At 25.9% G+C, this 63,505-nt stretch overlaps 2 protein-coding genes and 1 long non-coding RNA gene across 5 annotated transcripts; all 3 read right to left on the bottom strand.

Moving 5' to 3' along the window:
• Window positions 1-360: 360 nt before the first annotated feature.
• LOC132920654 (uncharacterized) lies at window positions 361-12,059 on the bottom strand. The gene is made up of 3 exons (XR_009660754.1): window positions 11,310-12,059; window positions 10,908-11,011; window positions 361-683 (listed from the first exon to the last, which is right to left on the bottom strand). It is a non-coding gene; the product is annotated as an uncharacterized LOC132920654 (long non-coding RNA).
• Window positions 12,060-13,177: 1,118 nt separating this feature from the next.
• On the bottom strand, window positions 13,178-34,937 carry LOC132920652 (tetratricopeptide repeat protein 39C-like). 2 transcript variants are annotated; one of them, XM_060983205.1, is made up of 10 exons: window positions 34,234-34,937; window positions 26,678-26,858; window positions 24,036-24,396; window positions 23,747-23,885; window positions 23,058-23,264; window positions 21,378-21,555; window positions 21,039-21,240; window positions 17,186-17,488; window positions 14,772-14,980; window positions 13,178-13,632 (listed from the first exon to the last, which is right to left on the bottom strand). In XM_060983205.1, exons 2-10 carry the CDS (start codon window positions 26,831-26,833, stop codon window positions 13,504-13,506), a joined length of 1,884 nt encoding a protein of 627 aa, XP_060839188.1. In that variant the 5' UTR covers window positions 26,834-26,858; window positions 34,234-34,937; the 3' UTR covers window positions 13,178-13,503. The 2 variants fall into 2 exon arrangements, with proteins under 2 accessions (XP_060839188.1, XP_060839187.1); XM_060983204.1 differs by having other exon boundaries at window positions 17,186-17,497.
• A 129-nt stretch (window positions 34,938-35,066) lies between these two features.
• LOC132920653 (lipid droplet-associated hydrolase) lies at window positions 35,067-47,134 on the bottom strand. 2 transcript variants are annotated; one of them, XM_060983207.1, is made up of 5 exons: window positions 46,903-47,134; window positions 41,137-41,431; window positions 38,328-38,659; window positions 36,944-37,132; window positions 35,067-35,558 (listed from the first exon to the last, which is right to left on the bottom strand). In XM_060983207.1, the coding sequence occupies exons 1-5, from the start codon at window positions 47,050-47,052 to the stop codon at window positions 35,334-35,336; spliced, it is 1,191 nt and encodes a 396-aa protein (XP_060839190.1). In that variant the 5' UTR covers window positions 47,053-47,134; the 3' UTR covers window positions 35,067-35,333. The 2 variants fall into 2 exon arrangements, with proteins under 2 accessions (XP_060839190.1, XP_060839191.1); XM_060983208.1 differs by lacking the exon at window positions 46,903-47,134 and adding an exon at window positions 46,567-46,852.
• Between the last annotated feature and the right edge of the window lie 16,371 nt (window positions 47,135-63,505).

Genomic DNA, 63,505 nt, shown 5'->3' on the forward strand with positions numbered 1-63,505 from the left:
TTTTTAATTATGAACAGAATAAATTTTTATTTTTGCTATTTTTCATGTTTTTAGGGAATATTATAGCGCATATTTCATTTATTTTTAGTGGTATAAAATCCGAGCCCTGGTGATTATTTTGATTTAAATAAAATTCTAAGTTAATTAAAAGGAGTTGTATGTATTACGAAAACTAATCACTATAACGTGTGACTTTTATACCTATTTTTTTTTATTAAATACGTATATTTTTTTATAGGAGGTAGGCACTTACACAATATTTATTAATTTAGTAATTTAGTATAATAAATAAATACATTTTATAATGTTCATAATAATATTAAATATTTTTATATTTTATTAATATAAGGGAGACATTTTCCAGGATATAAATGAATGTTTAACCCAAAGCAATGTTAACTGCAATAAACAATAATTACTACTCTATTAGAAAAAATATTATTTATTGTCATTGACACTAAAGTCTGAAGATCGGAGTTACATTCAAATTTGTATGTTTATCCATTTGATTTAATAATAATAATAAATAGAATTTCGAAATATCCTTTAAAGCTTGACCGACAGGCGACAACTGTCCACCATTTGTTTCTGTACTGCAGTCAAACTAATTACCGCTGTCCACTGTATAGATTCACGAATATTGTGTAACTTGTCAGTTGTCGTATACATATCAAGCGTACAACCTGAAAAATAATAACAGAACTTCCGTCAGTTATAAAAGGTAAAAACACGAAATTTCGAAAACAGTAGTTTTGCGTGATTTAATAAGTAACAATAATAACACGTGAACGGCCAGCCATCACCTGCAATTCGTGCGTCGAGTTGTACTTCAATCCTCGGGGATTTCTAATATTATTTTTGCTATACCGTTTCCGCCATCGTTGGTCTATTACACATTTACACGCATATTTTATCGTAACGCAATGATTTTGACACCTTAATAATCAACTAAAGTTAAATATTCCTACAACGCCAATGACGACGTCTGGCGGTTAAAAATAAATAAGCACAAGCATTAAACTGAGTTAAGAGTAAGTATTTATATATTTTTTTCAAATCAGCCATTTCATCGACATCGTTAAAGTCTACGCATAAAACGTGTACGGGTTATTATATCATTAAACTGCAGTTTGTGCTGAGATTAATAATAATAATATGTAATTTCAGCGGATTTACAACTATTATACTACACGTTTTAGGTACTAACAGTAATATATTAAAATCTTCAATCGCAGTCACTTGTAGAATTTTTTTTTTATAGTATTTGTCGACAACATACAAAATATTATACATTTTTTCTTTAAATTATGAATTTATTCAAATTCTTAACTGTGGAATTTTTATGTTTATTTAAGTACCGCATATTTTCATTAATTTATATATTTTGTCTATACCTTTAGGAATCAAAAAGTTATATCACTTATTTGAACTAGTATAGTTTCTGAATACTGAGTTGTTATTGTTTATACGAGAAAACCAATAGTCTTTAAATATGGTTTTACACAAATATAAAATGGATTAAATTTAATATTGAATCTAGTATTTATGATACTTGGGACAATTTTTCAAATTAAAAAATATTTATGGATTAGTAATAATTACTATGGATAAGATAGATCGATAAATAAAATTATCATAGCCTCCGAATCATCTTCCAAACATATTAAATTTAGTTCACAAAGTTAAATAATTCAAAAACTATTGTTTGAATTTCGATTTGCATACATTTTCAAAGTCATCGTCTTATCAATTTAGAGGAAAAAGGACGATTCTCATTTGAAAAAAGTAAGTTATTACAGGCTGCACACAGGACACCAGGACACTCCTTAAATGGTATACAAATCTAAATGATCGAAAGCATAATATGCGAGGTTCAAATAATCGAATACCTATAAGAATTTGAATAAATTAATAATTTAAAAATAAAAAATGAGGGTAAACATGTTTTGCAAATCACCCTATATAATAATATGTGTACAATGTTTTCATGTGCGATTTCACAAATATGTAAATTTCTATTTATTCGTGGGAAGTGGTGGTGGTTTTTTTTCTCGGTGCACATTGAAAAACGCCAACTTGTATTTTTATTCTAATTCTTCGCAATTCCTCATTAATGGACATTATAACACACAATATTATAAATATTATTTATATTATAAGGTTATCGCTGCAACCCACGACATCCGTTCTTATTATAGAGAAAAAAAGACAATTACGCAGCAGATCGATTAGGAAATATTATCTATATAATATAATTGCCTACTATATAAGACGATAAGTCGACACGTGTTTTCAATTTTCCCACAGCTGAAAATATACTAATCGCGCTTTCGTCTTGAATTGCATATTTATGTGAATATAATTATACGTCATTGCATTCTCTGCTAATTTAAGTCATAATTTAATAATAGCTTAATATTGTGTACGAAGAATCGAGTATTAAAACGTACTTTGAAAATCATTGGACAGGTCGTTGCTCAGCTCCCACGTCTATTTTATTTTACAGTCGCGTGTATTAGTTACGTCCTATTCCTTAATACAATTTTACCGCAGAAAGTTATTAGTTATTAAATTTTAATTACTTATAGGTAAGTTATAAGTAGGGATGAGAAGTTATAGGAGAAAAAATTATTAAAATATGCCAAAAAATCGAAAATATGCATAACATTTTTAATTATAAATTAAAATGAAAAAAAATAAAAAAATAAATAAAAAATAAAAATAATATAATATAATGCAATTTATAAGCAACGTTAAAATTAGCAGCTAATCGACGACTTCTTGGTTCAACGTCTGTATATCTAAAAAAAAATGATAAATTATTGTAAATATGGTGGCACTTACATTTAATTTTTATTTATTTTTCATAACTGTAAATTTGTTGCATTGGACCACTTGAGATTTTTTAAGATTAAAACGTGTAATCGACGACGATTGTCCGAGACGATATTTTTATATTTTTATTTAAGTATAATATTTGATTAAAATATTTAATTTAAGTATAATCTTTGAATTATTTACTAAATATGAATTTTTATGCACGAAAAAATGTTTAATGCATATTCTTAAAAAAATTACCCAAATATGCAAAAAAAAACAAAGAAAATGAACTCACTAGGTTATGAAACGGATTTATAGTTCACCTAGCTATAAATAGAAGGCATAGACTAAAATATGCAAGTCCTATAACTTCTCATCCCTAGTTATAAGTAAAAAACCTTGTCCGAAATTTAATTTTAACATTTGTATGTTTTTGGGTTGAATAAAATATTTTTTTTAACCGAATATCTTTCCGACTCTTACATGTAGACATGTATAGTTACCATGGTAAGTAAACAATAACAAAGATGAAACTAATGTTATAAACTTATAACACTTATGACCTATAACTTATGAGTTATGACTTTATACGTTTTAATCTAACATTAAAGTACCTATATAGGTTGTCTTAACTTTATATATTATACTAACTATGCTAAATGCCCAGTACCTATGCACAATATAATTAAGTTACCATGACCAATTTTTCATTGCAGTACATAGGTTGCCCTTAGCAATATGTCAAAGTGTATGTTGCCATTCGAAATAGTAAAAACTTAAAAAAATTATATCAATAATACATTGTAAACTTTTTTTTCCAAAAATGTTGTTTTATAACGACTTATAATACGTTTTTTTCTAGAATGATTACGTAAAATTAATCACTCCGTTTAATACAAAATATATATACAAAAATGTCATTTTCACGTTTAATCGGGGATTTGAGAGTCACTTAGACTCCATTAAATTCGTCTTCGCCGGAAATTTACTCGACAAACTTCAATATCTCTCAATCGGTGTATCCAAATTGATTCCGAAACATCCGAATTGGTTCCCGATTTGTTACGAAGGGTATTTCCGAGTTGGTTCCCAAGTTCTCGGGTCAAAGTATTTTCAGTTTTCCTTCCCGTTGTTTACAGACTTAGGACTGTCAAAATAATACTAGTATGCTACGCAGGTTAAAAATTATGATTTTTTGCCACTTTTATTTTTATAACGAAATTGTTATAATTTTTTTTATCATGGTAGATATAGTATGCGATAATAATAACGTTTTTTTTAAATGAAAAATATGAAATAAATAATAATAAACATAATATTTTTTTAATTTGTCCATTTCTGTTTTTATATTATATTTCCTTATTTTTAGATTTAAAATGTTGTAGTTTATCTGTACTTCACAATTTTACATGAATTGAAAGATGTTTGAATGTGCGCAATAGAAGCAACTGTTGAACTTGCTGTTATTATTATAAATATTATTAGATTATATTTTGCCTTTTTTGAAAGTTTTTATCCGGAACCAATTCCGATGTGAGCCGCCTACCTAGTACCTAGAATATCGGGAACCAATTCGGATATGTGTTGCTTGGATAGTCGGGAACCACTCCTTCTCAATTGTTTAGCCGTTTATACTGTTTTAGTATTGTCATACGTGTACCTATTTGTTAACCATGTAATCATTTTTATGTAATCCATTTACAAATAAATATATAACAAGTAAATCTCACCTTTATGGTCACTGCGTGCTATCAACGTGATGGGTTATTTTTAAAATAATTTAAAAATATACATATATATTTATATGTACGTCTGTCGTCGTGTCTGTCGGTACTATAATATATTATGAGCATACCTACTACAATAGTGCAGTATATAAATTATATAAACAGTATTGATCCGCTCCTATATTATACATGGACAGCAATAATAAAATAATCGAACCGTTCGACCGGATTTCCGGAAAGATATAGTACACGAGATGTTATGTGGTCTGCGCAGTATTATTGTAATAAGGTACCTTATGTAGTTTATGCCTAACCTAGCTGTATAGTAGTGTAGACCTACGCGATTACGCCGCACTCCATGTGTGCAACATTTATCGTACACCTGTAGTGCATTTCGATGACCTATATAACTGTATAATATGTTATTATGAATTATGATATATGTTGTGCTTATAACATACTAAATTATATCGAAATGTAGGTACCAAACTGCCGACTTGCAATAATTGCGGTCAACGCGTGTATTTGAACATACGGCTAGTGTGCCAATTTTTGGCTTTAACGAATACGAGTACCTATATGATGTATTGTATTGTTATGATTTATATTTGTATATATATATTTATACATAATACATAATGACAGCACTCCACTATAGGTACAATAAAAAATTAACTAATCGATTGAAATTAAATTTTCATATTATATCTACCTAAACTTTGAGAAATGCTATCATTTAAAAAAGTATAAATTGAAAAAACTATGATCATAAAAATAGTAAATAATAAAATTAAATATGTTGTCATTTAAAAACAAAAATAAAAAAAAGAATGAAAAATATATTTTTTTTTTCAAAAATGTTGTTTTATTATGATTTAAAATTATGTGGAAAATAAAAAAATCCATACTGTTAATTGTTTATCAAGATAATGGGTGTAAACTGAAAAGTCACTCAGTTTGTGATTAACTTGTTTCGACTGTGTCGTAATGGGCGAAGCAAGAGGTGACTTCAGTTAGGTCTCTGTAATTTGTTGACTAGGAATTTGTTTTGATCAAATACTAAAATTATAGATCGTAATAACTCCTATAATTAGTATATTATAAAAAACTAGCAGAAATATATCGTAAAAAATACTTGATAATATTTTTAATATGTAACAGGCTAATGACCTCAGATGTTGGTCTTTTACTTTTAACCCAATAAAAAAATTTTTTTTTTTTTATTATTTTATTATTAATCATAATATGTTAATATTGATGTATTTTTATGATACTTTTAAAATTTTTATTTTTATGAAACTTGCACGTATCATATAATAAGCTTGTAGTATTTATTACTGTGTTCTCTTTTTCAATTTTACTGAAAAAACATTTCATTTTTACTTGAACACATACACCAAGGCAACTGACATAAAATATAAAAGTAAGAATATTGAATAATTGGCAGTAAGACAACACACCTATAACGTCCTGCTCTTAAGTCAGAATATTGATATGAAAAATGGTAATTTTAATTGCCCAATATACATACATTATATTATGATGTTTAGAGCGTAAGGTATGAAATGTGCGTTCATTTAAAATAATTGACAAGTTGCTGCTGATACTAGCTATTATAGCAAGCTAGGTTTAAAAATTATTATTCGTAGATACATGGACAGCGGTTAAATCTGTAGATGTTGAAGAGGCAATTAAAACTATCTTTCTTTGTCGTTTTATGAACCCGAAAGACTATCCTGTAATATAGTTAATTTAATTAAAATAGGTGTAATGCATAATTTGTGTATAATATGTATTTACTTGTACAAATTACATTTTAAACAAACGGCCTGCAATTCCGATTACACGAAATACAAAGGATTTTTAATGACTTAATCGTGGTAAGGAGGTGGTTAATTATTTAAATTATTTAATATATTAATATTAATTTTATTCTATTGTTTGTAAGGACAGAACATAATATTATTATTGCCATATCATATTATTATTATTTACTTTGCAGACATATTTAATTATTATATAGTGTTGATGGCAGAATATAAATAAACAATAATTTAGTATCATCAGCTCCGTCATCATCAAACACGTATGTTTTGAGTTTCTGCAGCCATTGAAGATTTAGCAAAAAAAATTCTATTATACAGTACATGTTTCACTTATAATAACATCGGTATGACGGTATGCTTCGAAAACTAACTTATTTAATATTTAAATGTTAGAAAAACCATTAAAAAAAAAACTCGCGCGTGTGTATAGTATGATAAGTAGTATAACTACGGTTGCAGTTTTTGTCGAGTGCGTCACTTCGGGAAAAGTATAATAATAATATAGGTATAATTATGATGTGTAAAATGCACCAATTGTTAGTACGTCGTAGTGTTTTAGTAAGATTGGACAAGTTATTAATAAATACCTTAGTACGTATATAGCAAAATATAATCTTTAAAATAAGTCAAAATTTTATAATGTCACTTTAAGTAAAAGTCTGACCTCATTAAACGAAATGCCTACGGATGGAATTAAATTCTAATTGAAACTCGAAAGTTGAAGGTTACTTTTTACTCTATAGCTGTTATGTACAATACATATATATATACAAGAAAAATAATTGAAAAAATAAATGACATATTTTAAAACAAGGACATTGTAAAAAAACAGTCTGTAAATGTTTTACATCAATTGAGTCTTATTAAAAATAATAATAGTAGTTTAAAATAAAATAAAAATAATTCAAAAATGAAATTATAAAACGCAACTTAAAATTATAGCTTATAAAAAGTATAACTACCTACCTATCTATAGGCTTTTAATTTTTAAATATAATTCTACAAACGTATTAAATATTTTAAGAAATATGACACAAATCATTTATAATATATATATTGAATATATACTATATTACTATATAGTTTGTTTAAGCTTCATGTTAAGCATTTGATTATAAGGTCCTATTTTCAAACCCTGTGGTTGACACTTTCGCTTTCTAATTCGACAATAAACTTTTACAATTCGTTTATCTTGTCGCCTCTCATATTTTTATAATGTTACAGAATGCAGTCACGGTTGCGACATATCGATTGTTATTTTTGCTTTTGTTTATAGTATATCGGTATATTTAAGGTTTTATTGAAACTTGAAGTTCATATTATAACGGCTATACATTATTATTGGCTATATTATGAATGGATTTTAATTCGTACGCAGATTTCTATAGACAAATAGTAAAATTTATTTAAATATAATAATAAATTACATTTTATTGCGTTGAATTACTGCCGTTTCGTAATGTTTGTACTGTATATAATAATATGTGCATCGTGCCAACGTCCGGTACTGCAATAGGTGATATATAATATTTCGATTATACAAAAAACGTATTATAAATTATAATATTAATTATGTTCCTATTAAACCATATCGAAATTTAAATTCAAACGTTTTCGACTCAATTGTAGTAAAAAAGATTTATTAAAAAAAACATACGATAGTATAGCTATTGACCTGTTGCTCGGCGACCGTATATTTCGTATACTTAAAATGTAATTATATGTGAGTTCGGAGCTGTTTCATGTTGTATTGGTTCGTAACATTTTAAACGTATATTAAGAAGTATCACCATCGTTATTATATTACACTGCACGGTCGCACGAACAAAATATAACAACGTATTAATTAGAGAAATACTGTAAGAAACGTATACGTAACTTGTAACATACGCGAAGGTGCGATCAGGAGTTTTGTTTTTTTTTTGTGTTGGAAAAAACAAAGATACACGGTTGGTTCCCGACTAATAATTTCAGAATATATTAAAATCTTATCTCGGTGAGTGTTGCGCATCGAGTTTGAAGATATATTCGAATGATAAGAAATGTGTATAATATATTTAATTATAATATATTAATGTAGGTGTGTGTGTATATAATTTAAGAAACTATATAGCCACATATTATAGGTAGGTAACTATTATTGGTAATTAGTGTATAAAGAGTTAGTAAGACTCGATAATTATGATAAATAATAATTACAAAACGAACTGCGGTAGTATAATACGACAAGTCTGTGTATCGCTGTAAAATAAAACAACACAATATAATATTATACTATTTACAAAAAACGATTACACGAAATACTTGACTATAGACATTTGAGTTCACTGTGTATTGGTTAAAGTCGACTTATATCGTATATTTTATAATTGTGTGAATATTACATACGTTCAATATAAGTAGTTTTAAAAATTTAAACCTCGTTTTCGATGTACTTGTTGTGAATACTTCATAGTTACGGTAATAAAACCGTGATACAAATATGAAAATTTATGAATACGTAATATATTTATAAAAAAAATAGTATATTAAATTGTTGAACGTTCAAAAGTATCGTTTTGGACGTGTCGTGACTCGTGAGGCTTTAGGGAACACGGAAAACGTTATCGGCGGGCGGGCATCTACTTCACTGTAGACATCGCACGTATGCTTCGGGTCTCGGGGTACATATTGGGTACTTTATATATAATATATTAAAAGGTAGGAGGAGTTAAGTTGTCGACGTTTTGAATCGGCGGTGATGTAATGTTGTTCACTTTAGGGCCAAAAAATTCGTAATTCAGTGTGTACAAGGCGCTCACGTTAAGTCGATTTCACACTGAGACAATAAAATAATAATATTCATACGATGAAAGTAGCAATGAAAATCGCGAGTTTCCTGTGAATTATCGGAAATAATCATGCGATAAACATGCCAACATGGCCTGCAGCGTAAGTGTAGAGATATATAATTAATGTATTTAGGATTTCAGAAAACATCAGAAACGCCATTGTGCTTATAGGTATTGAAAAGGATAGTTTAATTAATGGTGGAAAATTTCAACTACGAATAATATTTTTTAAGTTATTCGGTGACACTGTCAGTACTTCAAAGTAACGGTATTTTTAAATTTCTATAACTTATTAAAGAAATCTTAGATTTAATTTTTACATTTTAAATCTTATTATTTATCTCGTACGTATAATAAAATTGAGTAATAAATTATTATTATGATATAAAAATTATTAATTTATAGTTATTATCAAAATTATTTTTTTGTTACGTATGTGCCTAAAATTGTCTACTTTTAAAATGTTACTGCCGAGGCCTAATCCTACTCTCTCTACCTCTAAATTTCCCCCACATATATAGGTATATTGTATAATATTTATATACTATTATAAATTTACTATAATTTATAATATAGTAGTTAGTACATATTATATACCTGTATCTTATGTATTTAGTCATATATGTACGGCCAATCCGACTAATTAAAGTCCATTGGTTCAACATCCTAAAGACAAAATACTAATTATAACTTGATGGGTAGATGTAGATTATAAATTGCGAATAATACAAGAAATCATTACTTACACATCACCACAATGGCTACCTAATATATTTTGAATTGGAGGTGCTGTGCTGATAGCACGTGATAACTCGATAAAGCTGATTACAAATTTTCGTTAACATCCGTTTAGTATAAAACGACGTATAATATTTTATTTGAGTGTTTTTGAATATAAAAGTCAAATATATCGAATAAAAAAAAATCGTTGGATGAAATATATCATTATATAACTTCAAATGTACAGTAAAAATAATATTAGATATCGAATGGAATTTTTGTTAGATGGCGGATAAATTGGTACGTCTAGACAGTAATTAATATTATACTATTTATATTATATAACTAGCTCTGATGGTCTATACATACAATATAGTATATACCTAACATTATATTGTGTAGTATATTTAGGTATATAGTTGGCGTAAACGTTTCACGTGTTATTTTACGCGTTCACGGATTTCCAAACGTTAATTGAAAACGGCGTTTACAGAAAGACCTTTGAAGTTTGAAGGTGAATGATGTATTATATAATATATTACTGATCATTTCATATACACAGTAACAAACAATATTATTACACAAATCTTGTGCTCAGTAGCTAGTGCAATATTAGATATTGCTAAATAAATGATTTCAGTCACTATTTTAAAATGTGAACGAAATTTGTTCAAAAAATATCGTCTAATATACTGATTAAAAATGTATTATTATTATTATTATTTAGTTTCGTCTTTCAAGCTATCTATTTTATATTTACATAATATTTTAGTATAGTATTCATAATCATATTATAATAAATAATAATAACATGCATGATTTATGTATTATCAATTCTCACTATATAATAAATACAACAATATAACTATTAAATACATTTATATATTATACGTATACCCTATACAATTATTAACAACTATACATTATAGCTACATAGTAGATAAAAATACAAAATAAAGTATAAACATTATGTTATAAATTACCTATAATACTTTCCATTACATAATTTAAAATGTGTCGACCGTTTTATAGAATACTTTAGTTGAACACTCGTAAATTATTTTATTCTGTATACCAACTTAAATACCTGTAAATTAAAAACCTAATAGGATTAATTTACTCGTATTATTTTTTAACATTAGTGACGATAATTTAATTATTGTTTTAATGAATTAGCCAATAGTATTCGCAGGATTTCATGATTCTTTGGAAATTTATTATTGTACTAGCTCAAATGGCAGTTGAACGACAATTTGAGTATTTTGAATGATTAAAAAAATAAAATAATAATAATTCAAAATAATTCAAGTATATTCGATATCTTAGGAACTTGAATATGTTTTAGTAATTGTAAAAATAATACTTCTTTTCATTGAAATACTTACAAGAGTATATTTTTATTTTTCGAGAGAGCACTGAATAGTTACTAGAATTTCGAAACACCACCAAGAGGCTGTTGAAAATGACTGAAAACTTGTAACAAATGACGAGGGTTGTTTGAGGTAAAGCTTCATGCGCCCGTTTGTATTTTTCCTAATTAATCATCGTCACCCTGTTATACAAATTACAAACACATGCCATACAAAGCTTTATGTAAAGTGATGTATAGCTTACTACCATAAAATAATTTTATTTTACAGAGATTTATATTATACTAAACATGCTGTTTATTTAAATAATTTAAAATGTTTAATACAAATAATAACTATTCAAAGAAAAACAGAAATATTTGTGTAATTAGATGCTGGTGTTGGTATTCGAATTATAAATAATAATATTATTATTGTAGCTACGAACAAAAGCAAATGGTAATTTAATAAACTAATAGAAAATTTACAAAGAAATCAGAAAAATTGTTTGATAACTGAATTTAAATAGCACATACATGCAGTGGAGTACAAAACAATTTGTTAATGGAAGGGGGAGTTCAATATCCAATCATTACTTTTTTTATTTAGTCTCCACGTACAAGTAAAGTTCATTTCAATAACAAGCAGATTATACGGCTTATAAACATGTTCCGTATAAGAAAAAAGGTACAGCAAATGTATAATATATATGTAATATAAATTAAAACATATTTAATAGGTAAGCATAAAGCAGAACTAAAAAAATGTTTTGTTTGATTATTAAGTACTTACTCACTCAAATAATAATAGTTGCTAAAAGTATCTTTATATAACAACACTTGTATCTGATATACTCGTATACTTAATATTCTAATTTATAGGACCTAGATAAGTAATAAAATGTTAATTATATTATATTATATAATATAACAAAGCAAATTATATAAATAATTATTCTGATTTGGTAATAATTTTATACTGTCATTTTGAACATTAGATCGAGTCCCAGCCACCCGGTAGAATTTATTGTTTTTAATATTTTAATTTAAAAGCAAGTTGTAATTGTATATTATTTTATTACATTATATTTTAATAAATAAATTTAAAATAAATAAATGGTATAAAAATATTTTTAATGTGAGTAAATTACACTCCCCCTTTGTTACATCCCCTGGCAAACACCCGCGAATATAATTATGTGAAATTCAATTTATTTATAATTTTTAGATTATAATGTTTATTAATAATAGAAAAATTAGGTAACCTTGTTTACACTAATATAGTAATATGTTAGAGCAATTCTATAATTTATCAAAATTTAGTTTTGAAGTCGATAATCTGGTACAAAATTACATATATTTTATCTCAAATAGGACATATTTAACCTTATGAAATAAAATAAGATTTTGTGTTGCAGAAATATTACAGTTTACAGAAATGTATCAGGAAAAAATAATGTTGAATTGTAGAAAATGTTATGGTATCAAAACAATAACATTTCTTGTCAACAAGATGGGAGATAGGAACTCGTATGATTTTTACCGAAATTGTTTTGATTAAAACCAGAAAATTAAAAAAAAAAAATACTGTTTAAAATCCCAATTAATAGTTAAATATTTTATATGCTTTTAAATTAATAGTTGAAAACTTATAGTAACATTAATATTTCTTATGAAAAATATGAACTAAGAACAATTTTTCATAAAATATCTATACAGCAATAGTACTTAATGTTGACTTAATGACTTGACACAATTTTAAATTGACTAAATAAATTCAATAATATTTTACCCTACATGCATGCATTGTAAAAATCATCACATTGTTTCGAAATACTATTACTTAATTATTATACATTTAAATATCAACCTTTAAATCCATCTATAATTATAAATAATCAAATGTATTTTGTTGTTATTTACTTTATTTAATATTGTTTATAAAGATAATAGATACTTACTGTAATCACTTATTGTTATTCTTACTCGATACAAGACACCAATTTTCTATACCTATTTTATGGACGGCTTAGTTTCTATAGCCCTATTTCGTCCATATAATATAATAAAATACGTTTCTAATATTGCATTTTAGTACATGGTTTCGATGAAAACAATAATAATATGTATGTGCTTGAGTATTAAAAATCTGAGTGATTAACAACAATAAGTTCGCGAAAACATTTTAATTTCACAATCCATCCTGTAGTAGTTGTTGCAGCCTCTGATCGTCATCTGACGTTTAATTTTTGTACGTACGCTTGCAACGAGACACATCGCATTTCATAGAAGTACTGAAAATGGTAATTTCGTTTTATATCTTTGAGTTTTTGTACTGTTCGTTTGCCCTCATCTATAGTCTGTTTTAAAAAAAAAGAATGAGTTTAGTTTTTAGAACAGATATACCTATAGTCATTATAGTTATAATAGTTATAATTGTTATCATATTATGACGGGTTACACAAATTAACATTATAATATTATTTTTATCATATTATTTTGTATCTGATATTTTTTCCAATTTATGTTTCATTTTTATATAAACGACGCATTTTAGCTGGGTTATGCACTTCTAGGTATAAACAAAATTGTATTTTCTTTGATGAGATATAATTGCATAGTAATAAGAAGAACTATCGAAACTTAAGAAAGTTGATTTATATTTTTTACTTGTTGGGTGTTGACTATTATACTTAGAAAATTATTTTTCATTATTTAAGATAAAAATAATAGTAGAAAAGAATAAAAAAAAAACTAAACTAGAATAAAATTGTAAAACAAAAACAAAATAAGTACATCAATTACAAGCCCACACAATGATCAAGTGTGTTCAAACCCACGCATAAATGGATAATTTGGATTAAAATATAATTTACAAATAGTCAAAAAGTATAGTATATGCACCTACATTTTAAAACTTTGATTTATTTTTATTACTAAAATGTTATAATAATATAATTTAATATTGTAGGATAGTAGGAATATATATAATTTAAAAATATATTAGAGACTGTTTGTTTCAAAAAATAAATACATAAAGAATTTATACATTAAGCCATTGTCTATGAATTGTACTTACAGTGACAAAACACTCTAAATTTAATGATTTATCAGTAGTGGATAATCGTAGATTAAGATCTTGTTTTTTATGTAGTAATAAATTACGGAAACGAAACTGTTATAATAATAGCGTTAGTAAATTGTAGTTCTATACAATTAAATATATATTAAAAAAGCATTAACATGCAAATAAAACAAAACGAATAAAAAAACAATAAAATAAAAATAAAAATTCATAGTATAATATATTTAAATTTTTATAGGTACAATATTAAATATAGATACAATTTTAGCCAATTTTAGGTGGATTTTTTAAATATATAATAGGGATAAAAATCTTACGTTAAAATACTTCTAGTTACAAACTTACAATTAATAAAAATATAACGTATGCATGAAGATTAAAATGTCCTTTTATAATTAATAAAACTATGCTTACTTCGGTGTGTCTTATCTGCTCGGTGGTCAGTTCATAAACTCCGTATACGTATAAGTGATCACGTCGCTGATTCCGGTCCATATTTTCGACAATGTCAATTAGAGATTGACAGTGGTCGTTGCCAAAACCCAAAACTCTCCGACAGACGACCGCCAGCAATTGTTTTGTGTACCACATCGTGTTGTCGTCGTCTTCAGCTTCTTGGCAATCTGACAATAAAAATAAAAAATAAATTATAATATTACCTAGCAATTAATACAATATTCACTAATCCTAAAAATTCCATAGTACGTAAGTACAATACCACGTATGTAAACATAGTATTATGTAAGCAAGTATAAAATCTCAGATTTTTCTTATTGCTCAAAATACATTTATTTAAATAAATTTAAAATTAAGAAAATACTGCAGATATTGAATTAGCTGAATCATGGATGCTAAAGTCGTGCTATGGATCACTTCGAAAATTTCAGACTGCGAGTGCACCATCTTGCACCATCGAGCTATTCGAGCTTAACATTAAGTATACGTATGACAAATAATAATAATTTTACACATTTTTTATTTGACAAATTAATTTTAATATTTTTATAGTAAAATAAAATTACTATACGAGTATAGTATATAATTTAGTTTTTAAAATGTATTGAATAATATCAAAAACTATGGACGCTACTTTTTAAAGAGGCAAAAATCTTAAATTGTAATAAAAAACGTGTAGATAAGAATTCAACTTACAATAACCTTTATCAATTTTTAGGTCATGATATATTTATAAACATAGTTTTGAAACGTTAATATAGTAATAATCTACATTTAAAATTGACAGTTTCTAGATTTAATTTTTATCTAACGATATTATTCATATAGTTAGCTAATTCTATTCAACCAATTTTGATTAATTTATGCGATTCAATGTTTTTATAACACTACTGTCTACTTTTCATTGGGATCTCACATGCCTAAAATGTTTAAGAATATATTCTTTACTGCGGGATTCCGAAAAAGCGTAAACATTGTGTTAATTAACAATGAAGTTTTAAAAACGTGTCACCAGTCACCGCCATCAGCTATAGCATTGCGATATTTGTTAATAATTTATGAATAATTAAAAATGATCAAATACATTTTCAGTTTATGAGTCTCTGTATATCAACATGTTCGTTTTAATTTAATATTGAGGTAGATAGAAAAACCAAAAATTAATTATAAATCATGATTAATGGCCCAACTCAATAAATAATATAGCCTCATATTGAACTGTAATTAATCATAATTTATCACAGAAAAGCCAAAATCGCTTAATATAGCTTTGAAAGTCGATCAAATAAGTAAAGTGCTTAAACGCGTTGTAAAATTACTTAGATTAAAAAGTATTAGAGTGTATTGGTAAATAGTATGTGCCTATTTTATTATCAAGTTTTATTTTTAAGTAAACATTACACTTAAATAGTAAAAACACATGTTTATTAAAATAAATGTAATTTTAACAATAGAAGTATAAAAGTTAAAAAAAAAGTAATTTTGTAATTTTTATAATTAAATTAAAATATCATATCAAGGATAAATTATAACAAGTACTTGATTGTTTTTTTCTTCTACAAGTTAGAATTCGAAAAATTCAGTTTTTATAAATAGTTTATTTTACGTTTGAATCGTTTAATATATTTTATTAATGGTGTGTATTTTATCTATTGTGTTCCAGTATCATTTTAAATCATTAGCCAACAAATGCATTATTTAACTAAATATAGATTAAATTTATTATCCTCGAATTTTTTTTTTAAATAACGATAGTAGTTAGCACTACCATATAACGACCCCTGACTTACTGAATAAATCTATTAGTCTATTCATTATTCGAATCCGATGACCAAATACTTAAGGACGTATATACAGTTGATATATTACAGGACCTGTATCCTGTTTCATCTTTAGTATGAATTGCATACTGCAACTCGGACACTTTGTACCAATAAGGTATTGTCAATAATTATAACTGTATCCCACATTCCCACATGACGTACACTTATATTACGATTATAGAGATATAAGAATTATCATTTTCAACACAGTGGTGGCCAACTAATTATTAAGGATTGCCTACACAATAAGATAATATAACTTATAATATGTATAAAAAATACTTTTAAGTATAAACGATGAAAAAAATCTAATTTGGGAAATCTTCACTTTAAAAAAGCATGAGAATTACGACTGCTATTACGACTAGGATGCAACTCCCTTGCAGAATAATATAAAATAATAATCTTACAAAAATATCTGTATTGAGTATACATATTAAAAGTACTGATATCCACATAATGTGTATTCGTTCGGATGTGGCGCAGCGTTGAAAAATCATAAGTCATAACATATATTAAATTGCAGTAGATGAAAAACGATGTGCTTACCCGACAAGACGGCGTGCAGCGCGTCTACCGGCCACTTGGCCACGCCGTACTTGACGTACAGCACCTCGTAAGCGATCAGACGGCAGTAACGCTGGCCGTCGCAGTTGAAGTGGCTGTGTTTGCAGTCGACGCCGTCTTCGCTCGAGGCCGCTGCCGTCCACCGCAGTGCTTCGGCCACCTTGTTCTCTTTGTTCTCCATAAAGCTGCACATTGTTCCCCGATACGCGTTCAACCTGCAGCCGTTGACCACCTCATCAGCCCGCCGTCTCATAAGCTCAGCCGTAGTTGTATCACCCGCTGCGCCTGCGCACACTATAACATTTATATTATAATATACACACACGTGACGCATTATTATTAGTTCTTACGATTTTGTTACACTATGGTACATTAGATTTTAGAATAATACCAATATTATATTATGTATACATTATACAAGCTGTTGTATCTGATTCCTCCGGAAAAATATGAATAAATGTAAACAGAAATATAGCACACTGCACAGACTTTAACTTTTAAATGAAAAAGTTCCGTATAATGTATACGATTTTCTATATCTCTGGAAAAAATTAGACAGATGGCGCCACGAGTATAATCTTATTTCACCGTATAGTTTTTCAGGGCCGAAGTTTTTTCAGTCGTAGGTATACTATAGCAGTATAGCTTATGCCGATTAGGGGATCAACACTGATCCATCAATGTAAAGATTGTCGAAATCATGTTAGTAGTTACAGAGATTACAAAGTTGAATTTTTCTATGCATCAGATCCACCCATAAGAATCAATCTTTAGCAATAATATTTTTTCTATGTAGGAGAGATTCATATAATTGCCCAAATTGGGCACCTAGGATAAAATTTTAGCCAAAGTCTGATAAAAATACGTGTAAATACTATTATTCAAATTCTAATTTGTCACTTTGTCAGTACAGTTATAGATTAGTAAAATAAATGATTTAATTAATTTAAATTAATTGTGTATTATATGTAATAATGAATGATAAAATATAAAACATTTTATACATAAAAAAATTATTATAGAACAAATTCAACAAAATTCTTTCGTTTTTTTGATTTTTCAAATAAAATAACCACACACGGCGGTTACAGCGATCGTTTGTTTATTGGGATCGTAAACTAAATTTATATTTTTACAAACGAATTCATTTTAATTAATAAATAATTTAACATAAATAAATATAATATTTTATTGTATTAAACAAGTATTCAATAAGATTAGAATTTTGATAGTGACCAATACAAATGGATATAACTGATTACTGAAATACAATCGTTACAAGATAATGCGTTTTAATTTTTCATGTATAATGAAACCTCTAAATATCTGACACTTTCGGTCGCTGAAATTTTATCCGCTATAAATTAAAAAATGAACAATATCAAAGTATATCAATAAAATAATGATACGTTCATGTCGTATTATTTATTTTATTTGTATGTAATGACTATGTATTATTATTTAAAACAAAGTAAGCTACCGAATTAGACAGCCATTTCCTACGAAGGATAAGATAAACTATAATAGAATAATAATGTGTAAAATGTACATTATAATAATGTAATATATACTTAGACAATAACTACAATAAAAATTATTAATATTAAATGTCATTAAACATTTAATTTTAGTCATGAAAGTGTCCGATTTTTAGATTTTAGTCTTTTGAGTATCCCGTATTTAAAAATAAGTAGTAAAAATGTTTCCATTTCCGAAAAAAAATGTATACTATTTAGAGCTGTAGCCGGTTAAGGAAGTTTGTACGATATTAATTTTGTTACTGAAAACAGACAATTCATCAGTCTATAGTGGGGGGATCGCCTTTACCACCCCTGGATCTGCGCCTGTAGCGGAGAACATTGATTCTGCAGTAATTTCTAAATTTCTATACTTACCAACCACGCAAATAGGGTAAATAAAACCTATCGGTTATCAAAAATTGCAAGTTTCTACAGTTATTTATTTTTTAATCAAAACAAAACAACGAAATCGATTTTATCAAAAATTTATTTTGAATGAAATCTTGTATTCTCCTATTTTTTTTTTGTTTTTTGCCTAATTTATTTTTAAAAATGATTAGGCATTTGCTTACTTAAAACATTGTATTCTACTAACAGTATACTAACTAGATTCAATTTTTTACCATAATAAAACTGTCTTCTGCTGAGTTTTATAATTACTTTTACTACTTCTAAAGGTGACAAAATTTACAAATTAAATTATAAAATACACACATCATTCTTAAACTATGAAATCAATTGTATTATATAAAATAAACATTTCAGCCAAAAAAATAATTTTAATTCGAATAACTTTTATTGAAATTTATGAAATTTACGAATTTAACGTATATATTGTTTAATTAATCAAACCTCTTTTTTTCGTTACAATAATAATAACCCTCGACCCTCTGCCTGATTACGATAATAGTAACAGATAGGTAGTATTAAATTAAATGCTTAAAATAATTTTATTTTCAACGTGAATTTATAACAGTTCATTTTATAACTTTATTACCACACAATGTATTAACTATTTAGACGGGTATACAGTGGTAGGAGTGGTAGGACGTGAACTCCAGGGAACGTATAATTAACGCACAAGTTTTCAAATTATTCATTTAGATTTTATGTTTTATCAAATTAAGAACTTTGAAAACTTTACGAGTTTTGGTTGAATTTCAACTTTATTAAAGTAACATTTTACGAGCCTATATTTTACAAATTATTCGTAAAATATCTAATATACCACGTATACACTGTACAATGTATACAATGTATAAATTTTTAGAATCGTAAATATTAGACAAAGTATTTAGTTTTGAAAAAAAATTGTAAGAAGTATGTTGGATTTTAATGCTTATTTATATTTTTACATAAAATATTAACATAAAATGATTATAACATTAGTGCACCCAAATATTTTTAATTATAATATACCGAAAATCAACTGTCTCAATGCTATCAATGTTGATGAACAATATAATTTTTTGTTTTTTCCTCAAAACGAATTTATTATTTTCACAGTAAATATGCTGTGAACAAATCCTTTAATATTTGAAAACTTTAAAGCCCCGATTAGAATTTTACCAGCTGTCTTTGTTTCCATGACTCCAACGCCAACTCTTTAAGCCCACCTTCATACTATAAAAATTAGAAAAAAAAAACGAAGAATACAAAACTGCATCCCATTATGCAAATCGATTTGTAAATTTAAAAGTTTTTATAATATATTATTATATAATGAAAATATCTCTTGGTTGTTCATTTCGATATGCATTGCATTTTTTTCAATTTTTTCAAATTTTTAACTACATCACACAACAAAAACACAACAATATATCATAATAATTTATGAATAACTAATATATAATCTATATATGATAGTATAGTGGTTTCCCTATAAACCATTTTCTAAAGAACCTAAATACTCAGATATTGTATAACATATTAGCATCTTTAGGATACATATTTGTATTTTAAATAGATATCACCACGACACCACATAATTATACCACATAATATTACATATTATAATTAAAAATCATATGTTAAATACTATTGATTATTTTACTGACAACTTTTAATAAATTAAAAATTTACATAAATAAATTGTTGAAAATATGAAAAAAATACTATATCGAAAACAGTAATTTAAAATAAATCTCTTATCACTGCATTGGAGATCGTATATTTTAAATTCAAATGTACAATACCATATTTAAAAAAAAAAATCGGTTTTCCAGGAAAATAAGTAAGTATGTTTTTAAAGTTTTAGTACAGTAAGAAATTACGAGAAATAAGAATTGTTTTTAAATGTAAAGAATTGTTTTTACCTGTAGCCATGAAGTAATGATACTGCTTCATCCACACTTCTGCTACACTTGCGAATTTTTTATACGCAGCAATCCAATCCAATTTAATTGCATACATGAATCCTAATTCATGTAAACACATTGTTTTCATACTTACAAAAGAATTATCAACTAAAACTGTTGATCCAATTTCGTACGCTCGTATCGATCGTTCTAAATCACCCTACGAGTATATAAATTTACTGACACAGTCAAAATTGATTGAAACGTAAATTAATTAAATATAGTTATGAACAGCCATGAAAGAAAAATTTAAGTCAACAACTTTACTTTTGTTTAAGTTTACACATGTCTACAAACCTTGAGATAAAGCGATCGCCCGATAAAGTATTGCAGAGATGTCGAGTTTTGGAATTCTTCGGGCGGATTACAAACTAATTGTTCTGATTCCTTGACATAGGTTTCATTTTCTCGAGACTGGGGACCGTCAAACAAGTAATCTGTGTTTCCCATCATGTGATACCACGACAGGATCAACCTAATAAATACTTACACAATCATCGCGGTGCTTAAAAAACCAATAGAGACGTATTCGGAATTTAGTATTCCGATGTTTAATTTTTTTTTCTCCCAAAGATCATTATAAATATCGGAAAAATTATTTTTATTCAATATCACGTGGTTTAATAAAGTAGAACAAATAAATTCAACTAATAAAATTTAACATATTTTATTACTATAGAATATTATTAGAACAGCTTTCAGGATGCATACCGCAGAGCTCTAATTCGTCTTTACAGATCGATGTACGAGTATATTGTAGATAATAACATGATTAAAAAAAAAAAAAAATTTTAGAATAAAATTAGAATATATTAACATATAATTAGTTACAAAATATTATAAATGCAGGTTAGGTTTCTAAATAATATACTTATATAAAAACGGGCCATCAGGGTTATAGTCAATTCTGGGACCCTTCAAACAGTTCAAACAAGTCTTCATAGTAACCATAATTAATGCTTATACAGAATGAGTTTTTAAGCACTCTTAACTTATTGTTGCCTTCAATTATAAGGTTATATTCAATTTTTTTTTAATTTTTTTTTTTTATTATACTTTAAATAATTAAATCAAAAACTGTTTAAAAAAAATGTATACATCACGACTTTTTTACATGTGACTATGTTTATCAAGATTATGTTTGGATTTTACAGACCACTATTTATATGTATAATAGAAAGAACGCAGATATAGGCATCACGTTATGGGCGACTAAATGTGCATTTTAAACCTGGGTTGCATCTATTGATTTTAAGTTTTAAAAATCATTCTATATCTTCATAAATTGAAATGTATTATTATTGAAATCTCGATCTGCTGTATATAATATATATAATATGTTCAAGTACCTATGCTATGTTATTATTGAGTTGTAGCATTGATTTTATAATAAATTGTAAGATTAATTGTTTACAGGTCACTGTGATAATGAATGTATTAAATATGAAATGAATGATAAATTTGATAAATTGTACGTACAAAAAGATTCTGAGCGAAGGAAACGTGTTGATCTATTTCGACTATTTCTAAGTATATTGTTTATGTTATGTATTACTTATATTTCTATTATTATTATTTATTAATCTAATTATAATTGGATAAGTTGAACTAATAGAAGGTTTCTTACTGAATTAAAAAAAAATATATATATATTTGGAATTGCGTATAATATATAGCAAGGGCGGCTAAAGTATAGTACTGGGATTTTTCTACCTTTGATTTTCAAAAATATTATTAATTATATATCAAATTAGTCACCAGAAATTATCATCGGAATTGAATATTAAACCAAATTTTCAATACTTAAAAGTAGAAATGAAAAGTATATAACACACACATATCTTTGTAAAACAAATAACAACAGGGTACCTAAATATTACCGTGTGTGTGTGTATGCTGAACGTCCCGAGTAACCTTCCTTATAGTAGTGATTTTACTTAGATAAAAAAAGAATAATAATTTCATCGTTATAGTTACCATGCCAACGGTGCGTGTACGTCAGGTCCATTTTTGGCAAACGTTAAAGCGTCTAAACCGGTTTGGCGATTTCCACGAAAACCCAACATTCCAATTAGAGGGACCATCATAGGTGAAACTAATGATAAGATCAAATTAAAAGCGCCATATCCCACACTGACCGCTGCCATCAATCTAACCACGTCTTTAGACATCCCGCTCGACACACTATACGAAAAACAACAATATTTTACACACACCACTCAAGCATAATATATTATTACGATTACTTTAAAAATAAACTTTGTATCAAATTTATAATCGACGTGTCGAATTATTTTTTTTTTACGATGGTACGAGTTAGTTTAACTAGTTACTATACATATAGTAAGTATTTAGTATATATCTATACTGGTAGATAGTAACACTATATATACAGCGTATAGGTGTATTAACCTATAATCTATATGCTATATAGTGGAGTAGTGGAGTAAACAGGCGAGTTTTTAGACGCCATAGTACAATATAGAATAGGTATGGAGAACGATTCCTGTTTTCGTGAACCGGGCAATATAAATTATCCTGAGAAGTATTTAAGGAATTCTTAATTTTTTAAAAAAACTACCTACACTGGTTTATTTATACATATTTTTGGCCTGGTTCACGTAAATCGGCTGTTGAATAATTCAAATGTATTAGTGTACGCGTACCTATCTTGACGAAACGTTTCAAATGATGTGGTAGCCGAGCGATACATACGACTTCCTACGTTCGACGTCGAAGCCAACGAGGTGGCGGACGAGGATTGTCTGCGTTTCAAAACCGGCGGCCACCGCGGAGTGTTCTCGTCTGATACACACAACAAAGTAAAAACAAACACTCGTGAATGAGGTTCTCCCGATGGGTATTGCAGGTATAAGTCACGGTTATTATCATGCTATACTATACAATCTATAAATAACCGCGGTATAGGTATATAATCGTGGTTAACTTGCTGACCGGGGTCCAGGTCGTACACGGTGCGGTAGACGTCCAGCACGGAGGCGTAACACTGCTGATACATTTTCCAGGCACGCCGCAACGTGTAAACCGCCTTGGCGGTAGCTATGTGGCCCACGTTGTACCCGTTCATGACCTTCACGATCATCAGTCCGACTATGCACAGGGTGACGTCGGCCAGCGCGATCTGTCCGTCGTAGTGGTCGACGCCCGCGGCGGCGCTCGACGAGAATTGCAGCTTCCGCCTGACCAACCCCAACCAACCGCCGCCGTCCAACATTGCGCCGCACCGCGCCTCGAACCGCTTGAACTCGGCCTGCACGGATTCCAGTCGCGACTTTTCCGGCGCTTGGATTGCCGTCTGCGGGAAACCCAGATATCATACGTTATAGGAGAAACGAAAAAACATTGAACGTCCGTCGAGCAGCGTGAACGTGCCTCAGGTCAACATAACTACGTTGTTTTATTTTATTTTTATATGATATTATATTATAATATACGAAATATTAAAGGTATACCCGCAGAAGCTACTATATAGGTATGTGTTTTGACTTTCGAGGATTTTGTTCTGTGCCGCAACTATTAACTGCGAGGCCGGTGTGCAAAATTTATTTGGAAGCCCTATAAATTAATATTATTATTTTAAATTTAATTTTTGTATAATATATATTATTACAGCAATTGATCAGTACTTTTTTAGTACTTAAACTTGTATATGGAATCATTTCTGATCATATACGTACATGGTACATTATACTAATTAGACAAGAAGTTTACCTATATTATTATTAAATATATTTGGTTATTATACCTACTTATTATATTATTAATACGAAACTTTGTACCAAAACTAATGTTAATAATGTTATTTCTAATTTAAACACACTCAAGCATTTTTGTAGATTTCAGGTTTATTGAAACAGATAAATTTAGATTTTAATTTTAGAGGCCCCTTAGGTCGGTAGCCCGTTTGCATTGCACACCTTGCACACTCAGTAGATGCGGCACTGAATTTTTGTTACCTACTTATCGCGTATATTTATCAATATAATATAAAATTCTTTTTAAATTTAAATATTTAGATTCTCGTTGATTGATTAAAACAATTACTTACTTATCAGGTTTCAAACATAAAGTTTGTTTTTATTGTATGAAAAACATTTCTTCAAATTTGGATTCATTTTCCAATCATGTATTGGTGTATTATAATTATTATTAAAAGGAAATCTTTCATTTACATACAAAAATATATTAAACATGGCGTTTTGAAATACGAGTAATAATTGTTCTATTTCTTTGAAACTATAATTGAACTAAATCGTACACAAAAAATTCAGAAACCATGCTATATTAAATGTTGATTTTTAATGGTTATGAACTACAATGGATACTGTACACTTTTATTGAAAGTTTGTTAGAATAGTTAATAATAAATAATAAATATGATAAGTACGTTAAATATTAATTGGTTTATACACGCTTGTAGAATTTTGAGGGTGTTAGAAAAATTAACCTATATCTTTATTTAAATTTACTATCTATTGACTATTGAGGAAGGTAGGTACTAGGTAGATAGGTATAATATACGATATTTTTAATTTGTAAACTTGAAATGACGTGCGCCAAGTTCATGAATCTACAACGATAGCATGTAGTTAAAATTCTTAATAAGGTGCATTTGTGGTTAAGGAAGACGATTTAAATTTCAATAAAACGCATATAAATGCTCACACATAAAATCATATTCAAAGGCAACGACTTTAAACTGTTTACCTATATAGTTGTATTGTATTATATTTATCAAAACATAATATCATTAAAAGTATTAATAAATTATGTTCAATCGCATAATTATTAATTTCTAACAATTTTCTTTGTTTTTAATGTGGTATAATATTATTAATAAAACAAAAATAGTATTTCATTAATTCAATCTAAAATTAATTAAATAATGAAAATGGAAAACTGTATGGTTCTAAACTCATTTAAATTTTTTACTAATTGTATGCTTCAGAGATTTGTTTTATTAGTTATTTGAAATGTGAATTTCTGAGTAAAAGGATTAAATGTGTTTTTATACTTAATTTTACAAACATTTTATAATTAATAATAAGATTTAATTAGGTATGCATTATATAATATCTATAAATTTTAGAGGTATATAATATTATTATATGTACGCACCACATAATTTGTATGCACAATAATATTATTGTAATAGCTTAAGACTGAAATATAATAAACACTTGACTATACCTAAATTGTTGAATTGCCAATTAACTATTTGCATCAAACAATGTGGGTATATACGAAGAAACATATAAATATAGATATATATTATATACATACGGTCCATAAAAACAAATAGCTATGATAAATATATGTTTATTGGTATTCACTATATTTGTTATATCTATCTATAATATATAGAAAATAGATTCTATAGCTTAAGTTAGCCGTGACTGCAATAAAACTTAGTTTATCATTTTATCAAATATAACTTGTAATTTTAATTTTTAACCAAACCTATTGTTCTCACGGGTGCAACCAAAAATGTTGATAGTAACAATCATATTTTGGTAATCATTACTATTTTTTTTTAAATACTGTAATAATGATAAGAAATTCCAAAATTTATTGACCAGTAATAAAATGAAACATTTGCCGCTTGCAATATGAAGGTCATTCTCTTGTTGGTTTAGTAAAGCTTCGGCATCGGCTAAGTTATTAACATTTTGTATCAACATCCACACTGCTTTTCTGCATATTCTCCAAGTAGGTTCATTGTTTGAGGACATACCAATTAACAGCGACCAAGTTCTTCTAAAATAACAAACATAAGACAACGTTTTTTAGCGTTTTGATATGCAAGTCAAACAATAATAAACGTTTATATCCATTCATCTGTCAACAATTTAAACATTAAGTAAGTAAATCTTAAGCTTAAGCTCTAACAACAAACTTTCTAAAGTATCTATACTTGTAACTTAGTATAATTATTGATTGCCATAATTATCTTTACTTTATAAATTTATAGTATAATATATTATTTTATACTTATAATTTAATCACCAAAACTATTATATTGATTTTAAATTATACATTGAACTTTATTATGTATAATTATTGCAAATAATTTTTCAAAGGACATAGGCTACGTATAGTAAACGCCAATAGTCATTGGTCAGTATGGGCTAAAAACAAGTGGATCGAAACACAAATTTTAGTCGGTCAAGACCACTTTTCGCCTTTTTTCGATCTTTTTATTTAAGTATATTATACAACCTATTCATCTCCTGCCTCTTGAAAATTAAGCAGTGAAATATGAATACATCCGTATCTCTCTGGTTTTTACCGCGATGTACAATTTTCTTAAAAATACCATTATGCACCTTGAGCGAAGTCGGTTAATGCAATTAGTCCTCACGACAATAAAAGTAACGACTATATATAAGAGTATACAGCGTGAAACCAAAAATTATACATCATATTTTTCGTAACACTTGATTAATGTACGACGCAAACAAACGTTTAATGTATTTATAACATTTAAATAACGTATCATTAACGTAAGATTAACATATACTACATTTTTATATAAAAATTTAATTAAATTATTAAATATTACTGTATTTTGCAATTATTTTTTTATCCATTTACAATGATAAAGGAAGTAACATGATAAACTACAGTAAACAGTGTTTTTTAATGAAAGGACACGTGTAAGTTGTTAAAATAAAACGTGCATCAGCAGGACGTAAGGAAATAATATGGATTATTATATAGTTGGCGTTTCCGCGACCCCATATATGTACGAGTAGTACATATAGATACATTTCTTCAAGGATTTTATCTACGAGTATTAGTAAACTATAATAGCTATAATAATAAATTGTTATAATTATTACAGTATACAGGTAATCATTAGACGTATATTTTACGATAACATATAGGAATCTAGTATATAGATTATAACAAAAAACAAGTAAATAAAAATGTTTAAAAATAATCGGAAAAAATCGTTTTAGACAAAATACAAGTAATTGAAAACACGAGGGGCAGTTATTGAACGGTTTACCCACTCACGTCCTATTAAATTTATATGTACCTATGTTTAATTATCTCTTTATTATCTCTACCATTTTGTGATAACATGTAAACTATATAGATTGTTAATTTATTTTAATATAAAAAATAAACAACTTGAAATAAAAAATATTATTTCTACTTAATTTAAAAACTATGCATTTTATTCAGATTTAATATTTATTATAACTATATTTTCTAAGCATGAGTTGAATGGCTATTTTATTCTTCAAACAATAGGAGAAATTATCTGTGTACTTCCAATCATCAAATAAATTCTATTAAACTTAAAATTTAATATGACATTATAACCTTTATTTGTAATATTATCTATAGCTATAAATGTATAATAGGTATGTATATTTACTTACTGATTTTAAATATTTGACTTATGTCATATAATTATTTTGAAGTTTTCCACTGATTGAATTTATAAATAGAATCTTATATATTTTAAATGAAATTTGACACATAGATAGTTTAGACACTGCGAAAGGACATAGGCTACTTTTTAATACTAAAAAAGGGTTGTAAGGGGTTAAAATAGAGGATGGTATATATTATAACAAAATTAATTTTAAAAAAGTAATTAGACATATTTTTAGTATCCTAGCAACCGCTTAGAAGAAATAACAAACATTATTAAACAATTAAAAAATACATATAACTATAGCTTTTACTCTCTTAGAGGTCAAATTTTGAAAAATACTTTGTTAGTGCGCCCTTGCATTGCTTAAGGAACCTTTGTACAAAATTTCAAATCTCTAGACCCAGCGGTTCGGTCTGGGCGTTAATGAGTGAATTACTGCATGCTTTCACAATACTTCCGCAACGCTGCCTAAGCTAAAATCTAGAAGCTAAGCTTATACCTAGAAGTTATTATTCACACCATTCTAGGATATATTTGGATTGACTTGTAATTTGTATATGTTTGTTATATTATGCAATATTTTTATCGAACAATTTGCTTAACCTAATGTAATACTAATAAAACACTACATTGTAATAGTATAAATATAATTTATATTATAGAGTAACATAATTAATTGTTATTAATAATAGTTGTTAATCATCAGTGCTCCATTTGGAAAAAATAAAAGAAAGAGGACTCCCAGACTTAAAAAAAATTATAGTGATCCTTACAATGATTAATCTCAGTTTAGCCTGTGGGTGCTTTTCCCCTACACCCCTAGACATCTACCTTCAACAATAGATAGTTGTTAGAATCTAATACATCATTACAAGTAAAATTTACCAACAATTACAATAAATATTATTTTACTTCTCATTCATTAAGTTAAAAATTAATGGTTAACTTTATTATTATTTCTAACTAATTATAATAAGGTAATTCATTAAAAAAATTTAAATTAATGTTTATGACTGTTGGTAATTGTGATTTATTACCTACTTCAGCAATTTTTCTTTTAGGACAACATTCTTCTTCAATAAATCTCTTCCCCTCTGCATATTTAAGAAAATACATACGATTCTGGTTTACATTTTTTTAACTAGAAGTCCAACACCATTTATAATCATGATGATCATAATGATTTATAATCATTAAGAAAGAAATATAAATATAACTTAATGCATTTCTTTTGGTAACTATTAAATTGCGCATAGAACTAAAAGCACGTTCATACTCACCTGATGATATTGCAATTATTTTAATTGCGTTTAATAGAGGGTACGGATCCTGTATATAAAGCTTATTTTTAGTATTTTTAAATTCTTGAAAGCCGCGTGTTTTTGTTGACTTTTCATCAAGTTGAAATGTTTTTAAAAATTACTGGACGTCTAGACGGCATTAACACCATATTGAATATTACATTTGTCAAGCTTATTGTTTTGATCTATTACATCAAAATTTTTGTCATTTGTCTTTGAAGTTTAAACTAATAGTTCTGAAAAAACTTTTTACCACTGACTAAGACAAATTATAACTACTATACAATATAATAAGTCCGTACTTTTACCGTGTTATCAGTTATAATTTATCATAAAAATAAATCATCCAATTAAATTTTAATATAATAGGTGAAACTTTACGAAATAAAAATTACAATAATTTTTTTATAAAGTAAAACGTTTCGTCCCCTCGTTTTAATAATAATTATAAGGGGTGCTTCTAATATATAAAAAAAAATTGGAAAGGAGCTCCGTTCCACTGCGTCCCTTTACAATTTGATCAATGCTAATCCATCCGTTTCCTTCGCTCAGAATCGTTTTTGGTAGGTATATTATTCAACGATATTTAAGTTAAATTATTTTACGCATAACTACATTAGAATACCTATAGCTATTAGAAACCTACTGTATAACAAAGGGAGTTTTTAAATGTATTCAATTAATTACTAATAAACATTTTATCAAAATATTTTATCTAATAATTAAATGAATATTAATTATAATTGGTAACTGTTAAGCATTAATATATTAATATTGTAAAAATTGGGTAAGTTACCTGTACCTATAATCTGCAATATATATTATTTCATAATTTACAACTGTATATAGGACTGCCAGGACCCACAATAAAACAAATAAATAAATAACAGTATTAATATATTATACCCGTAGGGAAAATAAATTGCTTTATTCAATTATATTATAAATTATAATTTATTAATATGGCTTCACGAATATTTAGCATATTATCATTATTATAGACTTCCGACCATTTTTATAGTCAATTAAAACGAAATAATATTTTTTTATTTGTAATTTTAAGGTAATTCGTGTATATTATTATAATTTTAAACAATAATGAAAATTTAAAAATGTGAACTTAATTGTATCACATAAAAACATATTAATGCTTATTGCAGCAATGTTTAGTATACCTACCAACGTAGGTACTTACGACACAAAGTCGATTAATCCTGGGTGCCAAAGACTATATGTATAATGCAAAGAGATATGGTCGATATGGAAATACATAATATATATGTATTACATCATTTCGTCAAAATTTTTCATTTTTTACGATAAAATATTTGAGAGATGGAAATCTATAAAACGTATTTTTGCCAAAGTTTACAAAATCGAGTTATACATAGTTTTAAAGAAAAAATGTCGGCCAAATCCGTTTTTTAAATGACTTTAGTCCAAAATGAACTTTTTGACTTTTCCGTACATAAAAATGGTATTTAAAAAAATCAAACTTTACTTTTTCCAGTTTTACGCAAAATGTATTATTGGTCATGTAAAAAAAATAAGCACCAATCATTAACTATATCAGTGACGTTGCCAGGGGGTCGACTGAGGGAGCTGCAGTCACTCCCTCGAAATATTAAAAAAATTAAAATCATTTTTAATTTTTAATGGTCTATGAAAATCGCAACAAAAATCTTAAATTGTATTTTAAAAAAGAAAAATAATCCTGGCTACGCCACTGAACTATATCAAAACAAAATTGTGAATTGAAAATTATACCAAAACGCACTTTTTTATGTTATGCCGAAACGTAGGTACTGTTGTAGGTAGGTAAATGCAGGAGAATAAAAAATAGAGTCCAAATTGTATATTAAATTAGTGGAAATAGTACAATTTGGATAATTGTACATTTTGAAATGCAAAAATATAGGATTTATACTTAAAAAAAATAAAAATAGAATTTTTTTGTTTTGAAAAATTGATATAACTTATTATACATTACATTTGTTTGATTTAAATTAACTTATATTGGTTATAGAAAGAGATACAGAAAATCATATCTTCCGAAAAATCAGTTTTTTGACAATAATACGTTTTGGATTTTCACCCCACGGAATAATATACAATGCGTAGATAAATAGATTAAATATTATTCTATTATACATTATCAAACTAATTATCATTTAATACGCACATGACACATGTTAATCAAGTCAGTTATTAAAAATTGTGTTATTTTTTCTTGAAAATTTAAATTACATGTACGTTTTATGATCATACAGCAGGTTATGTAATTATTTATATTAGATACTACATTTCACTAAATTGCAAATATTTTTTTTATGTATTAATACATTTTTATTTTATCTTTTTTATTATTATGATTGATTACAATAAAATAATTAAATCATTTATTTTGATAATTAGATTTAGTAAATGAAATTTGAACTGCTTGTTTGAAAGAATAGTGAGTGTAGTGACAGAATTCAATAAATAAAATTTTACTATCAAAATTCAAAATAATATGTTGAATTTTGTTCTCCTTAGTTAGAGTATATTTGTATTTGTATTCATTTAATAATAAAGCCAGTAAGCATGAGCTTAAATGTAGTACCAGTTAGTCCCATGCTCTGAAATGCTATATTGTTGAACTTATATTCAATAAAACAATTTATAAATTTAGATGTCTAAAACGTTTTATTTTATGTGGTATTAATCAAAAAAATATTGTGCTTTTAAGCAGAAAAAATGGCAACTCATAAATTAATAAAATATTCCATACAAAAGTAATAATAAGTATTGGGATTTACATTATTATTTTGAGCTTAGATATTTTAGACAACACTAAATGTTGACTAAAAGATTGATAAAATAAAATACTTAAAAGTTTTAATTTAACATGATCGCGGTTCACTCACTGAACAGTTTAAATTGAGAATATTTGTTAACTTATCACCCTAAAGCAGTGGTTCCCACTACGCGGCCTGCACTAGAATTAAATTGTACATTCTAAAATCCAAAATTCTATAAACAGTAAATAAAATGAACGTCACTTTTTATCTTATCTTATTATTTTTATATTTTTAATTATTATCATTAAAAGTGTATGCGGCCCATAAAGCCGTTAGTAATTTTCAAAAATTACATTTGGCCCTTTCTAAAATCTTAGTGAGGTCCGCTGCTCTAAAGCATCGTTTCTTAACCTTTTTAGTCTCGCGACCCCCTCCCTATCTATATTAATATTAAGTATAAATTTGTATCATATCGTTGAGAATGCCAAATTTTGAATGCAACGGTTAATTTTATAAATCGTCATTTTATTAATTTTGACCTATGCGACCCCCAGTCAAAGCAATCGTGACCCCCCGGTTGAGAAACACTTCTCTAAAGAATCTGGACAAAATCTCTTATAAATATATGGTAAATACATAAAACTGGTCGAACATTTTATTTTAAGTGGGCGGTAATTTATACCTAGTCGAAAAATAATTGTTTAGTATTGATGACGAATTGATGTATTAAATGAAAAAGATATACATATAATATATATAATACGAGTATACAGTCGAGTCGCGATAATTCGAAAAACTTGATAACTCAAATTTTTATTCTCCTAGAAATAAAAATTAATATAAATTCGAGTTACATATCTCGCAGCGAATTTTTATCTCTCTTCAACTTCGAGTTATCACGACTCTACTGTATATGTTATATACAATATACAATATGTTTAACCATTTTAATACTACACAATTAAAGTTAGAAGAACAAATCAATACAAACAACAGAACGGACTTATAATATAAATTATTAATAAAAATAAATAAGAGTAAGAATCGAGTAGATAGGTGCCTAATGTCTATATGTATTCGCGTTCCACATTATCAAGTACCTAATATTTTCTATTTTGATTTATAAATATGCACTTATACTGACTACTAAAGTCTAAAGTTACTAATTTCAAAATAAAAATAAAAATTAGAAACTGATCTATTATTTTCAAAAACAATAAATATAAATATGGGAGCAAATTTAAAATATATGTACGAGTATAATAAAAAAAATATATTTATTAAATGTTAGTTACTGATATTATTAATCGGTTAGTCATTACTTCAAAACAATCCAATAGCTAATCCGAGAACTACGAAATTAAATGTTAATTTTTTTTATTTTTATTGTAAAGCAAAATAAAAAGTTAAAATGTTAAGACAAAATTGTAATATTATGATTACAATATTTGATAATGGTCAATTTTCTTATTTATGAATTTATGATAACTGCAGATAACTGAAAAGGACATTTTAAAATTCGCGCTAAACTATGTACTAGTATATATGTATATATACAATTATATAATATTGAAATAGTCTGCCCCTACCCTTAAAAATTAAGTTATCCAACAAACTGCCGTATTTACCGATATATTTATATATACATTTTATATACTCACTTGAACGAGGATCGTCAACACAATTGCAACTATTTGCAATATATATACGACGTTGAAAAGACCGTGGTCGTGGTGGTCTCATGGACGTTAGATTTCCGAGGCGTTGGCCATGATCGTGATGCACAGAGACATTTAATTATCAATTATAATATATATTGTGTTTATTTGATATTAAAAAACACATCAATCAATATATTTTATATAAAACAATAATACAGGTCGGACCGTGATGTGCGCGCGCGGAAACGAATTGAATTGTTTAATGACCGGACGTGGTCGCGAAACTAAACTCTAAAACGGCTTTTGCTGCCAACGGCGGCGCCACGCCACGCGGACACGTAACAGAAAAAAAATACGTGCAATAAAAGCCACCACCGCCGAATCGTTGAACTCGGCGACGAGGAAATGATGGGGGATGCGTGCACGTAAAAGCGTGTGCGATGGAATCGATTATTCCTATTTTCCATGACCTTGTTTTTAAAAATACGCGCCAGCATGTCCACACACATACATAGGTACACTGCAGTACACGCACTATATTTACGTGTACGTATATGCATTATCCATCTGTCGAACGGTCATAAGTTTATAAATTATAAGGTACTTTTTTGGATTCACTCGGCAGTCGTGGTATTATAATAATATTATATTATATTTTGCCTACTGCTTACTATCTATACTCGTACATTATGAAATGCGGAAAACGTCATATGTACTTATATCATAATGTTGTACGGAAAATGTCAATACCAATATACAATATTATATAGGTAAGTATACTGCACAGAATGTAATATAGGAACTGAGGTAATTATACAATAAATAAATGTGTATACCAATTGACAACTGCACTGCAGACAACGTCGTTTTTGCAATCATATATTACATTATACAGTTATTATTTTAAACTATATATTATAATGGCTTGTGATTTAATTTCTTAGTTTCGTGATGAGATGAGACATTTTGAAGTTAAAAGGTATCAAAAGTAAGTACAAAAAAGTATTTGTAAAACGATAGTCGATAAAAAAATCATCATAATTTATAAAAAAAATCGTTTTCAAACGCGAAGGCACGTATGATGCGAACGACGACCGATATCACTGTGATTCAGCGTTTCCTAGGTCGGGTTGGAGCCAGTCGCACACGATACCGGCCATCTCATCGGAATAACCGATTACGTACGCGTGTTGGTAGCCTTTGTCACACAGCACAGCATCTGCTTCCGGCACGCACTTGCTGATGTCGTCGTAAAACGACGTCGGACACCAACCGTCGGTTTTGCCAAAGTACATGTGCAATCTCTTTGCGTTGTCCTTCAACGGCTGTAAAGGCATAAAATGGCGTCAATAATATTAAGTACCTATATAATTTCACGTTGGATTTTGATAATTTATAAGTTTCCCGATCCACTATATATTAAAAGTTTTTTTTGATGAAAAAAAAATGCAATAAATATAAAATATATGACAAAGTAAAATATATATATTAATATATTTCTTTTAAATCTATTATAACCATAATCAATTTTCAAGTTATTACCTCGCACGGCTACACAAGAACTAGAAGTATCAATTAACAACTTACTTATTATTTTATTAATTTGTTAAGTATATTTGTAAGCTGTCAGTTTTTATATAGGTACGAATTTAAAGAAATTATTAAACTAATTTGTAAGTTCACACTACATGGTTATTACTTATTATAATATAGAATATTACAATAAGTTTGTGATTAATATAACATCAGTCATCATTATAAATTTAAATTACTACTCTGTTTATTACAGAAATAATAAATATATAAAATTCGGATACACAAATCCACATTATAAAAAAATTTAATACAATATTTTAATTAAAATTAAAAAAATATGTTTATTACTATATGATTATATCCTTTTTTATTATTATTTGAACCTCCACGTAAGAGGGAAGCTACGTTAGTATTACTTCTCTTGAGTCCTGATATATAGGTTTATAATGTGATATGTATATTGTATATATCCCTAAAATCCATTACTTTTTAAAACGTCGGTAAAGTATTATAGGTACTTATAATACCTAAACTGTTAAACTCGGGATAGATATAAATCTGTTTGACTACCTATAACATATATAAATAAAAAATTATAAAATATTACTTCACCTATTTTTTAGTATAGGTTTGAATAAAGTATAGTCACTTATTCAGCTACTACTTATAATTTATATAAATGATTTTGTTCAACCGTAAACTAATAATCATTTCGAGTTTTTCTATTCATCATCAACTATCTATTGTAATGGTTCTTTTCAACATGTCAAAAAAAATGAAGATGGCGAAGTACACAATCGAGATCCTTCATAGAATTCTCAGAAATCCTATTAGGCACTTTTTATTGTCTACGTTTTTAACTCGTTGTATTAATAAAGCATACAATTTTTTGAAGGTGAACAATTTTTAAGTTATTGTTAAATAGTGAAATAAGCTTTTTCATATATATATATAATAATTATTATGATGCGGCTTTACGACAGTATACATTTTATCTACGCGAAAAACATATTTAAAGAATTTATACAATGTAGTTCAATTTTTTATTCTGTTTGTTAACTGATAGAAAATATTACTAAACTTGATTGAAAATTCAAAATGTTTAATTTGGTAAGATCTATAATCCTACATAATCTGTCAAAATATGTAAATAAGCAAATGTATTACAACAAACCTTGGAGTCCAAATCGTATACTTTATCCATTTCATCTACTGCCATTGAAAATACATTGCGTAATACCATTGGATGAACCAAACGTACGGCTGACCTGATAACATGGTCATCGACATGTCCTCCTTCCATGATTATTAGTGTTATATTTACCAAAAATTTTTGTATGAAAGCCGGAAATGTAGTAAATATCTAAATAAATAAATATTTTTTAATCTATTTTAAGCATTATAATATTTAGATTTTTTATTATGAACAATTAAATATTTAAACCACCATTAGGTTATATTTTAAACAATAATATGTTATTAGCGTTTTAAATCTAAATGATACATGAGTTATTTTTACGAAAGGTTCTATAAAAACAATTAATTGTTTCCTGTATTTCTATTACTAACTTCATAAGATAAGTAGTTGAGAATGTAAATATAATTAATACCTATTGCATACTCGTTATAATATATTACTCACCGATGTGTACTTTTATTTCTCATTAGTTATAACACTTTAACCCATATACATAGTCTTACTAACCCAATTAATTATTATAGAATTTTTATTTTTAATACATACCTATACCTAATTTAAAAACGATGTTTATGGATAATAAAATATAATATGTAATAATTTGTATACTGAGTGATTCTTTTATCGAACAACACTCATTGTTTCAAAATCTATTAACGTTTTAGAAAGTATTTATTTTACATAATTTCTAGTCAAAACAAAACAATATTTTTTAAGTTTTTTACTATATTGAAGGACAACGTACATTTTTAAATTTATATTCTAAAGTACTGTATTTTTTGGAGTATTTTAATGTCTAAAAATCAAAATTCTATATATAATAGTTTTTGAGTTATAATGTTATAACTTATAAGTATTTTAAGTTTAGGTAAGAGAGTAGAGACCAAGGTATCTCCGAACCACCATTACATACTTCGACATAGTAAATACTTTATAGCTTATAATATATATTGCATTTTGCATGTATTATTCATGTTTACCGTACTTTTCTATAACGGTTATTGATTATATTTATACGTATATTAATAACCGAAACAACAAAAATTTATTCAAAGAATTAATTAATATACCTATTGTTATTAATTGTTATAAATCATTATCCTATAACACATATGAAAATTATTGTACAAAATTAAAATCTTTAATTTATTCTACATCTTATTAATTCTGCTAATAGTTTATCAATATATGTTATCCAAACCTAAACTAAGAAATGCATATTAGTATAATAGTAATTTTAATATAATGCATATATTATTATATATTAATAATTTTATTTTATAAAGATATTATGAATAAAGCTAAAAACATACTACAGCTACATAGGTAAAATAAAAAGATTGTTTTTATTATATCTTACCCAAGATAAAAATATTGTGATGGATAGAAAATTTGATGCAGTAAATATTAGTTTACGTCCGTTTGGTGTCTCACGCATTTTTTGTAGAGTGGGAAACAGGAATATTGAACGTTTAACAGACAATCTCTGGGCCATTGCACTGTCCTTTAGCAATTCTGATATAATTTTCGACCCGATTGAATGACCCACTAAATATAGATCACAATTATCTGGCACATATTTCTCGATAAATCGTAATTTATGTTCTACTTGTCCCTTTAGAGTGTATAGATCAGGATACTTTTTAGGGTCAGGGATTGTAAGTCCCAAATTTGACGGCGGAACTTCATGGCCTAAAATTAAAAATATATAAATTTAATAACTCACTTATATAAAAATATTGATTTTCATAATTATTAAAATTCTGCAACTATCCCAGGTAACCCTCTAAAACATTTATAATGCAATTAATGCTGTGACTTATTATAGTTGACTAAAATTTAACTTCCCACTGCTCAAAGTTCCATTAATGGATTGCTTTTTCAACAGGCCACCCCATTGAATTTCATTTACACTTATCATAATCTAATATAGATTTATTGTAATGTAATAAAAAATTTAAAAATTTAAAAAAATATATTATTATTGTTTATTAAAAAAAAAATATACTCGTGAACACATGTTGGGTTATAATATTAATATAGGGAAATAAAAAACATAACAGACCATCTTGTATTTTATAAATAATTATGCAATATAATCAACTTTGAGAGATGTTTGACTGAATACACAAACGAATAAATTAGAATCATAAAAATTATAAAATTACAATTCTCTTAAGTATATGTTAATTTCAAACTAATAATTCATTCAAAACTTAAGAACATTTCTATAATAATATACTTAATAAATCAATGGACAAATCTATAAGAGTATTTGGATAAATTATCCCGTGATAACTTAATTATGGAACAGATTTTACTGAAAATAACAAAGTTGGTTATACATTTTATGACTATAGAACTTGCAGAACCGGAAATTAATAATACTTTGACGTATTTATGTTAAAACTTAATAAAGATTTTTAATACATATTTTAATAGTTAGCTTAAAGTTAAAAATTATATTATAAAATCATTATTTTACTAATAACAGTAATAACTATAGAATTAATACTTTGATAGCAATAACTAGCATACATATTGTATAATAATTTTTAAAATCCTATATGAATTCCGCTCAATGACAATAATATAGTAACAAATGTTATTTTAATAATACATTAATGTATATTATATGTTTTTACATTATAATAATATAGTACGCAGATAATATAATCAAAGATCTAATACAAAAATACATTTTATCAAGTTACTTTATTACAGAATTCAAGTAGGTATACGTAAAAATAATAGTTAATTACAGTAACTAATTACAAACTATGCTTTTCTACTACTTAAACAATGAAAAAAATTGTTCACACAAATATATTTACGCACTTAATATTTTCAATAAAAAATATAATTCACAAAAAATTCTGATTTATAATAGTTATGTCATTATGATAACCTGAGAAGAAAAAATAATGATAAATGAACTTTTTTGATTTGATTGAATTTTTATTAACAACAGTTATGTTATCTTAAAAGTTAAAGTCTCTGAACTTTGAATAACATTAATTTGTAAATAAGTATATGAAGCTTATTAAAATGTATATTATTTTTTCAACGTTTAATAATATAGTACAAAAGAAAAGAAAATTGTATAAGTATAAATATATAGAAGTACAACCAAATATTTTTCACGTATATAATTTTGTCCACTAACTAGTGTATACTATACATCCAACATTATACTACATGTATTTTAGTTGTAAACATATTTAATTATTTTAAAAGTCATTGTGCTACAAAAAGTCTTATTATTCAATTACCAATACAATAATAAATAATTATTAGTTATTTTTATCGTTGTATTTTATTACACAGGAAATTTATAAATTAATCAAACTATAGGATTTTTATTTGTTTACTTAAGGTATTGAACACATTGTAAAATAAAAAATAAATAAAAATAATACAATTTAGGTACCTATTACCTATTTATTAAGATAATCGAAACATTATAAACTATATATATGTGTGTGTATACATATGTACATGCGAAAACGAAAATATGGTAAAGTATAACGTGTTATGTATTTATTTTAATATAATTGCTTAATAAAGAATATTCATTCGTATATAGGTATATATTATTGATAAAAGATTTAATAACAATGTAAAGATTTTCCATGCTATTCTAGCGAAAATGTTTTAATATATTTGGAATTTAAGTATTCGTAGTCTTAAAAATTTAAAATAACTAGTGCAAATAAAAGTCTGTTTAAAGCGCTCTACTGATAAAAACTTTTTTTACAACTGCACTTTATGTATTTGATAAGTTACAACTATAGGTCCAGCAGTTTATAAATTACAAATACCTATTTTACAAAAATTCAAATTATTTTTCATACAGTTAGATATAAATTGAATCAAAATTAATTATGGTTTGATGAATGTCAATATGTTTAAAAGAAACCACAAGTAGGCACCTACACAATTACAATAATTTTAATAAATTTTTATTTGTTGATTTGAAAAAAAACCATAAACATTTCCGAGGTATATTTGAATAGATAGACTTCATTTAAATGATAATAATAATAATTAGTTATATTATAATATAACTGTTATACACAGTTATACTAAAAAATTGAATTGCAGAAATACTAAGTAAACAGCTGAAAATAGTGAAAATGTAAAAAATAATAACAACATTAAATTTGTACCTGCATGCGATAACACCCAGACAGGAACGTTGAGGGTTCGATAGACTTCTTGCAGAAATTTTTCATAGAACTCTGTTATTCCTGGGTTACCGCACACGCACAGCACTACTCGCTTTAATTCATGTTTATTGTCCTCGTCGATCGACTGGCCCCAACAAAGCACTCGAGTGGCCACGCCGTTAACATCCACCCATAGGTCTGTTGCTTTCACGCTACAGCCGCTATCATCATCCGCAGTTGTCGACCTCATCTTTGCAACTGTCGCTGCCGATGCCTCTGCAACCGCTGCAGTCATCTGTGTCGAAATGATAATGCAATTTTATTTTATATAATAGTCAATAAGCTAACGCATGCACACATACACTAACAGACATTCACAAGACGCATATTGTGTGTATACATTTATATTATTTTATAACGGTACAATCATTTTCTCACTAAATGTATGTTTAGAAAATATTTTTTTTCCTTATTTGAAGTTATTACGATACAATATTTATAATATTTATTTCTTAATTTTTAAATATGTATGTTACTTTATTTGAATGATTACTGAAAGTTGCATTCTTTTAGCGGAATATTTTTCTGAAAATTGTCATGCATGATGTATCTATATTGAATTAGTAGATACTTACTTAATTAACTTAAAGTATTTAAGCAAAATATATAGGCATATAGAGATAACATTTTATGAGATACAGCCCCAGTTAATACCATTCATCTATATTTTTTATTAAACAAGAGTAAACACTAAATATTAAACAGTGGTTTTTATTGGTTAAATTTCGTAGAATTTAAACGAAAACATGGTTTAAAACCATCATACATCGTGTACTTTATAATTAGTTATAACTAATATTACCTGCATTAATAATTGTTATACAAGAAATCGAGTGTTTAAATTGATCATTAAACAATTAACAAATTGTTCTATTTTAATCTTATATGAATCATCTCGTAGTCATTATAAATAATTAATAAATTAACATTGTTATATTATTTAATTTTTTTTTTTTTAATTGAAATTTTATAACAAAATAATAAAATGTATAAACATTTTTAAATTATTACTATAATATATGTATATATTTATTTATTACAGTAGCAATAAGCAGAAGCCTTAAAATATGAAGTGCCTACTAATATAATAATTAATAATTATGATTTATGGTTGTATATATTGGAAATTAAATGTATGTACCTAAATTATAAATATAGTAAACATATTAATAATATATTTATATTATTTTTATAATTAAAATTCGTGTTCAGAATTCTTATCACTTAACTTCGTATATTGACAATTGGTAGATACCTGTGCAAGAAATTAGGAAACTTAACGTTTTCATATCATGACAGAAACATGAGAGTTTATTTGTTACAGTCGATTCCGAACATATACACACTTTCTACATACACAGATGATATGGTTGTCACACTAATATACACTACGTATAAAACATCAAAATGCATCACTGCTACCTATCTCCATAAACATCATTTTAAAGAAAATGTATAAATAATAAAATTAATGAGTAAACCAATGTTAAAAATCTTGAAATAATGATTAAAATACAATATATTAATAAAATATATATTACCCTCATAATTTCAAATTTTATTCGTAGATGGTGCCGGTATTGTTTATCTATTTGTCATAACATGCTAGAGCTACCTTAACATGACGTGCTGCATAATTTTTAGCATATATGGCACCACCATTTCATAGTGGCGCTTAAATGATCTTATATGTATCAATTTATATTTTATAATATTAGAATTTTGTACCCATTTTATTTTTTATTTTTTTGTGGTAGTCATTTAAACTTATCACAAAAACTATTTCAGTTATAATATAAAACGGGAATTTCGAGAAAGTGCTAACAAAAAATACCAACATTTAAGTTACGGATATGTGATAAGTATACTGATGAGTGATGACTGATAACCGTAGACCGAGTACAAAAATCATATGAGAGACCAACGTTGGTTCATTATCTTCACGTTTTGAAGCAAAAATGTATTCATTAATCTTTAAAATTGAGAGGTTTTTAGTAGCAAATTTAATCTAGTTGGTATTCTATAGGATTTAAAGTAAAAATTCCCACTACTTTTTCATATAATCGGGATAAAACAGTGAGAAAACTGGACTATTTACATATACTAACTGTTATCCATAAAATCGATTTTTATTTTTTTATTTGTGATTTGGAAAGAAAGACTTAGACTAGTCGTAAATACCTTATATTTTCAACAAATATTTTGATAGATACACATGTATTTATATAGTCTATAAAGAAATTTAAAACTTATATACTTTATAGTTTTTTTTTCGAATTATGTAAATAGAATTTTTATATCTCAGCCAAAATATATTGTATTTAATACAAGGCTTCTAAAAACTATAACTATTACAAAAATTTAAAAATATCAAATATATTCAAGTACAATTATTTTTTATAAACGTTTAAAATTTCAAAATTTTTACTCAAACGATTTTGTTTGCTGTTTAATAATGTAATTCAAAAAATGTTTAATGTAGACATGAAACTTTTTGTAATTACATTGAATGAAATTCATACACGAAAACAAAACAATATATACATTATTTTAGCAATATCCTTGTCACTCTTGAGCCGACAAAACATTTGTTATATCTACGTAGTTATAATAGTAAAAAATAAGAGTTTATTACGAGTAACAAACACTATGTAAATAAAACAATAATTTTGTTGTTTTTAGCTTTAAAGTAGTTGTTACTTTAACACAGAAAATTGTTACTTTGAAATGAAAAATTGTTTCTGTTACAAAGAAAATTGTTATTTATTAAACTTTTTAGCAATATCTTTATTGGTTTAACAAGTATAGAGTTGAATTGAATAAAAATGCATATTGTCAGTAAGGAAATTTTTTGATAAAATAACAATGTAATTTTATCAATACAATGTATACTTTGTTAAATATACCTTTCACCTATACAATAAATTGATACAAAATTAATAAAATGTTATCCATCTCTCTTATCAACACTTTTACTGCACATTTTACACACATTTACTGCACTATATTAAATTAGTTGATACGTAACTAAACCTAATTAAGTTACTAATACTCATTAAATTTATTAATTATAAGTAAATTAATAAAATAAATCATATAGGTACGGAACGTACACGTTTATTATGTTCTTAAAATGATGAAATTTTCAAAATAATTGTTGTTTTTTTTTGTACATACTCGTAGTACTATATACAACGATTTATCATTGATTTTAATATAACCACAAAAATAAAAAAATTGTAAAAGATTTAAAATACACCCAAATCTTAATGATTCCCTACTTTTTAAAATATAATTCCTAGTCAGATACACTATAAATATAGATAAAAAATAAAACGTTAAACACACTATGTAAACAACTTTGATAAAAATTGTATTTTCGATATCAGTACATAGTTTTTTTACTCAACCATTATCATGACTATGATATTATGAAGGATAAAATGTTATACAAAAATTTAACTTACTGCCAAATTTCTAATAAAAATAAACCGAGAAGAGGTTATTATTTGCGAAGAGGACGTTATACTCATATTATGTAGAGACTGGAATTATATGCAGTAAAAATGTGGCAAATATGCAAAACAAAAAGGTCAAAATATGCGTTAATAAGCACAAATAATTCAAAAATATGTTCAAATAATATGTATCATACATTTATATTACTTTAAACAATTACAAACTAGTGATGTAATAACAGGGGGATCCCCCCTCACAAAAAAATTTAGGTCTAAGTACGCCGCTGCTACAAACATTAGAACAAATAAGACAAATAAAATATAACAAAATTTGCAGTGTAAAACCCCTGTAAAAACCAATACAAAATCAAATAATAATAAAATATAAAACCGCTATGTCATTATTTCAAAAATATTTTATAATTTTTGTAATAGGTGATTTTACTCTAAGATTACTCAAATATCATAAAATAATTTTAGGTGAAAGCGTTTTATCTATGTTACGCATGAGTCAGAGAGAAAAAACAAATATTGCGCTGACAGCATCCTCTTAACGTGAAACAGCAAATTTTACATAAAAAAATTCGTTCTACATCAAAATGCATATATTTATCCTGATATCCAGTCGTAGACAACAACGAAATAAAGCTGAGTAATCTAACTGGCAAACCACAATCCCGTAAGACCCATCTGTCCCTTACTGTTATTTTTAATATAGTGTAGTAAATTGACCAATTATAGACTTTAAAGATAATATTCTTATCTATCGTATATATTACTTCGAAAGGTTATTATGATATTTTAATTTAGAAAGTAATAAATTATGAACATTTTAAAATTTACAAAAAAAAAAACCTTACAAGTTGCCCTAGAATATTATTCTAACCTTTGAGTTTAATGATGTAGGTTAATTCACTCTAATATTATAATATAGACTATATAGAGTATAGGTACCAGCGCATTATTTGTTTCTCTTTCTATCCCACGCGCCACATAGACAAAACATATTCATGTATTTTTTTTATTTTATGTCTTTAATAGTAATTTTTAAAATATAATAATTCATTACAAAATATTTAGAAAATAATAATTTTGATTTTTTTTGAAAAAAAAAACAATTTCCTTTATAATTTTCGAAATAGATGATTTTCTTTTAAGATTAATTAAAAATCATCGAAACAATTTTATATGAATGCGTTTTATTTATCTAACTAACATATGGATCTGAAAAAGAAAACAAATATTGCGTAGATTTTTTGTTTTAAAAATAAAATAGTAAAACGGACTCTTTTGAACTTTAAATTGTATGTTATTCATTAAGAAGACGGAGATGAGTAGATGATACACGACACAGACGGGTGTAACGTCCTCCTTAAAAATGAAACCATTTGATAAAAATAATTAAATACCCGGAGAGAAATAATAATTGCGTATTATATAGGTAATAGGTTATCGCTAAGTGAGATATTTACATAGACAAGATTTCAAAAACTATCGCCATGCTGATCGATCACAACATGTAACAGTATAATATTAATATCGCAGTCGGTAATGATGTGTAAATGATGTGAACAAAAACAAAGATATGACAAACATTATTAGCTAAATATGAAAGCTAAAATGGGACGTTGAACGTATAAAAATACCTTACGACTTACGTTAAAAAAAATCTATAGTAAGTTACTATCACGTGTGTACCTACTACCTTCATATCTTATATGTATATCATCTGGACTGAATATTTTCAAAATATACCTGCACAAAGCTGACCGAAAAAAATTGTACAAACCATGATGCGTTAAAATATTATAACACGATCGTGTTAACGAAGTGGAAATATTATAACGGTATAGAGATAGAGAGAGGAAAAAATGGCGAGTTTATATTTTTAAAATAGGTGTATTATACAAACATTTGAAACATTATAAATTCGTATAATCGGCGGGTCACACGGCGGACACGCTGCAACACACGGTGCGTCGGCGACCGATCATCAGCTGTTCACCCCGGAACGCGATTTCACGCCACATCGCTGTTATCTCTTATCACACGAAAATAAAAACTGCGGTTATCATTTCAGTTCGGCGATATCACATTATCACATTAGACGACCGGTGCGCACCGTTTCTGAAACGGCCGACACGTCGTCGACTACAGTGGACGTAAAAATTACAACGTCTCGTTTATTTTTTATTATTTTAACAATATAGTCGGTTTCTACGATGCAATGGTCGTAAATCGTACTCACGTCTCGATGGTAATGGTGGCGGCCCGTTCCGATTCCGTCGTGTTTTCGCGGTAGTCGGCCGACGAAAACAGCGGTAGCACGACGGTACCGATTGACAACGCGAAACCGTAGATAGAGCGAGGTGGCGGCGATACGACACGATACTGCCATTCGGTCGTGGTCGTTGGCGGCCGGCGACGGCGTTTTCGCGCTCGCCGTGAACTCGTCAACGGACGAGCCGCGGCGAAGTGCTTGCCTTTCACTACGAACGCGACGCGTAGTCTCAGTGTGACCTCGACACCCGCGCTAAATTATTGCGCCGTTCCGAGATATTGTTATTAGTTATTACGATTATATTACTATTTAGTATTTACGTGACAACGCAAATTTGCCCATACCTACCTGTCCTATCCTATCTACTTTCACAGTTTTACGACTCATAATAACCGGACGACTGTTATTATTTTTCATTACGCAATAGTAATAGGCATCATGGTTATTATTATTACATAGTTAGGTACAAGATATAACGCGTTTGCTATATTTTGCAATATGTATACCTAATAAATTAATAAACGAATAATATGCATCTAATATAGCTTATCCGACTCTGCGTAGCATTTATACGGGATTATAATTTTGAAATTTAAATTACTGTCATTGCACCGTGACACAGATTTTATAAAATCAAGGGTGCAACAAACAAAATGCCGGGTGTGAGGATTACTCATCACATTAAACATAATATTATTTATTAGTTGTTACCATCATATATATTATAGACATAATATGTAGGTTTATGTATACTATATCATATATATAGGCTATATAGCCATATAGGTAAACGCGATATTAAATATACATAATTAACTATATAATATTAATATATTATCGTGTTTCTACTAATTATTTGAAATGAATATAAATTATTTATGTAGGTAGACACTAGCCACTGAACACAAAAACGTCGTGTTATATTCATTATTACTTGTTATGTATAATGTATACACCGACTGGCGATTGTATAGAAACATTAAAAATTATAAAGCATGTCAGCATGGGATTTAGAAATTTTATTGACTGATTGTCGAATGTTTTGATAATAATTTCCTTTTGATTTCAATCCGAGAATCCGAGATGTTTTAATATTGTCAGAGTTGAAACATGCTTTCATAATACATGGAAATTTACTCTAATTCTAATGGATTTTCAAAATCGTTGGTATATTATCATACTGGTATCGAAATATTTTTCCTATTCATATTTAATTACACAAATAATAATAATAATAGAAAATTTGAATTAACCAAAATAAACTAATATGGAAATCATTGTACATATCTAGTAGCAGTCTTTACAAATGTAGGTTACCTTAGTACATAGATAAACCATGATACACATAAACGTATTATTTATACTAGATAATTAAATAATCCAATAGATAACTATAGGTATATCTTTTAAAATTATAAATAGGTACTCTTGTCTCTTATTTTATTGCTTAAATGCATTTTACTCCTATAATCATATATTTATTAAGAAAATTTATGTCCAATAATATCGTAATACTATAATGAATAATATTTATTTTAATTAGAATTAAAAAAAATTAATACTTCCTATACATAATAATTGTATACTACCTATAGTCTATAGTGGTTATATTTATTTTATACTCACTTTATACAATTGCATTATTATAGTAATTTAATATTACATATTCAATCACTTTAAAATAGGCTCATAAAAATTATACATTAAAATTTTGATTTATTCTTCTTAACCTCTCATAGAAATGTTTCATTGTATTTTATCTCGGTATTTTATTACGAGAGTGCTACAAATAAATTTTAATCTAATTTTATGATTTAAATAAAATTATATTATTCTAATAATCAAATGGTTATAACTTATGTGTATAGGTAAAAACATAAATATAGGTACATATATTAATATATTATTATCTATTGTTATTTGAATGCGTATATGAATAACTATTTTAATATATTCGTTGATGGAATAACCAAACTAAAATAATTATATTTAAAAAAAATATATTTCCGTATGAACATATAATAATACGTAGATTGTAGGTAATTACCATAATGATGAAGATGGCATGATATCCGCGTACATCAGGATGTCAGCGCTAAGCTCACTATTTGTTTTCTCTCTGTCTCACACAAAATAGCAAAATTTCGTTCAGAAGAACCAATTTTGTGCTGTTTTAGTTTTTATATTATAAATTGGCCATTAAAACTTAAAGGTAATAATGTTATCTAGTTCGCCTTCTAGGTTTTTATTGCTACCTTAATTTTAAAGCCAATTACCGTCATTTTAAAATTGTATATACTCATATTTAATACTCATCTAGACTCTAGTGAGAGAACATCACGTCTCGGCCCTACGAAAATCAGTTGTTCTGCGCATCCCTATACATAGTATACCTTGTCTTAGTGGAACTGGTCTCGATTTCTGCAAGGTATTACATGGATAATAAGTGAAGAATCTGTGCAGTATACTCTCTCTTGATATTGAATATATGTTTCGGCTCGCTTTAAATAAAAATATCAATAAAAGTAAGTTTCCCTAGATTATAATATTCCTACATTGTTTTAACTTCAATATTAAAGCTAACTTCAAAAAATTGTTTTTTCTGCACTCGAATTGCAATATTGTGCTACTATAAAGAGAAGAAATAAAATAGTATGCCACTGTCCACTGATGCTTGATATCCCTGACTTCCTCTTAAATTTATAATAAAAAATGAAAAATACACTTAATATGATAGTTTATAAAAAGAAATTGATTGATTATTATATTTATTGACTATGGCAAAAAACAGGTTGTATCTATGCATCATGATTCATGATGATTCACGCGAAGCATATATATTATAGGTAGTGTACATATTGGATATTATTAGGTACTTATATTATAATTTATAGAATAATATATATTTAGTTAAATGTAATAGGTAATGTAATTAGTTCTATACTTTTGGTATAATGATTTTTATTTATTTGTAAAGGTTTATTTATTCGTATATTGCATGAACGCCATGAACTAATGAGAATTTATAATACTGCTGATTACGAATGCAAATAATATTATATTATTATGTAATACTGTATATTGATTATTGTTTAATATTATTTGTTTCTTTATTGATAATAAATTATCCAAAGTTGATGAAAAAAATTAACTAGAGTTAAGACAATATAAAGAATAAGTTAATAATTATCAAATTTTAAATTATTCAATATTTTCTAAAAGTTAAATGTCAATATGTAGACAAATTATATGAACTTAACTCAGCTAAAAAGAAGTAATTTAATTTTGGATCCTAAATAATAATTGAGCAAATGTTTTAAGCATTTTAATTGATTACTATAAACATTTTGTTAAAAATTATTAAATGCTTCTTAATATATATATATTTATATATAATCATTTCTTCATATACATATTGCTTCTTATTTGCACTATATTTCTAATACGAGTGATTTGAGGAATTACACGCTAATATTTAGATACAAATATTAGTAATTTAATTAGACAAAATGTATTTGTTTATTTCCATTTAAAATCATTGTGTGTACAGCGTGTTAAAAAAATAATTAACTAATTAGTTTTAAACACATTTATAGGTATATTGTACATAACTATGTATTAAACACATTTTTCATCAGTATTATCTATTTTTTTTAAATAAACCCTATAGAAAGTAGCAAGCTTAAGCCATTATAACGGGTATTTTAATTACTTAAGTTATTAACTCAATTATAAAATTAACATATACGTTTAATAAATAATTTTAAAAAATGTTAAAAGTTTAAAACTGTATAAGTACATAGTTAACAAGTAACTTTTAAGGGGCCTACGCGTGACCTGTTTTTTCGCTTCTAAACATTCCTTACAGGAAAATCTCTCACGCCTCGTAGAATGATCAGATTTCGATATTTTTTTTTTTTAGAAGAGGAAAACTTTTTACAAGGTGAGTTGCCACGTTGGACTTCGATCTTCAATATTCTATGTCTAATTCCTATTATAATAAGACATAAGAGTTTGAATATTAAAAATGTTTACATATTTTTAATTTTTATATTATTTTTGTTTTTAGCAATATAATCAAAAATCGAAGTTCAATGCGCCCTGTAAAAAATTGTCCTCTTTCTATCACAAAAAAAAAAAAAAAAAACAAAAACAAAATTATTGAAATCAGATAAATCTACGAGGTGTGATTATTTTTCCTGTAAACTGTGTTTTGAGCAAAAAATTAGGCTTGTCATTTTTCTGTCTTGTCGTAACGTTGACTACATTGCGTGCGCGTGCGTATAGATAGTCCCGCAACCCACGCAGCGTTATACTTACTGCTACCACACACCGAGCCATATAGTAATGTCTATAAAAACGCGCTATCTTCTATAATACTTATGAATAGAAACTTAAAAATTTCAAAATGTATAGGTACATTTTAAACATATATAAGCATGTGCGATATAGATACACATTAATTTATTATATTTTATTATTATAATACAATTAATACATACAATACATTATACATACAATACAGTAAAAATTATTAAAATAATCATAAATAATCTAAAAAAAAAAATTTGTTTAACTATACCTCATATCTATAATATTAATAATATAATAGATTTAATATATTAGAAATTATGTTATAACTTATAATTATTTTTGTATTCTAGTTAGGTACTTAAGTTAAGAATTTAAAATATAATATATGTAAATAATATAATATATACGTAGTACCTACATACCCTAGCTAACTACTGATTAAAGCATTAACTATATAACTTATAGATGGTTATTGTGTATCAACTATTAAAAAATAATTCATTTTGGTTTAAAGTTTGAAGTGGATTAAAATGTTTGATAAAACGTTTGTTTGAAATGAATTAAGCATTTAAGCCCTGGACAAGTATAACAAAATGCTCCCTCATTTCAGAAATAGGGTAATATTACTAATATACATATTATGGACAGTGCTGATTTTATATGTAGGTATCTACAGTTAATACACGTATAATGTACATGTAGTAGTATAGTATAATTATTGTACATTTGTACGTTATGTGTTTAATAAAATCAATATAAATGGTGATTTACTAAGCATAATATGCGTATACTGTTTATTTAAGGTTGTAATAACCAACAATTATATAATACGTGTAAATGTGAAATATGTTACTTAAGCATAAAACAATGTAGGACATGTAGTAGTGCTATAGGTATAGATATGTATTTTTTATATATTATATATTATACTATATTATTTTTTGGAAATAAAAATGTATAGTTCCTAAAATATCATAAATTATAATATATTATACGTTACAACTAATACAATACATTTGTAATTATTTTATTGTAGGTTTTTTAGGTCTTTAGTTAAATTTTACTAGCAAGAGGGTATGCTATACTGTACATTAGGTGTCGAGTGTTTCACTGTAATATGGATGTGTTAAATTTGAATTTAATGATTTATCATTGTATATACAAAAAAGTAAAAACTACTCTGAGCGGAAACATCAGACATGTCTGGCTATATATATCATCATTAACGATATTTATGTTTTTTTTGATAATGTAGTTATTAAAGTAATATATTTTGCTATTATTATTACGGTAGGTTGATTTAATTTTTCCAAAAATATTGGATTTATTATAGCATTAGTACTTAATTATTTTAATAATAATATACATATTAATACCATACATTGTATTATTATTATTAATTTCTAAGTTAATAATATTAACACCTCACTGCAGTAAATACCACGAAACAATTTGAATTGGCTTATAATATAAATATATAATATTTTAAAACAAATCTATATATTTTAAAATATCATTGCGTATAGTAAAATATAGTAAAATTCATAATATATACTTACGTAAAAGTTTAAGATCTCACAATTAACTTATATATTATAACAAAATCGTTGTACTCATCATTAAAATTATAATTTCATACAAATTTGAGCTTCATCTATAAAAAAAATTATTGTGATTCATAATATATTACTTAGATATTTTAGTGACATTGTATAAAGTAGGTACTTTTAAGACAAATTTTATTCAATTTTCAAAACTAAAATACAAAAAATCACAAATTTCTCATGCCAATCATATACCACCTACCTAAATTAAATTTGCTACCAGAAACTATCCATTTTCTCAAAAATTAAAAATGTAAGCATTTGCATTACCCAAAAAGGAGATGAAAAGCAGAACAAAAAACCACACCATTATGTAAAATCAATACATTCATCGCTTTATAATTATATTGTTATTATACAGTAGACTTGTAATAACCAATAGGCAATAGCCCTTATATTTTAAAATAAAAATTAATTTTACATATTTATAGTTTAAATTTTTATTTTTTGTAGATACCTATATCAATAATTAAGACTATACATTTATATTTTATACCTATAGATACGTATAAGGCTAGACATACATTTAAATTAAATCATTATAATGAGATAAAATTGCCTACTAAAATCTTATACTTTTTGTCAAATTGTCGATTTGTAGTTGCAGCCGTTGCAGGTAGTTAATTTATTTATATTATACTTACTAATTTAAAAAATTTACTTATAAAAAAATAAAACAATTAATAAATGATTTAAAAGTACCTATAAATATGATTATTGATTCTTTGTATAATTCTTAATGCTTGCACTTGCATTAAAGAAAACTTTACGAAATACGATTGTTAATACTTTTGTTGAGCAAAAGGATGATATTTATTGTATCTAATTTATAAGGATTCTTATTTATTGGTAGTTATATAGATACCTATATGTGTGTATCTATAGTACACACTTCTCAAAACCCATACAGTGTATATACACCTTAATCTCCAATACATATTTTGTGTTGGGGTTCACTAAAAACAAAAAATACTAGTAATAAATAATAAGTTACTTCGACTAATTCGTATCAATCGTATCAAATAATATTATACATATTATTTTGTATACTACGTCTATTTAAACAATATTTAATATAATATATGACAAGAAAGCTAATACAAATAAACAAAGCAACAGGAATTACATTTTCATCTCATTAAAAAATTTGTTTTTTTTCTTTTATCTAATTAGAACATTAAAAATCTATTTCACCCTGTTGGCTTTTAATTCATATGATATACATATTATACACACTTCATTGATGACCCCAATTTCAATTTCAGCCATATGAATATACAATGAACTTAAAGAGGGCAACATGTATCTATATTAAATTAACCCTCTATATAATTGTATTATACATATATAATAAACACAATAAGCACATGCACGTTGCACATTTTCTATTATAGGGGAGACCATTTGAGAAACGATAGGTGAAAATATTGTTATTATAAAAATTGTTTATAATATATCATACTGCAGGTATTATGTATCATGATGTATATTATAGTTATTATACGTATGATATTATGGTTTAAAATATTATGATAACATAATATGACACATTTCGACCTTGAAATATTGAAAGTTGAAACTATGTTATGTTAATTTGTTATAAATAAAATATTTATAATTGACATATTAATTTCAATATATAATCATTGTGAAAAAAATTTCGAATAATTAAAAAATAATTTAATGTCACATATTTAGTGAATATTTTGTAAAAAAAATTTACTTATATACAGCCATACTTCTCAATCCATTACACATCTGCAATCACTTTTATTACTATAGGCACAAACCCCCCGCATAAGAAATTGTAATTAGAAAATTAAAAAAATATATAGTTTGTTGGATGTTGGAAGTAAAAAAAAAAAAAAAAATATCTAACATTTTATTGACGTACTCAAAAATTCACAAACAAAGAATTTCCATACGTAATTTATTTGAAATGTTATGGCCAAATGACAATATTATATTTATTTCTACCAATCACTATAATTATTATGGCTAATAATTCAAAATCCATTAAAAAACAATAGCTAATTACGTATTACATACATATTCCGATATTCGATAAAGATACTTGTCATCATCGCCCTTTAATTTATTTTTATTAGTACCTAGTAGTTTAATAATATAATGATATATATAATATCATTGAGTAAAAAAATATATAAACAATATACATAGATGATAATAATATTATATTATATATATTCGCATCAGTGTTCTCGAATATTATTAAATAACTATTAACATTTACTATAGGTAGAACATTTATTTAAAGGTATACGTATTATGTATATTTATATTATGTAAATTGATAGTTTATTGAAAAATTAAATTTAGTATACCTATACACGGTACGTTTATTAGACATACATTTTATCAACTTAATATAATATCGTATTTTTAATTCATATTCTAATGGATTCCTATTATGTAGTAATACTTATAAGTTACAATTGAACGTACGAATTTGAAATTACAGTTATATACACATAATATATAGTCTTAAAAATTAAAAGCATATTATTGTATTAAACAGGGACACTTGTGCTTCAAAATATATTTTTATGCGTGACTCAGACAACTTATCAGTTTGAAGATAATATGTTTTCTCGAGGTGTTTGTTTAAAAAATAGATATTTTTTTAACTAATAGCAAACAAAACAAACCAACAATACTACCTGTATTCATATTATTCTTATTCAAACATATAGCACATTAAAATAGTTTTCATTGTATACATACACACTTAATATATATATTATTTGTTTACACATATACTATACAGGTGTATAAAAATATAATATTTTAATATGCCTATAGTCTATACGCCCAGCGACAAAGCCTGCTGAGACCTATATAAATATATCATTAAAAACAAAAATGTTAGAGTATTATAAAAAATATACAGACATTTGTGAATTGTAATTTCATGTTTTTCACATTTTACCGCTATAACATTTTGCCTTGATAAATGTGAGGCCTATTACATAAGAACTCAAATGCACGAGCTTAGATCCTTTGAATTGTCCAATCTGGTATTAATGCAATATAATATAGTTCGTGTATTATTTTGTTTATTAATCCATTCAAGTTTCAATAAATTAGTATTATATACTAATATACTGTATTACTGCTGTGTGTTCGACGATAAAAGTAACCCAAAATATTTGTTATGTATGTCCCTGATTTTCATTTGGGTTTTTTTTACTGCATAAAAGATTTAATAAGTATTAAATTTACTTCAGAATATTTAAAATTTATACGAAAAATATTTTATATATGTTCAACAGACCAAAATGTTGTAAGCCTCTTTTTGAGTTCTAATTTTTTGAATTAAATTATTTTATCTAAACAACTTTGACTTTAAATTTTATTTTATCTTAAAACTTGATTTATGCATGTTATATATTTAATGTATTTTTTATCAGCTTATCTGCGATGTTATATGGTTTTGTTTAATTTCGTAATTACGACACCATCAAACCTAAAAAAAACATCATACAAAATAACATGGATCAACATGTTTAATAATATTAAGTTTTTTATAGAGTAAAAGAAAACCTGAAAGTAATTCAGGGTCAATATATTTGGTGTTTCGTTTATCGTTAAACATTATACCTATATATATTATTTATTTACATTAAGGATTCATATTGCAGTATAATATACAAAATAAGTACCTAACGGTTTTTACATAGGTGAGGTGAGTGTTTTTAATTATATAAACGGGTATATCCACTATCATAGCGTATCTATAAATAGATACCTACACGGCTAAACATAAATGTTAATATATTTAAAAATGTTTTTTTAATAATATTTATGTTTAAAGTTTATTTAAATATTATATTATCTATAAATGTATACATGGAATTATTATTATTTTACAAAGACAAATACTGACCATTTTGGATCTCGTTATTTATAAAAATATTAAAATATTAAAATCAATGATTTGATATTTTGAATTTTTGAATTTTTAATTTTGTGTTTATTATTGTATTAATTCACAATTAATAATATATATTATATTATATTATTCATATATATTTCAATATTTATACATTTATACACTATTAAATAGGAAATATGTAGGAAGCTGCAGTGTAGATGTCCGTTACTAGTGTTATTACTAGTTACTACTACTAATTCTACACAATTTCTGTTTATAACTAATGTAAAATAATGACGTGTAGAAGTTTATAATAAACAGCAAATATAGTTTTCTTTTAAATGTAGGTATATATATGCATATAATTAAAAGTAAATTTTATAGTTTTTATCTACTATTCATTAGATTACATAATGGTTTAAAATTTAAATTAATACATAATTTCAAATCATATTTCTATATTCTAAACAATTAAAATAATAGGCAATTCATACTTATATACCTATATTGAATTAATTTTATTGTTGCTTTACCTACAATAATATACCTATTTTATAAAATTATATTAATAATTGTCAAAGACCTATAAATAACATGAATGTTAATTCTTTAAATTTTTTTGCACATCAATACATTTTTAATTGAAATATAGATTTCCATAATCAAGTGCTGTTCTGCACTATATGTTTAAATTGTTAACTGTTAAGAATATTTTAAGAAAACAATAGAAAGGTATATTATTGGTGTAATAGATTTTTAAGTATATTAAACTTATCTTGTACAGTTTAACGTTTAACAGTTATACATGCCTACGTATCATAATTTATAATTTAATAACTTTAACAACAACTAAATGATTTATAGTATACCTATTATATAAAAACAACATGAATTACTGTAAAATATAGATGCAATGTTAGTTATATACATATATATATATATGTTTGCCTTGAATAAATAATAGGTATTTGTCGTTTTTCGATTTCTTATCATTTTATATGGTTTAGTAATAACTTTTTACACCCCTTACTGTTTCAACTATTGTTAACTATCTAACTATTTGTAAATAATTTTTAATGAAGTAGATTTATACCTACTTTCTTACTACTATATTATACATCGCTGAGGTTAATATTTACGTATTCATTTTAGACTCTACGGCAATCATCATTATAATATATTATATATATAAGTATATATATGATACATTGATACGAGTATATCACATAAAATAAAATAAATACTTTTGTTATTCAATCAATCGGATAATTTAAACATAATAATATATTGTATACTAAAATTATTTAAAAACTTTAAATATTGATCGACAATAGATTCAAGTTACATTTAACCGTTATTGTCTATTAATAAACAATAATAACAGTAGATTTAACAATAATACTGATTCATTAATAAACAATATTTAATACTATTAATATTTTAATACGATAACTCAGTCAATCACCAACATCATTAAATTTATCACCGCCTCCAACCTACAATCAAAAATTTAACAATACAGTTAAAATTAATTATAAGTTAATCTGTGTACACCCAATGGTTTATGTTGCCGAGGGCTTTTTCTTCATAAAAAAAAAATTATATTATTGTAAAACTATAGGAAGTATGAATACATATAATAAATATTATTTTTTTTACAATAATAATTTTTTTTAAAAATCGAAAGTTTCTAGGTACCTACCTACTATATAATAGTTCTATTTGAATAAATACATGCTTGTTATAGAATATAGATGATACACCAAAATAAATCATTGGGGTTACCTTTTTCAGTCTTTCGTACATGCTATATAGTTATTCTTATTAGAAATTATTGACAATAATAATAACGATAGTAAAAATGACAAAAAATGATAAAATTGTATACGTTTTTGTTATATAAAATTAGAATATATATACATATATAATAGTATTATACCATTACTGCAGTGTTTACTTTGATTATTCTTTCAAGCCGCTTTTTGTTCAGAAATCAAAAACCCGTTTAGAACATAAACAGTGACATTTTATACAGTTATAGGTATTTGTGCATATTATATTTAAATCAATGCAATAATTAATAACTAATATAAGAAATAAATAAATACTTTTAAAGTATACTTTATAATAATTATAATAAAGTAATTTAACGTTAAATGTTTTTGTCATAATAGAATGTTACCTTTTTATATGTTATAAATTGGATGTAGGTATACCTATGACGTACGTATAGAAACTCGTTATGCTAATGTTAAAATACCTACAATTTAGTTTCTAATCTAAAATTGTTTTACTAGAGAGATCAAATATACTTTTTGCTTTTATAGTATATATTTTAAGAAAAAATAGATAATATCTTTTGAATTTTTTTTTCTAATTGAGTTAATCAGTTTTATAATATAAATATAAATAATAAATATGATATGTCTTTAAGACTTTAGTATTCTCTATATAATAGGTATAAAACACATCTGTTATTCTTTCCCACGAAAATCTTAAAATTATAGATGATTTACATAAAAATGTAATACAGCTATAGTAAGTTTATAAAATATGTAGGTACCTACCTATAATAGGTATTTTTGATCTACACTCCTAATATTTGATATCTCAAATGTTCTTTATGACACATTAAATTAATTAATCGTATTGCTACATTTTATGTACAATTCCAATAATAATTATTGTGTATTATTGTTATTTAGCCATTTTGATTTTTTAATGTTTATTATATTATCGTTTAAAAGTAAACGTAATATAAATTGAATTAATTTAAACATATAATTTTTGTAGCATTAGTTTTTTTATTATACTTGCTAAATTTTATTGTAAACTTCTCAATACTGGGTTATACAACTATATTTCTTATTTTCTTTAACGTATGTAAAATATAAGATATTATGGATGAAATTCTCACATTAATTATTGATTATGTATTTATATATATATAAGTATAGGTAATAGTAGGTATATAGTAGTATAGTATCATTGTGTATTTAATTAATAATGGTTAGACCGCGTTTACCTATTATATTTTATTTATTTATTTCAACAAAATAATAGGCCACACTGTGCATGCTAAGAGACTGTGGGTATAGATACTATATATATTCTATATATTGTTATTTATTATATATAGGTAGGTATTAAGGTACAAGAATACATTGATATTGGTAATGATTACTGCAGTGCTTTTATATGTATAATGTAGCTTTTGATGTTATTATATGTGTGCGAATACAGATTATTATATAAAGATACATTATTGTATTTATAAGTATATGTTATAAGTATTATATTTTAATTTATATAATTTATCAGAAACAATATTTAAATGTAAAATTAAATTAACCATTCATAGGTACTTTAAACTTGTTATGCTAATTAGCGCACTTGATTATAACAGATAAAAATAAGTTGTATAATGGATGAATTTTAATTTATAAATATAGTAGATTCTAGATATTATATATATATATATAAATACTTATACATTTAAAATATAATTATTATTTCAACAAAATACAAAAGATGTGTGATCAAGTAGGTAAGTATACCTACCAGCAATGTGTTATAAAGGACTTAGGAATATAATAAGGTATATACTGTGTATACATATATAATATATAAATATACGAATATATACATACATAACGTACATATAGTATGTAATGTATGGGTACCTATGAGGTATTTTTATATTTTTTTCTCAGCTATATCGTATAATATAAATGCGCTATATAATGTAAGAAATTATATTTTCAACATATTTTAATTTTTGTCAACATTGTACAGACCTATAATACCTATAATACCTATATATACTATATAGCCATAAAAATATCTATAACCTATATAATTGTACCATATAGTATTTACCAATTATGTATATTCTAAAATATTAAAATATCAGTGTAATATATTTATATATATATACGATAGTACCTATATACCTATAGTAATAGCTAGTCAATGGTGCCTAACTCATCATATGTCACATGAAACGTTCGCTTCATTTATCAAATGGGTTTATCATATAAATTGGTATATTGCACATAAAATTGGTAGGTGGGGGTGGTTGGGAAAACATTTTACATTTCGCTTCACAAAAAAAAACTGAGTTTGACGACACTGTTAATAGTAAACCTATTTTATTTAGTTATACCTAATACTAGAATTACTATATAATATATAGTACTATAAATATAAAAATAGATACCTCCTACCTATAAATAATATATGGTACCAAGTTTAGGTATACTACCTATATAAAAATAATTAATACAATTTTAATATAACCATACGTGTTTAGGTAGTGATACACAATTATTAATACGCGTCATATTGGTAAACACGTGCCTGCAGTGCAGATTGCAAATATATATACCTAATAAATAACTATATATGTATACGCGTATATTTTGTTAACATAAAATTCCCATTTATATGTAAAAAAAACTATATTCAAATGTGTTTTAATATTATTTTGATGTTCACTTATAATAGTTACTGAGTACATTGAATAATTAGTTATACCTCATCATAGACAATTATTTTTATATTGCACCTATATAACGATAAATATATACTATATCATTTTTTTTATAATTGTATGATATATCAATTTACAACGTACAACTTCATAATAAAATGTATTCTAATTCTTAAGTTCTTAAAAGTTTTTAAATAATATAGGTACTTGCAGTGTAGTTGTGTAAAAATTGTTACTATTGTATATTATAAAAATGGTGTTTATAGCAATAAATCAATTGAATGTAAGCTATATCTATACTATACAAATATTATAGGTACTTATAAGGCTATAACTATAGTAGGTATACATATACATATAACATAATACGAGGAAAATACTTTTAATAGTTTATACCTGTTCGTGTGTTATCCTATTAGTTGCTGCATTTGAAATTTGAATTATAATATATTATTTATGCTATAAATTATGGTATATATACTATATACCTATACTACAGGTACATATAGATATTAGGTGTATTTGTACCTTAATATAAATTTGAATAAGGATGTACCTATACCTAATTTAATTTATTATACACATAATATTATTATGAAACTTTATCCTGAATGCTTTTAAATTAACATATCTATATATACATAAGTAAGCATGTATATACTTATAATTTTACTTTTATATATATATATATATATATATATATAATATTAAAGCTAATAATATATAGGTAGATAACATTATTTAACATATTTACATTAAATTAAGTTTTTTATGTGTTTTTAGGTATTTAATATTTCAAATTTAAACCAAATATAATTAATATAATTAATTTAAATTATAATTGCAATTGAAACAAAACAATATTGCTATGTATAAATTAACAATTTATTTGCGTTTAAAACTTATTTGACTGAAGATTATTATTGCGTATAATGTAGGTACTTATTATTACATATACCTACTTATTTATATCTGCACACGGACCATTTCAACTTGTATATGTCGCATCCACATAATGAAATCACTCATTTCATGAACTGGATATCCAGATAGTGAAATTCATCCAGATCGTGAATTTTGACGAAAATACATTATATGGACATCCATTTCATGAAACGGACTTATATTATGATACTTTATACTTTATACTTATATTGTGAACTTTGTGTAATTATTATAAAACAAGATTTTTATGTTATATAGCAATAAATAGCTTACATACCATACTTTTCAATATCAATAAAGATAATGAAATGTTTTATCCATGATCTATATCTATTATATTATGAGAATGATATAAAATTAAAGCTGCAGAAAAAATAATCAAGGTAAATAATAGAATACAATTGAAGAAAGAATATTGTACTTTTACTTCATATCTTAATTTAAATTTATTTTTAACAGGGAAACGGCTGAATAACTGAAGATTTTAATATTAATCAATGTGTTATAATCGGAGTACCAAAAGTTCACAATATAAGTATTGTCCATTTCATGAAATGGATGTCCGTTTCATGAAATGGATGTCCATATAATGTATTTTCGTCAAAATTCACGATCTGGATGAATTCCACTATCTGGATATCCAGTTCATGAAATGAGTGATTTCACTATTTGGATGCGACATATATAAACTGTAAATATTTTTCTATTATAGATACTATATATAAATGTCAAAGGATAATCATAAAAAAAAACTGCTTAATTATTAAATTATATCTATACCTAACCATCCTAGCCTTTTTAAACACATTTATATATATATATATATATATATATATATATACTAACACGCATTTTATATATATATCATGTGCTATAATAATATATGTATTTTTTATTTATACTAAGAATAAATAAATATAATATATACATAACAAGTAACAACAATAGTATATATATGATGATATTAAAATATGTATTCAACATATGTTTATACATACATGTAGTAGATATACGTATAGCTAGGTATAGTACGTAAATTATACACGCGTCACGTAAAAACACTAAAAGTTTATTAACATTATTAAACACTGTAATGCAATTTAACAATCCATCATATTAACTTTAACATAAAAAATAATAATTAATATTTTAATTTGCATCTAGAATTTAGAATTATATAAAATTTTTAACGATTAATAAATAATAGGTAAAGTATACCTTATATAATTTATGTCTTACATATAAATATTATAGGTAGTTAAAATATATAGGTATACTCGTACAACATTTATCAGGGATTGGATGTGCATTAGTTACAAC

The sequence above is a fragment of the Rhopalosiphum padi genome, chromosome 2 (assembly GCF_020882245.1).
Source record: "Rhopalosiphum padi isolate XX-2018 chromosome 2, ASM2088224v1, whole genome shotgun sequence".
Taxonomy (NCBI): Eukaryota; Metazoa; Arthropoda; class Insecta; order Hemiptera; family Aphididae; genus Rhopalosiphum; species Rhopalosiphum padi.

Bases quoted from the DNA above. Each gene is read 5' to 3' on its own strand.
- LOC132920653 (XM_060983207.1), bottom strand. From the start codon at position 47,052: ATGGCAGTATCGTGTCGTATCGCCGCCACCTCGCTCTATCTACGGTTT. The intron at 37,133-38,327 runs GTAAGATATAAT...TTATTTATTTAG, and splicing joins TCACAATATTTTTATCTTGG to ATATTTACTACATTTCCGGC. The intron at 35,559-36,943 runs GTTTGTTGTAAT...ATGCCTTTACAG, and splicing joins TATACGATTTGGACTCCAAG to CCGTTGAAGGACAACGCAAA.
- LOC132920652 (XM_060983204.1), bottom strand. From the start codon at position 26,833: ATGTCCTCAAACAATGAACCTACTTGGAGAATATGCAGAAAAGCAGTG. The intron at 23,886-24,035 runs GTCAGCAAGTTA...TGTGTGTATCAG, and splicing joins CGTGTACGACCTGGACCCCG to ACGAGAACACTCCGCGGTGG. The intron at 23,265-23,746 runs GTACGCGTACAC...TTTTTCGTATAG, and splicing joins GAAACGTTTCGTCAAGATAG to TGTGTCGAGCGGGATGTCTA.